At 37.5% G+C, this 66,270-nt stretch overlaps 5 protein-coding genes and 1 pseudogene across 5 annotated transcripts; 4 read left to right on the top strand and 2 right to left on the bottom strand.

The window, feature by feature from the left end:
* Nucleotides 1–3,103: 3,103 nt before the first annotated feature.
* On the top strand, nt 3,104–4,072 carry LOC116100686 (olfactory receptor 51S1). Its single transcript, XM_031384419.1, has one exon. The coding sequence runs from the start codon at nt 3,104–3,106 to the stop codon at nt 4,070–4,072; it is 969 nt and encodes a 322-aa protein (XP_031240279.1).
* Nucleotides 4,073–8,777: 4,705 nt separating this feature from the next.
* LOC116100685 (olfactory receptor 51A7-like) lies at nt 8,778–9,810 on the bottom strand. Its single transcript, XM_031384418.1, has one exon. It carries the CDS (start codon nt 9,787–9,789, stop codon nt 8,851–8,853), a length of 939 nt encoding a protein of 312 aa, XP_031240278.1. The 5' UTR covers nt 9,790–9,810; the 3' UTR covers nt 8,778–8,850.
* Nucleotides 9,811–22,566: 12,756 nt separating this feature from the next.
* On the top strand, nt 22,567–23,517 carry LOC116100684 (olfactory receptor 52R1-like). The gene has a single exon (XM_031384417.1). The coding sequence runs from the start codon at nt 22,573–22,575 to the stop codon at nt 23,515–23,517; it is 945 nt and encodes a 314-aa protein (XP_031240277.1). The 5' UTR covers nt 22,567–22,572.
* A 7,982-nt stretch (nt 23,518–31,499) lies between these two features.
* LOC116100680 (olfactory receptor 51F2) lies at nt 31,500–32,450 on the bottom strand. The gene is given in 1 exon segment (XM_031384412.1): nt 31,500–32,450. A coding segment is annotated over 1 exon segment (951 nt).
* A 14,850-nt stretch (nt 32,451–47,300) lies between these two features.
* On the top strand, nt 47,301–50,091 carry LOC116101310 (annotated as a pseudogene).
* Nucleotides 50,092–56,459: 6,368 nt separating this feature from the next.
* Nucleotides 56,460–57,410, top strand: LOC116100681 (olfactory receptor 51F1-like). The gene has a single exon (XM_031384413.1). The coding sequence runs from the start codon at nt 56,460–56,462 to the stop codon at nt 57,408–57,410; it is 951 nt and encodes a 316-aa protein (XP_031240273.1).
* Nucleotides 57,411–66,270: the final 8,860 nt, after the last annotated feature.

Here is a 66,270-nt window from a genome sequence, read left to right as displayed (position 1 = left end):
CAGGCATGGGGAGGGGGGAGGCAACAGGGGTTTGTTTTTGTTCGTTTTTTTGTTTTTTGGAGGGGAAATTGTGAATGGAGAAATTCACATGTAAATAAAGAAAATATCTAAAATTAAAAAAAAAGAAAAAAAAACATACATGACACAATATTTCATAAATATTTTTAAACAGGTTTTCTAAGCTCTACAGTATTTTTCAGTTGACTCATTGACACTATTAAGATTCCTTGTTCATTGTTTTCACCGGCATGAAAACTTCTACTTGTTGACTCTAGAAAGCATAGCCCTATATGCATGCCTCTTTGTGTCTTAGAGTCTTACCCTCAGATAGCTAAACTTAACTACAGACACTGATAATGAATTTATTACACAAGGGCCTGCCCAGTTGCTCCCAATGGGACTACACAATTTCACAATCAAAATCCTTTCAATCTAAGGTATTTCTAACAACTGTTCCAGTAGAAATTTTTATCCTTTAAAAGTATTTTTAATCTTACGGAATGTTTAAAAGAATGCTTTGTCTTTCAAAATATTTATTTTAAATATTCATATTTAAAATATTGTATTCTGTCATTAATATTGAAATTATTTTTTATGGGTTTACTTTCTTCTTATATTTTTTTCTGTGATAATTACTAACAATGCACAGCAATCTTTTATATTAGCTTTTTCATCTATTTATTGGTTACTTATAGTTCTTCAGGTAAGCCAAATTCTAAACTTCTCTTAGGAATGTAGACTGAAATCTTTTTCCTGTGAATGAAATTCTTGTCCCATTTACCTATACATATGCTATGCATTTAATGTTACCCTTGTTTTATTTCATTTGGTTTTGTTTGGCTTGATTTTGTCAAGATGGGGTATTTCTGAGTTGTTCAGCTGCCCATAAATTCACAATTTTTCATTCCACCTCCCAAGTACTGAAATCACATTTATGTAGCATTGCATACATCTTAGTTATTTAATTTAACATTATATTTGTTGATATTTTAATTTATGTGGTAAATAAACCTTCATCAGTGTCAGATAAGAGGTTTTATGATATTATAGTTTCATAGTTTTTTAATCTAAATTTTAAGGTAATATTTTACAGATTGCAACAAAAAAGATCTGCTGCTCTGTTAGAAATTTTCTGACCATTTATGTAATGAGTGTTTAATCTACAAATCAGAAATATATCTGCATTCCTTTGGATCTTTTAATTTCTTAACCAGTTTTTATAATTTTTAGGATATAAAGTTGATTTATTTTACATATTATAAGCTTTTAAAATGCTGTTAAAAATACAATTACTTTCCTAATTTGATATCCAATTTGTTTAGTGCTACCATATGGAAACATGATCATTGTTTGCTAGCAACCTTCATATTCTGTGGCTTTGTCTAACTCATTAATCAGTACATTTTAGTCAACTCCTAGAATTTCTACATATGGGTCCATGACGGGTGTGGATAAAAATTATTGCAATGATTCCTAGCCAAACAAAAAGGGAAATGTCTCCCTTGGTTGTGTATCTAAGACCCTAGAGCATAATTTTCAATGCATGAAGGGTGTATCTTTTCTTACACCTATTTTTGTTTTGTAATTAATTTATTTATTAACTTTACATCCAGAACCCAGCTTCCCCTTCCTCCTCTCCACCCAGTCCCTCCCTCTCACCTCACCTCCCTCCATTCCCCTCCCTTTCTTCTCAGAGAAGGGGAGGCCTCCCACTGATATCAACTTGCCTAGGCATATCAAGTTGCAGTAGGACTAGGTACATTTTCTCCTATTGACAAGACAGCCCAATGTAGGGGAAGGAATCCAAAGACAGGCAACAGAGTCAGAGACAACCCCTGTTCCAGTTGTTAGGGGTCCTACATGAAGAAGAAGCTGCATATCTATTACATATGTATAGGGGGGTCCAGTTCCACCCCATGGATGTTTTCTGGTTGGTGGTTCAGTCTCTGTGAGCCTCTATGAGCCCAGGTTAGTTGATTCTGTGGGTTTTCTTATAGTGTCTTTGACCCCTCTGACTCCTTCCATCCTTTTTTTCCTCTTCCACAAGATTCCAAGCTCTGCCTAGTGTTTTGATGTGAGTCTCTGCATCTGTTTCCATCAGCATCTGGGTGAAACCTCTCAGAGGACAGTTATGCTAGGCCCCTGTCTGCAAGTATATTTCCCTGTCGTTTCTTCTTTATAGTGTTTTTCCTGAGTTTAGGATCAAGATCAACCTACATAGCCTAAGTATACTGTGAAATTAAATCTAAGACATGTACTTAAGGAAAAGAGGGGATCATGAATCCAAGGCTCATTGAGAAATAAATTATTCAAGAAACTATCTGATGTATCAATATGTCATTAAAAGTCATTTTTATCATTTTTTTCCAATGAAATGTCAATGGGTTTATCAACTATTCCCTAGGTTAGACCCCATGTTCAGGAATAGTTGGTTAATATACAATGAGCTCGATAGTATTTTTGTGGGCTTTTTGTTTCATTTTTATTATTATTTTCATCATCATCATTATCATCAGGTTTTTTTGTTCTAGTTTTTATATTTTGATTGTTTTGTTATTTGTTTTATTTTGAGAGACAGAAATGAATTTGGGTGGGTAAGAAGGTAGGAGGATCTGGGAGGAGTTGGGAGAGGGGAAAGAATAAGATCAAAATATATTATATGAAAAAATTCAACATAGAACATGAACAATAACAAAACAATCTAGCTTATAAACAAAATAGTAATTGGTGACTTTACTGAGAACTGGTAATGGAGACTAAATGTGATTGTTAAGGAGCACAGAAGACAGGCAGCCTACAGTTAAGAGACAATAATCATGTTAGCATAGATCTTTTCCTGGCTGTGTATCAAATAAGGAAGAACATTAAATTAGAAGAAAGTAGAGACCAAAATAGGGATAAAGGAATATACATAAGCACAAAGAATAGCTATACAAAGCAAGCTACAAACAGGAGGGGGTAGAGGGTGGAGGTTATATGTACTATTTAAATGAGTCTGTGCCTGGAGGGGAGAGGCAGGTTGTGGTAAGTGATAACAATCAAAAAATCAGGCCATGATCAAATAAACTTAATTACTTTTCAGGTTTCAGAGTGATCCTGAACTATGTCACCATTGTCCACCCAAGAAACCTCAAACAGCAGCACATTAATGGCCCCCACTTTCCTGTTAGTGGGCCTGCCTGGCCTGGAAGCTACACCATCCTGGTGGTCAGTGCCTCTCATCACTATCTACCTTCTCTCTGCCTTGGGAAATGGTACAATCCTCTGGATCATTGCCCTGGAGCCCACACTACATCGACCAATGTACTTTTTCCTCTTCTTGCTTAGTGTGTCTGATCTTGGCTTGGCCACAGTGCTAATGCCCACCCTGCTAGGCCTGGCCTTTGCTGATGCTCGCACTGTCCCTGCCTCAGCCTGCCTTCTACAGATGTTCTTCATCCATGTCTTTTCTGTAATGGAGTCCTCTGTCTTGCTTGCCATGGCCTTCGATCGGGCAGTAGCCATCTGCCGCCCTCTCCACTATCCAGTGCTCCTCACCAATAGTGTCGTTAGTAAGATTGCCATAGCCATTGCTTTCCGATGCTTGAGTCTCCATCTGCCCCTGCCAATCCTGTTGGCTCACATGCCATATTGCCGTCCACAGGTGCTGACACATTCTTACTGCTTACACCCAGATATGGCTCGCCTAGTTTGCCCAGGAGTATGGGGTGCAGTCTACAGCCTAGTTGTGGTACTGTCAGCGATGGCACTAGACCCTCTGCTAATTTTCTTCTCATATGGCCTGATTGGCAGAGCACTGCAAAGTGTGGGGTCTGCTGAAGATCGCTGGAAGGCTGGTCAAACATGTGCTGCTCACCTCTCTGCTGTGCTCCTCTTCTACATACCCATGATTCTCTTGGCACTCATTGACAGATTCAAGCTGCCACTCCCTCTGCCTGCTCATACTCTCCTCTCCTATGTCCACTTCCTGCTCCCTCCACTGATGAACCCAGTTCTCTACAGTGTCAAGATGAAGGAGATTAGAGAAAAAATTCTCAAGAGGTTACTACCCACAAAGGTGGGTTGTGCTTAATGAGGAAAGATTCTCCATGGTTGTGGTAAAGAACTCCCAACACAAAGACTTCCATGACTAAAAACTCACTTCACCATAGATTACAGGTCACTTTGGTCCATACATATCTATATACAAATTAGTTACTTTTTTCTACAACAGTATATGAGCACGTTAAAGAAAACAAAAATGTCCCAGAGAATTGAAGTGAGCCATCTACTGTGGCACTATCAACAACATTAGGCAGAGCTGGATTCGGTATCATACTACAGTCATCCTAGTAAGGGCATGCTTGTTAATCCTATAACTGTATACCATGTAGCTGAGAGAGTGGAGGATTTAAAGCTACAGGGAAGAAGAGAGATAAGATAAGCCTCCTGCCCAGCCAGATGGAGGAAAGTTTTCACCTGAGCTGCTACGCCTATGTAGTATTCTTAGTGATAATCAAAGGAACAAGCATCTTTTATTCATTTTCTTCACACCAAGAAATTGGCCATATCAGCCTAGGGAGAAAAAAAAACAATTATGTACTTTTCATTACTCCTTTTTCAACTTTTTAATCAGAATTTTAATATATGCATGTTTGAGGTTAAAAATCCCCTGCACTTGAGAAAAAAATAACAAGATAGATTTACAGCATTCGAAGTTAACCATAGTTGGGCTTCTAATTAATGTTAATAAATATAATGTCCTGAGGAGAGAATGATACTATATACCTCTAATACAATTACTTAAAAGACTGAGGTAGCAGGATTGTAAACTCTAGGCCAGCATGACCTACATAACAAAACTACATGAAGTGAGTGTGTATTTGTGTTTGTGATGCATATGTACAAGTATATGCGATTTGCACACTGTTCATGGGATGCCTTCATTCTCAGTTCTTTACTTCCTAATAGACTATTACACATCCTCACCATCACCAACTATTTCCACTGTGACTTTGAGATTCCCTCTGCCTATGTATTTGCTAAATAGAGTGTTAGTGAATGTAATGAGAGAAGGAATCTTCAACAAGATTTGACTTACTATGCTATGGAAAGTGCTTCTCTAGTAGTCCCACCTCTCTCTACTTAGCCTCTAGAATGAGACACAGGCTGGACCTGAGAAAAACCTGCACCCTGAGGCAAGTGACTGCCACTTGCACACCTGAGGCAAGCCATGAAGTCAAGGCAGACTAGATCATGAGGACATTTGTCCATCTAGAGACTGCAACATGTGCCATAACTGCAAATGAAGCTTTGTGGATGATGCTCAACAAAAATGAACTAATACAATTTAATTTCTGTTCCATTCTGTAAGTATGGAATGTTTTCTCAATTTTTCTTTATGTTATCATGACTATGAACTCCTTTTTTATGACATAACAATATTTAAGTATTCTACATATATGGGGGGTACAGAATCAGTTTTTTTTAATTTTCTCTGAGAACATACTAGGTAACAAACATACAACAATGATGGCTTCAGACATGCATGGAATACTTGCAGAAACTCTAAACTGAACTTTTTTCTTTATTTTAATTAAAGACGATATTTTGAATATAATATATTATTATCATTTCCTTCCCTTTAAATCTGCTTATTCTGATGGCTGAAATCCTTCCAAGATAATTAGTACAGATTTCATTGATTCAAATGACTATATAACATTTGAAGGCATGAATGCACTATAGTTTAATCCACTGCTTCCTATTAATGAGCATTAAGCATTAAAGATGTCTTCAGGGAGCTCCATAGAGACATGCCAGGGCAAGCAAGAGCCTGCCTGCCACTGGGTGACTCTGTGCCTTGTGGAGGAAAATCAACTAAACGTGGGCAAAGAATCCTAAGAAGCCAAGAGGTAAAGTGTCCTCATATGCATTTTTTTGTGCAAACCTGCTGGGAGGAGCACAAGAAAAAAGCATCCTGACACTTCTGTCTACTTCTCAGAGTTCTCCAAGAAGTGCTCAGTGGGATGAAAATCCATGTCTGCTAAAGAAAAGGGGAAATTTGAAGACATGACAAAGGCTGACAATGCTTGTTATGAAAGAGAAATGAAAACCTACACCCCCCACAAAGGGAAGACAAAAAGATGTTCAAGGACCCCAATGCACCCAAGAGACCTCCTTCAGGCTTCTTCTTGTTCTGTTCTGAGTACCACCCAAAAATCAAAGGTGAGCATCCTGGCTTATCCATTGGTGATGTTGCAAAGAAACTAGGAGAGATGTAGAACAGCACCACTGAGAATGACAAGCAGCCCTGTGACAAGAAGGCTGTGAAGCTGAAGGAGAAGTACGAAAAGGATATTGCTGCCTACAGAGCTATAAGAAAAACCTATGCAGCAAAAAAGGGGGCAGTCAAAGCTGAAAAGAGCAAGAAAAGAGGGAAGAGGAAGAGGAGGAGGAAGAAGAAGAGGAGGAGGAAGAAGAGGATGAATAAGTTGGTTCTAGCACAGGTTTTTCTTGTTTATAAATCATTTTATACCCCCTATACACAACTCACTCCTTTTAAAGAAAAATTGTACTATAAGGCTGTGTAAGATTTTTTAAAAACTGTGCAGTGTCTTTTTTGTATATTAACACACTACTGAATGTGTCTTTAGATAGCTCTGTCCTGGTGGTATTTTCAATAGCCACCAACCTTGCCTGGTACAGTCTGAGGGTTGTAAATTGGCATGGAAATTTAAAGCAGGTTCTTGTTAGTGCACCGAACAAATTAGTTATATATGGGGACAGTAGTTAGGTTTTGTTTGTTGTGGGGGTATTTTTTCATCTTCAAGTGTCTTTGATGCAGCTTATATGACAATAATTGTTCTGTTAACTGAATATCACTTTTAATTGAAAAAGAAAATTGCAGCTGTTTTGTTGACATTCTGAATGTTTTAAGTAAATACGTATTTTTATTTAAAAGAAAAAAAAAGATGTCTTGCCTTCTTCCCATCTTTCTCTTTCTCAATGTTCCCTAAATCTTAGTGTGGAAGAGGAAGTACAATCATCTTATCTAAGGCTGAGCCCTCAGCTACCACTTATTCTTAGCATATTTACCATCCTTGGGTCTGGGAATTCATTGTCATTCCCTGCAAAGCGAAAATTCTTTCACTAACTCTGGAAGTACTGTTTTTCTATGGATATTCTACACAAAAATTTGGAATGCAGTTTGATTCTGTGTCAATTTATTTAAACAACAGTAGTGTATTTCGCCCCCCCTTGTACCTGCCCAACCCCTATAGTAAGGATTGTTGACCACCTTTACAATAACAGATATGTCTTCCTTTTGTGGTGTGTGCCTCAAATGCAACCAGAATGTATTTGGTTACTCCCATGATAATTGTGCCACTATTGCACTAACATACATATGTTGCCTGGATTTGTAGTTTATAGGGCTCACAACTGAGTAAAACTATTCATCATTTCTCCCTCGGATGCCTCCATAGAGCCTTTTGGAACATTAATACCCCACAGGGAAGAAGTTTCCAACTCTATACCTACTTTTTTTTTTATATCTACATCACATCTTCAAAAATAAGTTTACAGAATTTGGATTCACCAGGGAAGAAGAAACCTCAGATGGAGAGTTGTCATGATCAGATTGCCTGTGGTCATGTCTGTGAGAGATTGTCTTGATTGGTGATTGATGTGAGATGATCCAGCTCACTATAGGCAGTCTGGACTATATAAGATAGCTGAGCTTAAGCCACTGAGCATGCCAGAAAGCAACTCTTTTCCATTGCTTCTGCTTCAGGCTCTTGCCTTGTGTTCCTGCTCTTACCTCTCTCAGAGATAGATTGTGACCTAGAAGTATAAACTGAATATTACTTCCCCCAAGTTGCTCTGGTCAGGATGTTATATCACAGTAAAAGAAATCAAACTAAAGAAGCTTTCTGATTTTATGTCCCTTTGTGCTACCTTTATTTTTTACCAACATTCTCTCATTTACTTTCAAATTTCAATGCAAATTGATACACATCCACCAAGCACATATTATAGAAAAGTTATATTACTGATAAGAGATGTAAAAGTCAATAATCTACATCTCCTTTTTGTGTGGGAATTCATCAAACATTTGGTGTAAGAGATAGAGACATGTGTAACTTGGAGTTGTAAATTATCCTCCAACTACTGAGATACAGGTCTCCATCCCCTAACTTACCAGCATGCTAACAGATGCCAAGACTCTTTTATAATTTATCACTCTAAAGTTGATTTCACCATAAAACAGGATGGACAAATGATAGTTTGTGTAATTGTCCTCTTTCCCATCACCTTAGAACATAATGCTCAATCAGTAATTGGAATATAAATTACCTGAGTGGTCAATAATATAGTACTGATTCACAAGCTTGCCACAGGGCTGATTCTGCAGTATCAGTGTTGACAACTCTCAGGGTGACACCTGAATTGCAACAGTGAAGAGCAAAGAACAGACTCAGACAAACTCAGACATGTGTTTAATGCAAAGGTTATCAAAATACAGAGATGTTAAACACCTTCAGTGTCTTTTAGGTTTCTCTCAGACACAATGGAAAACCACATCTCCTAGATTTTCTTTAGAAGGTTGTGCAAATTCTTATTCTTCAATTTTGTGCCTAAGGATAGATGTCTTTAGCCATTCAAAAAACAATGAAAGGACTCATAAAGGTTCTATAAAATATGAAACTCTTTCCTTCTTCAAAACAGAAAAGCAATAGTACTAATTGATTGAAACAAACTATAGGACTTTGAAGTAAATGAAACAATCTCCTTTGAGGATGAAACACTGTTGTGTCTCTAAAGTAGCTTATTGTACAGAAAATGCAACTTCTAAGAACATTGTTCTAATTACTTAGAATGCAGACCCAGTTTTCCTAAAACTTTTACTCTAATCTGCCTAGTTTTAACACAATACACAATGGGATTCATCAAAGGTGGTACCAGCAAGAAAGCATCTGCTATCAGAATCATAGCTAAGGGAGATTTATGCTTTGCAAAACGATGCATGGTAGCTAAGGTAATGATAGGGACATAGAAAATGAGTACAGCACAGATATGGGATACACAAGTATTGAGAGCTTTGAGCCGCTCACCATGAGATGCAATACCCAACACTGTCTTCAAGATGAACACATAGGACACAGCAATGAACACACTGTCTGACATCATGCAGAGTGCAACAAACAGCCCATAGTAAAAGTTAACCCTGTTGTCAGAGCAGGCCAGCTTCATGACATCCTGATGGAGACAATAAGAATGTGACAATAAGCGTTTATTGCAGTATCTGAGTCTCTTTAAAGTAAATGGAAGGGGAAGCACCAGGAGAATGCTTTTAACAGCAAAGGCCAGCCCAATTTGCACAACCCTGGAGCTTGTGAGAATGGCACTGTATCTCAGGGGGTGCCGGATGGCTACAAAGCGATCAAAGGACATAATGAGAAGCACTGAAGATTCCATGTCTGTGAATCCATGGATGAAAAATTCCTGGGCAATGCAGGCATCAGCAGAAATCCCCATGGCATTAAACAAGAATATTCTTAACATAGTAGGGATGGAGGAGAAAGACAAACCTAGATCAGAGAAGGCCAGCATGGAGAGGAAATAGTACATGGGCTCATGCAGAGAAGGTTCTGTTCTGATGACACAGAGGATTGTGCAGTTTCCCAGGATGGCTGTAAGGTACATGAGGCAGATAGGGATGGAGACCCAAATGTGCACATGCTCAAGGCCTGGGATCCCAATCAGTAGGAATGAAGAGATTTCAACCTCAGAGGTATTGAGAATCATCACAAATATGTTCCCTGGTCAGCTGCTGCAGGACCTACAGTGCCATCAACAATCAAAAACATTATCTCTTAGTTATAATTATTACAAAACACAAGTTAAATTTGATATAGTCAAATTAGGGGATAAAAATGCATAACTTTTTAAAAATATGGATTGAATTTAAACAGTTTCTTCATAGTATTTATAAGAGCTTTACATTATTTTAGTATAGATATTTAATTTTATATTCATACATTTTTATAAGTAACTGTAAAGCCAGAAAGTACAAATATATTTTGATACCTCTATTAACAACAAAAAATCTATATCTTTCTGTATGTGTATTATTTGTGGTGTGTGTGTGTGTGTGTGTGTGTGTGTGTGTGTGTGTACAGGTTCCCATATATCTTTGCATGTATATGGAGAACTGAAGTCAATATCAGATGCATTCCTTTATCTCTTTCACCTTACTTTTTCAGATAAAATTTCTCACTCTATCTGGAGCTCTCTACTTCAGCTAGACTAACAAGAGAACCTCAGGAACTTTCTCTTTTCTCCTCCTCAGTCCCTAGATTGTAGACCCATGCCTCCCTGTCCAGCTTTGTATACATGCAGACTGGAGAACTGAATCTAGGTCCTCATATTTTCACAGAAAGCATGTTAGTGACAAAACCATCTTCCTAGCACCTTGAGCTACATGTTTTAAGATACAGATTAAGTAAAGTAAATATAAGAATTTTTAGCATGGAAGAGCTCTCTGAAGTGTTCATGTGTTCACACAGACCACAGTTTTATGTGAACAAAGAATCAGAAAAGACCCAGACAACTGAAAAATTTGTTGCTATTGACAATATTGTTCAACGCATTCATCATACATTGTCATTATGGTACAGATTATGTGACTGTTAAGAGGTCTACCACAGAGGTTTGAAAATGAACTCAGCTCTTGGACTGTTGTACAAATTAGGGGCCTTTGATATTTATAAAGAAAGGAGATCAAGAAGTAAAGAATTGGGACAGAGTAAATAAGGTCATATTTACCTGAAAATTATAAATCATTTAAATTCTATCCTTTTGTAAAAATATTTGATGACCTTAAGGGTAGAAAAGTTTACATTGAAACAATATGTACTAACAGGTTTAATGTTGTACATTAACACAGTGAGGATGAAAAATGATCCAAAGGGAATTTCATATTTAAGAGTAAGATTCTATTTCTTTCTTTCAAATGAACAAAACAAAAACCACATGGACCAAATATGCAAATCTTAACAATTATCCACCTAAATCATGAACATAAAGATGCTATGTCCTCTATGCTTACACTCTTAAGGTTCTTACAGAACATCTACCAGACACATAGACTCACAACCTCAGAGAAAACAAACTATCTGCCAGAGCTTTAAAGTTGTCACCATGTAAAGATAACCTTTCAAGATGCAGTAGAGGAAGGATGCCTCTGACACCAGCTATCACTATCAGGGAGCTGTAGAAGAAATGGCATACATTAGTGTATGTCCCTTCATGAAGACTCTGAGCATCTTATATGTGGCAAGAGAAATAGAAGCTTGAAACCACATAGAAGTTAACTGGTAAAGGTTAGAAACAGAGCCCTGAGAAGAAGAAATGATGGACAAGGGAGGCATCTTTTATCACTAATGACTTCTTTTGAAGACTTTTTCCTCAGGATAACTTGAATTAAGAAGGTTGATAGAATCTATGTACATTCCATATGCAGAGCAGAAGTAAAAACCTTGCTTAGGAGAATCTACTATCTATTCGATGTTGACTGTCCGTTTTATCTCATTGTCTCAAATTGTGACAATGTGATTAATGCTGCTGACAGGTTCAATATGCTACAGCTACATTTGTGTGGACTGACAACACTCACAACTTTCCCAGACAATTGTTAGTGACCCTACTCGGAATGTTCACAACTTTGTTCCTTTTCTACCTAATTTTGGAGTCTTTCCCTGGTGCGATTAATTTCTGCATCTCTACATTGGTTAATCTCAACTGCAACTTGAATGGATTAAGATCTGCCTGGAGAATTCAGCACACTTCTGAATGTATCTGTGAGTTTATGTTCAAAGACAATTAATGAAAACTTTCACATAATTGATGGATTAATCCCTGTATATTCATAATATGATTGTGTTGTTGGGAGGTAGCAAAAGGTACACAGTGGAATCTAGTTGGAAGAAGCATGTCATGGAAGATATAGTCCTAGAACTATTGTGTCATCTTCCTTTGTTTCCATATTTTCTCAGTTTCTTGTCCATCAATAGATCTTCCACCACACAATCCCACTGCCATGACAATTTTCCTCACAACAGGCCCATAAACAGAGCCAAATGATCATGCATCACCCATTGTGCCATAAACCAAAATAAGTTTTCCTCCACTTACGTTAGTTTTGTTAGATATTTGAGTATAGGGATAGGAGAAGTAACAAAACTACTGAACAAAAGTGTTGAGTTTAGGTACTTGTCTACAGTATTTTAAACTGACTTTACTTGAAACTCTAGGAACAGTTTCTCTGGCACCCCTTGTACCTGGGATTGATATTTGGGATAGATTTGAGGGAGAAAAGAGAAGGGAGAATTGTTGTAATTACAGTATGATCTCAAAGAGAAAGAAAGAATTTTACACCAAGGGAATCAGTTAGGCAAGCTGTCTGTCAGCCCTTGGGATTATAGGATTCATACAAAGGAAAAACTGTGCTACACAAAACTTGATCCCTCACCTCACTATGGGCTTTGCCAAGGCTTTATGTCTAACGTCACACTTGACAAACTCCCAAGTTGACTCATGTAACTGAAGAGTCAAATTGCCATGGACAAACATTGTTTTTGTCTTTGAACTACGTTCATTATGCAAATACAAAGGTGTACTCTAGCTCAAATGAGGCCCATAATATTTTCTGGTATAAACTCTTCCTTAAACTTAGAAAAACATAGTTCTTCCTTAGATTAATCCTTAGATTATATCATCTCTGAAGTATTTTTACCCGTATCCCTCTAGAATGTATGATATTGATTTATATAAATGAGCTTGCACAAGAAAGGACAATTCTACACTGGGGATACTTAATGTAACAGTGTTATGACTCTAGGAGACCTACAGGTTTCATTGGCCTTATTCTAAATCAAAGGTGGGAAGTCTTCATATTCTATAGCTTTTATACCTTGTGTTCTAGCACCCTGTGGGGACTCACAACTTACATTCAAGTGCTCTCCATAGCATCACATAATCCAGTGAGAACAATGGCCTTGCTTTCTTTCTCACACTCTAGCAGTAAGGAGATAGTGGGAAGCAATGCACACAGTAGGCTATAAGCACATCATAGAATCCAGTTCAGAGGAAGAACTCAAGAATCCCATTCAACCTACTAAAGGATGGGTTGTCATGTAGCCTTGTCCTCTCCACACTGTTAATCCTACTTGTTTCATGAATGGGATAAAAAGAGAAGAGAGGGCCAGGCAGTGGTGGCACATATCTTTAATCCCAGCACTTGGGAGGCAGAGATAGGCAGATTTCTGAGTTCGAGGCCAGCCTGGTTTACAGAGTGAGTTCCAGGATAGCCAGGGCTATACAGAGAAACCCTGTCAAAGAGAGAGAGAAAGAGAGAGAGAGAGAGAGAGAGAGAGAGAGAGAGAGAGAGAGAGAGAGACAGAAGAGAGACAAGCAACAGTTAAAATGATGAGCTCTCTGTCAACAAGGCTTATCTTGGTCATAGATTTTGAAAAGAGCACTCCCATAATTCCTCAAATATTAACAAGAGAAAAAAATAGGTGTGCTGCTCATTTTAAAAATGATCTAGCAAGAATCAGCCTGAATTTTCTCCCAAGGTTTCATTTGGTAATACCTGGAGTCCATTTTGATTGTCATAGCACAGCTGGGATCATGAGAGGAATCTAAAAAAGTGGAAGCCTAGAATGCTACTATATACCCTAAGATGTGCAGTCTTCCCTCAAGTGAAGAATTACCACTCAACCGTTTATAGAGCCAGACCTGAGAAATCCTAGTCTAGAGGAAACTAAAAGATGAAAAGTTATGGCTCTGATTATTCATGAAAACCCACAAACATCATAAATAGCACATGAGTAATGGGAAACATTTTAAAATGTTTGATTTTATGCTACAGATTTTAACCAATGAATTAAAAATCACATTAATATATATATTTATGCCCCCCACCCAGACTAAAACATAAAACAAACAAATAAACATCAATCAATCAATCAATAAATCTTTTTTCTGGTACCATGGAGGCTGGATCACAGGAGAGAAAATTTCAGGAGACCCATCATAAGTCTCATGTCCTACATATGTTGTGTCACCAGCACTAGTGCCTACCCTCAGTCCTTGAGAGGCAACCAAAACCTACAAATTCTATTTTGTTTGGGGAGTCACTCGTACTACCCTAACAAATTACTCAAAGGATGTAACTAGGCTTTTGATAATTTTTGGTTCTTCTGGGGAATGTTGTGAGCCCAGGTTCACCAAGGACTATTTTGTTGGACTTTCCTTTTAAAAAAGAAAGCAAAGAAAAAAAACTATGTAATTGATAGGCTAGATTAGTGTTTATGACTTTACCTTCACAATATGGTCGTTTCTTTGCATACTTTTTATCCTTTGTGTAGCTTTGAATTGGTGCCCAATTGGAAGGATGAACCTCTGCCATATTAAATAAATCCTAACATTTAGGAACGATGTCTATCCGGCTACATCCAACCAAACTCTAAACAGAAAAGGCACTTCCTACTGCTGCCTAGATAGAGTGTTAGAGTGTTCTTTTGAAATTTATTTGACAATCACAGCATTAAAAATAGGAAGCAACAATATTAAATGTACATTTAAGTGTATGAAAATGTGGACATTGAAACTTATGATGGTCCATAGCAATAGACAAAGAAATAGGTCCTGGTGCTGAGGAAGGTGATATATGCCAGTAATGTCAGCACTTCCTTAATATGCTGAGGAGGAGGATTATAAGCTATACACCACCTGCATTATGAAAATTTGTCTGAAAGTGCACATAACATTCATGCATGAGCACACACACACAAACACCTTTGATTTCCCATTTACTTAAGGATCTCATTTCTTTGTAAGATCTCACCAGATATAAAACCAGGACTTCAAAGTGTATCCAATATGCCTATTTCCAGTTATTTTTATGATGGCCAAATATAAAAAACTTATTTTGATGTGTTTCTAAATATGTTGAGAGATGGAAGAAATCATATGATGAGGACCTTGTTAAAAGTATATCTAGAAGTTTACTTCCTATGAAACACAGGGGTTCAGATTTAGCCCAATTTAAATGCAATGCAAGAAAGAAATAAAGCATACGTTACCACATTTGAAGTCTCTGTGAGCTATAGAAATTCTATCCCAGACATAAAACATAACTGGCTTTGACATTTCCTTCTGGAAACAAATGTTTGCTTGCAAATTTCAAACAAATTGGTTTCTGTCGCTTAGTCCAACCCTCTCATTCCAATACCACTGCTCTTGGCCTCTAGTTTGTCATCTTTCATCTCTAAGCACCACCTGCTCCACCAATGCCTTTTACCTTGGATTTCAACAACCTCTGTCTTGTAAGCTTGGTCCTAGTATCCTACCTGGCTTTCAATACAAGGGGAGGTACCTGTTCCACCGGCCGCCAAGCTAACTACGTGTTAGGTGACTCACGGCCCTGCCCTTTTATAAGAAACCTGCCATGTAATTTTCATTGCTGCCAAGACTCTTGGGAATCTACAGCAGAAATCAACTAGAAATTCCCAGGAGACCACACATTAGCCTGAAATTATATGTTAACATCTTCCTCTTAATTATCTTATTAACTTTGGAATAGTTTTCAAATATTAACATGTATTAATATGTACAATAGTATTGATTGGTATGATATTTTAATGTGTACATAGCTTACACTGATCAAGGAAGCTAATCTGCATTTTCTTTTCTGTATACTCTCTGTTTAGGACCTTCAGTCTTCTCTATTACAAATTTCCAAGTAATGCATGAAAGATTGTGATGCTTTATAGCCATTGTTCTGTAGGGTGGAATACCAAATCTAATCTTGTATCTAACTGTATTTTAATGCCTGTTATCCAACACTCTACCTTTCATTTATCCACCCCTAATCTCCATGCTTCTCAGTCTCTTGTAACCACAGCCTATAGCCAATGTGGCATCTTTTGAATGTTTGTCTTTCTGTGTTTCTTATTTCACTCAATGAAAAGTGCAGTTCATACATTCCAGTGTCAATAATGGGATATGACTATTTGTGAACTTATAATATTACATTGTTGATGTAGGCCATATTTCCTTTATTCATTCACATAGGGATAGATACCACAGTTGATTACATGTTTTACATGTTTGCTAGAAACTAGTCTTACTAGTAGGAAGATGGGTCTGATTTGTATTTCTCTTATGGCCACTGGTATCAAACATCACTTCTTCTTCCTTCAGGTTTGTGTTCTGCTCACTACCATGCAGAGCCTAGAATGCTCAAATACTTGTGTGATTCCTTTCTTTCTCTTTTTCCATTCAGTCAAATACAGCATAGCATTTCCTTAGAGAAGATATATCAATTGAGATACAACCTTATAACTATGCTTTTCATATTTGATTTTATTTAGGTTATTCATATTTTGAAAGCAAATTAATTATGACTGAGGTAAAGCTAGACATTTAAACATATAATATAGGTTGGTTAGAGAAAAGGAGGCCACAACATCTGTATCACAAAAATCACTGGAAGACATCACAGGGACACACACACACACAAAAAAAAAAACCTAATCCTTTCCTTTTATACTGATTCAATTGTCCATAGTTATACCAAATTTCTGCTTACTTTTGATCATAGCTTTCTGGAGATTTGATTATCACAAAGATAATTAAATATTTGGTACATTTTAGTACCATAAAATGTATCTTAGAGAGAACATTTGGATTCACCGGCTCTGGATCATAGCCTGAGTTCTGAGTTTTGACAGTACTGCTGCTCTGGGACCTCATTTAATGTAGATTCTGAGATGATTTGTGAGTTTTACTAATTCCTGGCATTATCCAAAATCATTAAGTGCAGTTAATTTACATGTGGTAAGTAATTAAATTGTGAATACTTACAAATCTTGAATCCATGTTTTGTTTTGCTTCTATTTTATTTTTAAGAGAGCAAACATGAGAGAATGTAAATATGAAGGTGAAAGAGACTCGGGGAGAAGGGATGGAAAGAAAGATGAGTGTGAACAAAGTATAATGTATAAAGCTCTCAAAGAATAAATAAGCATATTTAAATCATGATGATTTTATATGTAGCTAGTCTAATTAGTAAAGTGGAGATTTCCTGACACCAATATAAAAGATCCTGCCTCCAAGGTGTGTATGGGCAATGGAGGCACAGAACTAGGAGGAATAGCCAAGCAATAACTGGTCTAATTTGAGGTAAATGCCACAAAAAGGAGCCCATGAGTGACACTGTCTGGATGACCAGGAACTAGAGGCCAGACATACCAGAGATCCAGGATAAAAGGAAAAAATTAATAAAATGATTCCTAATGATAATATGCTATACTCATAGATCAGTGTCTATGAGTTCATTCATCATCAGAGAGACTTCCTCCTGTAGCTTATTGGAGCAGATGCAAAGACCCACAGCCAAAAATTAGGCACAGAGAGAGCCCAAACTGGAGATTTCCATTGGTCCCATCCCTAGGAGCTTAGAGAACCCTGAGGAAAAAGGGGAGGAAGAATTGTATGTAGAGACCAAAGAGATGGAGGACATGAGAAAAATATGGCCCATCAAATCAACTAAGCAGGAATCACAAGGGCTCTCAGAGACTTAAGTGGTAGTTATAGAACCTAGTCAGCTCTGAACTAGGTCCTCTGCAAACATGTTGTGGGTGTTTAGGTTGAGAGTATTACAGGACTCCTAATAGTGGTTTGGGGGTATCTCTAATTTGTTTGCATGCCCTTGATAAATTTTTCATCCTATTGGGTTGCCTTCCTTAACCCTGATATGAGGGTTTGTGCCTTGTCTTACTATAACATGTTATACTATGTTTGGTATATATCCCTGAGAGGACCACTCTTTTCTGAAGGGAAATAGATGGAGTGGACCTGTGTGAGGAGAGACAGGGGAAGGGAGACTGGGAAGGATGAAGGGAGGAGAACTTGTGGTTGGGATATATTTTATGAGTAAAGAATTGTGTGTGTGTGTGTGTGTGTGTGTGTGTGTGTGTGTGTGTACTAATGTGATAACATCATTTTTTATTTAATAGTTTTGGAATACATGCACTTTGTGAATGCATAGTATATACACACCATGATCCTAATAAGGCTCTAGTCCCTCTCCTACGCAGGTTTGGGATGTTCATGTTGAGTGAGGAGGACTTTCCATTCTTAGAAAGGCTCAGGAATAACAGGCAGAATCTCTGCTGAAATTCATCTTCTTGTCTGGATCATCAGCCCCTTATATGAGAGAGGCCTTGGAATCCCAGCTAACACAGTGTACACTGAAACACTAAGGGATTACTGCCATGCACAGCACAGCACACACACACACACACACATACACACATGCACACACACATTCATGTGTGTGTTCACAAGTATGCCATACCACACTATCAACTAGACCAATGCATTCACAAAATACATGTATTCCAAAATGATTAAATCAAAATGATGTTATGACATTAGTTATGTATCACAAAAGTAAATGCTCACTTGTATACTTGCACATAAGATTTATACATATTTAAATTGAGTTTCTCATATACATATTTATTAACAAACCTTTCATAAACATATCAAAATATATTAAATACCAACAAACTTTCAAATCATGCATATAACTGTTAAGTATACAACCTCAGATTGCTTAAAGAATGCATTATACAATTGCTCAGACTCTTGCAATTATATCACCTCTCTTGCACAGGCATTCAAATCTCCAGCCTTTGTATTCAATTGCACAGAGGAGAAAGTATATGTATATGTATATGTATATATATATGTATATGTATATGTATATGTATATGTATATGTTGTATATGTAGAGGAGAAAGGAAGGTTAGGAGTTAACTGAAGACTTCAGCTTCAGAAACTAGTCTCAGAGGAAGCCAGTATGAGACTGACACAGTGACCCTTAAGGGGAAGAAAGAGCAAAGCAGATTCCTTCAAATAAACACTAATTTAAGGTCTCTGCCAAAAGCTGAATCCCAGAGGTCAGGCTCAGCTTAGTTAATAAAAGAGAAGTCTTCCGGGTGAGAGGGTTTCTATGCCACAGGCACATCTGGGCACATCTGGGCACATCTGGCACTTCCAGAGCAGCAGGACTCACAGAGCCTGCATGAAGCTAGAAGGCAAAGCTATGAACTGTGCATCCCTGCGATCTTGAGTTCCAGAGGTCTGTGAACAAGAACAGCACTCTGAGATGGAAACAAAGAATAATGATTCCCATTGTGCCTCCAGTGAGACCTAAGAAGGTAGGACACAGCCTTCCAGAAAGGAGGTTAGACATGGACCTAACATTCTTACTTATTAAAACTTTAAAATGTAAATTAAATGCTTTAAAGTAAGAGAACAAAGTTCAGTTTTTCTAAAGCTATTTTGTAACAAGATGTTGTACAATTTTTTTCTATTCGCTCTTAACTAATTTCAGCAGCATTTCTGGCTGCTGAGCATAAGTATTTCCATGTACAGGTAGAATAAAGGATATCCAACAGAAGCAGCAGTACCTTGGATTCAAACTCTTTTTAAAAGATAAAAGCAAAGCTTTACTCAACTTCAGGCCATAGCTCCTGTAATTAAACTTTCCCAACCAAATTCTACACATTTTATGTTAGATTTTACATGGGGAATTTTTTTTAAAAAATGTCATAAACCCCAAGTGTGGTCATCATAGTCATAATGCCCCCCAAAGTATATGACTCAGTTTCATCAGTACACATATGAAGGGAAGAATTCTAGCACATTTGAAAAATAAAAGAACATATTTAATAACTTAGATAAAGAAAGGGTATCATTAATGGGGAATTATATTGTTCCTTTTACTATAAGCCTTAAAAATGCATACTTTAATTCTCAAGTTAATATTAACTTGGTAAACCGTGTTTCATATTGAAAGTCTCACACTTACTTCAATCCTTAGAAGGGGGGGGGCAAAATACCCATGAAAGGAGTTACAGAGACAAAGTGTGGAGCAGAGACTGAAGGAAGGACAATCCAGAGACTGTCCCACCTGGGGATCCTTCCCATATACAATCACCAAACCCAGACACTATTGTGGATGCCAGCAAGTGCTAGCTGACAGGAGCCTGATATAGCTGTCTCCTGAGAGGCTCTGCCAGTGCCCAACTAATACAGAAGTGAAGGCTCACAGCCATCCATTGGACTGAGCACAGGGTCCCCAATGAAGGAGCTAGAGAAAGGACCCAAGGAACTGAAGGGGTTTGCAGCCCCTTAGGATGAACCACAATATCAACCAACCAGTACCCCCAGAGCTCCCAGGAACTAAACCACCAACCAAAGAGTACACATGGTGGGACTCATGGCTTCAGTTGTATATGTAGAAGAGGGTGGCCTTGTTGGTCATCAATGGGAGGAGAGACCTTTGGTCCTGTGAAGGCTCTATGACCCAGTATAGGGGAATGTCAGGTCCAGGAAGCAGGAAAGGATGGGTTGGTGAGAAGGGGGAGGGGAAAGAGAATAGGGGATTTTCAGAGGGGGAAACCAGGAAAGGAGAGAACATTTGAAATGTAAATAAAGAAAATATCTAATAAAAAATCTCACACTGAGTTTAATCAGCTGGATATTGGTCAAATTCCTGTTTACTATCCATGGCATGTCTTTGATTTTTGTTTGTAGTTCTTAAGTCTATGTGAGGAAAAGAGGTAAAGAAATTCACAATAGTGAAGGCACTAGATTCTATAATACACAGAGGATACAGTATGGAAAAAAAATAGAGGTACCTAACAATGACTCACACTCACACTCTACTCTCAGATCTTAGTTTGATGCTTTTTTCCATGATATCCATGGGGAAAAAATCTGATTCTGAGCTAGCAAAATAAAACAGTAAGCATGTCTTTTCTGTGATGGTCTATTGCTGGGGTTGATTTGTAAGCAAAAGAGAAGAGACAGACAAAATTGATTTTCTAAGAAATTATTCATTGCTAACTGAAAGTGGATGAGGAGGGAGTTACCACACTGTAGGAATGTACAGAACAAGTGAGTGACTCCTGAATTAAACCTCAAGACAGAGTAAGATGTTAAGAAGAAATGACATCTCCAAGAAGCCTATAGCATAAGCTAGAACTTGGTCCATAGACTCAATTCAGTGAAGTAGCATGGGCCATTGCAGAAATGTATATGTGTCTCCTTTAGTAAACAATTGTCTAAGTCCCTCTCATATCACCCTTTGATACCATGAGGTGACAGTCTCTACTTGACTTAACCAGGATGGGAATTCCAATAACTCATTATTAGTGAAGGCAACAACGAGTGTTTCTGGAAGCAGTGATTATACGGGGCATTTCCCTGGCACAGATTTCCTATGTGATACTAAGTATATTATTTAATGATTCTGACCTTTCTCCTCATGGTAAAATGAAGATGAAGGGGTTTGAATAAGCTAAAAGCAATTCGTTTTATGATTTGTAATGCACATTCACCATAGGCAACAATTCTTTCACAGTTGATTATAGATGCCTTTGCACAGTGGAAAGTTGTACTTACAGCCAAAATCTCTCTCACTGTTTTCAACAGGAATAAGAAAGCTGTCATCTCAGGAAGGTTCTCTGAATGGCTAGGAGAATTGGTGGCTAGGTCCCAATGAGCTGATAGTGAAACAGAATCCAGAAACTGGTAAGAAGAAAGCCTGAATCAAACAAAACTTTTAAGATGTAAGAAGTTGAGACCTGAAAAAAGAAAATAAAGTACAAACTCTGAGCCCAAGAATGATGAATATGCATGAATTCTCACCATATATTAAAGGAAAATTTGATTTAAGCAAACCTGTAGCTATAAACTATGCAAGGCAGTAAAATTTCCAACTTATAGCATGCAATATAAATTCTGAGCCACATTTCCATCAAACCATAATAAATCTTGGGAAAATTAGAAGGATGTTAAGCATATCTGTGAACTTGGGGTGGGGGGGAAACTCAATAGGCAGCATTTAGACTCGGAAAATGAAGTATTTGTTAGTTCCTAAAAATGATTTGATAACAGGGATGGGTTCATCTAGGGGATGCATATGGGGAAGGTAGTGTGTTTAGTTACAGGTGTACATACATTCAATTAATTCTTATATACTTAAAAACTTCTTTAGGTTACACTTAGGGTTAATGTTAAATGATTATTACTCAATAGATAAAGTCCTTTCAGCAGTATTGCCTTCCATCAGAGGGATGAGGACATATGGACAAGATTGAATTATTCCTTGTTTGTTGTAAATAGAAAAATGGGGCTGACTATAGCATTATTATTGGTCAAGATATATTTTTCTTATTATAATTTACTATCCTGAAAGATACTGGTTTTGAGAACATAATTACATTTGCACCTCATATGTTCAAAACCTTTTTGGATCAGCATGTGAATAAAAGTTGTGAGCTACATCATTTCATGAGCCTAGTGGCTTGTAGTAACACAATTAACTTTTAATATAAAGGCCCAATGAAATCATTCAAAGTATTTGTAATCAATAACATTCATTCCATTGTCGCCATCTAGAAAAACAGATACCTTTGCTGTTGAGAACATAGTAACCAACCTCTCATGGTGGCTTCAAGTAACAGCTCTTCCCATCCTCTGTTCTTCATCTTGCTTGGAATCCCAGGATTGGAGAATTATCAATTTTGGATTGCCTTTCTTTTCTGTGTTATGTATATTGTGGCACTGACTGGAAATATCACCATCCTCCACATAATCCGAATTGACCATACCCTGCATGAGCCCATGTACCTCTTCCTGGCCTTGTTGGCTATCACTGATCTGGCCCTGTCCTCCTCCACACAACCTAAAATGCTGGCCATACTCTGGTTTCATGATCATAAGATTGAATACAATGCTTGCCTCATCCAGGTGTTCTTCATACATGCCTTTTCTTCTGTGGAGTCTGGGGTGCTCATGGCCATGGCCTTGGACCGCTATGTGGCTATCTGCTTCCCACTTAGACATTCCAGCATCCTGACCACATCTATAGTCATCAAACTAGGGGCAGCTGTGATGGTGAGAGGGCTACTGTGGGTGAGCCCATTCTGTTTCATGATATTCAGGATGCCTTTCTGCCCCAACAAGGTCATTCCCCAGTCCTATTGTGAGCACATGGCAGTGCTCAAGTTGGTATGTGCTGATACCAGAGTCAATCGTGGATATGGACTCTTTGTGGCTTTCTCTGTGGTTGGCTTTGACATAATTGTCATCACTGTATCTTATGTGATGATTCTGAGAGCTGTGTTGAGGTTGCCCTCAGGTGAAGCTCGGCTCAAAGCGTTTGGTACATGTGCTTCCCATGTCTGTGTTATCTTGGCTTTCTATATCCCAGCCCTTTTCACTTTCCTCACCCACCGCTTTGGCCACCATGTGCCCAGAGCTGTGCATATCATGTTTGCTAATTTCTATCTGCTGGTTCCTCCCATGCTCAATCCCATCATATATGGAGTTAGAACCAAACAGATCAGGGATAGGGTTATCCGAGGATTCAGGAGAAAAGACCCTTGAACCAGGGATCACAGTAACTCCAGGTCAATGACCCAAGAACATATTCAACAAACTTAGGCAAACCAACACATATTTTCAAGGTATCTTGCAGCCCTCCAGAAGAAGTGGAATAAATTTCAAGTTATACAGAATGAGAGATTTGAGACCTTTTGTGCATAATACATATTTACTTAACCTGTTCTTGTCATCATAAGAAAAACAAAGAAGTTTTTCCTATATTTAGTCACTGAATTATCTAAAAGAATGCTATCATCCATAAATTATTAACTTGAAAACATTAATCTTAAATCTTAATAGTTGTATAATTTAACATGTGATTTGAACAGGGAAATGAAAATTTGCCTTAAACAAATAGTAATTTGTGCATTTTCCCCATCTTGGAATCTCTTTATAGAAGTATACTTTTCAAAATTAAAACATGTCTAAAAGCTTTTGTAAATTCATTATTTATGTCAATAAATAATAAAATCCTTAAAATAGGAAACAGGTAAGCAAGCAGCAGGAGACTGCTGTGTGCCACTTAACTGCCCCTGAACTATTCTCACTTAACTAGACTATCACAATTACATGAAAGTGGGCAACTAATCAATATATAACATTAACAACAGAAATAACACAAAAACTACCTGTACGTCTGGAAGATATTTCAGAAACCAAGAATATATGTAGAGGAAAAGCTTTGGCCAATGCAAGGGAATGTTATTAATGGCCATAGGGAGGTTTGCTTCATTGTAGGTTTTTAAGTGTATTCTTTTAAAATTAGCATGTTTTATTTTGTTTGTTTAAATTGTTTCATTTTACATACTAACAGGACACTTCAACACTAATTTTTAATAATTATTCTTAATTGATAGAACAAAATGTTAGTGTGAGAGAAATGTAATTAAAATGTCAACAAAAATATACAAAAGAGGTTGGTGCCAAAGACTATGGAAAAGGATGTAATGGTCCTTTAGAACAAGGTATGATATATAAGATTAAGATGTATAGCAGTTTACAAACTTTCAGACAACATTATTACCAAATCTCAACTTCTTTAGACTACTAACAATGAATGTTAAGTGATTCAGTCTCTCATAGCTAATAGCTACTGAATCTATAAGAAAAAATGAATTTCAGAATGAAAGCCAGATTCTTTAGAAAATTAAGGATAATTATTTTATAAAGAAAATACATTCTAAAGTTTAAGTTAAAGGGAAAAATGTTTAAAATTCTAATCACACAATTAAATGTTAATTTCCTTTATCACCTTTTTAAAGCATGCTTCCCGTTGGATCACTGCACATATCAACCTTCTTTACTACCAAAGCAAAGGGAAATCATGTTTCAGAACACCATTGAAAGTGGGCAGCATGCTTTCTAGTAAACTATTTCATCAAATGGATAATGGACAGGAGATATATAGAGCTATATATGCAAGGCAAGGGCTATGAACAAGGGTTATATCCTTTTGGATCTGGTAAAAGACTTAGAAAACTATATGGGAGAAACTTTTGAGCTGAAAATCATGTCCTTGAACTAGGAAGTCAATTGCATCCGATTTTGATAGTCAAACATTACTGAGGATAGAATGTCTCAGGACTACAAACTGTAGTTCTCAATCTACTCATGACCAAAAGTTGCAGATGGTGGAATTTATAAGCCCTCAGAAATGGGAGTTATTTGTCTCACCTCCTCACCCAGCAATAATGTCCTGAGATGTTAGTATTCAAGTCTTTCAGGTAAAGCTGAATCCTATGGTGTCCCTAATTAAAACACTTCAAGACAAGTAATGAGAATCTGTGGAGATTCAGAATTGACTTACATCACAAATTTTAACCACTCATAAAGACTGAAGACCAAGCATAGAGAGGTTTAAATCAACATTTAAGATCTATCAACATTTAAGATCTATGCCTCATTTAATCATTTATGTTCCCTTGGTTGTACTATGTTTCAGCCTTAGATAGTATTTTTGTTTTGGTGTCTGCTGCTTTTAAACATTCTCCGTAGCACGGGCTTTTTTATCATACCTGCGTTCTATAATGTGTACAAATTACTATGTTGTTTATTTTATTTGTCTCCACTGCTCATCACTGAAGATGGTTGTTAGTATATTCAGCATTAATGTAGAGATGGTATAACTTTCTCCAGAAACAAAGTGGCAGTCATTGTCTTGGAATTGAGCTCCCTGTCTCAGCCATTGCTTCCCACCTCTTGGGATTAGGCATGACACTCTCACCATCTTTCTGTCATCCTAAGACTCTGTAAAGGGAAATGCTTATATCAATAATGTGTCATCCTATAATTTCAGAGAATAATTTTTTGTTGAAATTGTTGGGATGTCATACATACTGCAAACAAATGCCAAGAAAAAAATCAATGAACCCTAGCTGAAGAATTGTTATTAGCGAACTGAGTCCTCATAAAACACAAATACATTTAGATTCTAATTCCCAATGCTTCTAAATGTGATTTTTCTCAGACAAGAGTCATTGCATATTAACTTAGTTACAGAAAAGAAATACTAAGTCAATCTACAGTGAACCACTCCTCCAATATAACAGGAGACCTTGTATAGATGGAGAATTTAATACAGATATACACACAGTATTAATACTACATAGACAAGAAGAACAAGTTGATACATCTAAAATCAAAGATTTCCTTCAAGGCATCAAAACCAGAAGCAAAACAAAGGACAGATTCTGGTTTCAAAGCCAGAAAAGAAATAAATTATCTTGACACTGTGATCTTGGACTTTACATTCCAGAATTGTGGCACAATGAAATTCTATTATTCAAGCTACTCAGTGTACTTCATTGTAGAAGTGTTGTCATAATAATATAACAAATACGTTTTACTTATCATGATAAGTCTAAATCTATAAATTGCTATATATTCCATCTATCTTCTAATCAGGGTTTTAATTTATTGTTTATACAAGCAAATCCTTAAAAATTTTTGTCAAGTATTTCACTATGTTGACCTTGGATTTATATAAAGACAAATCAATTTGTTACAAAAATCAATTAAGAAATGAACAATAGTTCCAAGTATGTAATTAACTATTAAAAGAGGAATTAATGCAAGTCAATGACAACTTTTTTTAAGAAAAGTAAAATCTGTATGAAACAATAAACTGATTCTCAACTTCTAACTTATGCTAAACATATCTAAAAATGAGATGGACATATACTTTAAAATATTAAAGTAAAGCTAACTGTAAAGTTTGAAATCCACATATGTTCAAAGGTAGAACTTTGCCTCTCCCTGACAATCCTCTCACTCTCACTTTCCATAAGTGTGTTCAAGTATGTGCACATACGTGGGTATGTGTGTGGATGTCACAGAAGAATGATGACTATCATTCTTTTAGACACTGTTCTCTATTCTGACAGGGTTTTTTCAATGACCTGAAATCTTTATATAGCCTAGGCTGGCTATTCTAGGAACCACTGGTCTCAAAATTCCTGGGTTTTGAAGTACAAAAGCATGCTACCATGCCCAGTTTTTTTATTTTATATTTCTTTTTATATTTATTTATTTTGTATGTATGAGTATTTTGCCTTCATGTATCACTGGGCACCACATGTGTAGAAGAGGGCATAGGTTCCCCAGGACTAGAGTGCTAGATTAAGCCAGTCAAAGTTCCAGCATGAATGAGGGAGGGAACCCATGAGGTCCCACAGCCTGAGAAACAAGTGGCAATTGATTCCAGCTTGGGAGGAATAACAAGTTTTTTTTTCAGGCATGCAAGCCCTGAAAGATGCTCCAGTAGATGGTTCTATAATCATTCAATAATAGTAGCCCTAAATTGACTCAGTAAGCTTAAGAGAAATAAAATGAGAACACAAAAATGAGAAGGAAAGTGGTAGGGAAAGTAGGAGAGAAATTGGAGGGGAGAAAATGGGTGTATTTTATCAAAACATACATATGTATTGCGAAATTCTCAAACAAAAGAAAATATATTAGATTAACAATATCAAAAGCAACAAAAGACCATGCATGGATTCCCATGACAGCGGGAGTAATGACTCAATTATCTCTGGTAACCTGAGCAGATCTGTGACCCTACATGCTTTGAGTTTGCCTCCTTATCCCTTATTTCTAGGGCATCAATAACAAATCATTCTGCATCGTTTTCCAATCACTGTGGCAGCACCCATACCTCTATGGTTAATTTCAACTGTCAATGTAATTACATTCAAACTTATTATATTCATGAGTGGCATACTTTTGAATGTCTATGGCATTGTTTCTGTAACTGAGGGGGAAGTTCAGCTCTCAATCTTGGTACTCAGATATGAACTGGGATTCTGGAGTCAATAAAGGGGAGAGAAAGCTGGTTCAAAGACAGCATTCATCTATCTCTGCTTCCTGGCTGTAGATATGATGCAACGAAATTACCTCATGCTTCTACCACACTGCCTTCCCTACTTGATGGATACTATTACCAGAAACATATGTCAAAATAGATTTTTTCAGGTTGAACTCATCAGGTACTTGGTCCAGCAACAGTGTAAGTATCTAATGCACATCCAATCATCAGCTGGATAAGCACAGGGGGATTTGAAAACTCATGATGTACAAGCACCATGCACCTGTTGAGTTCTTCCTAGCTAATAGTGAGGGCATGAGACCTCCAGCCTCACTGCTTTGTTCTCATTCATGGATAATCCAGATGTGTGGAGGAAATTAGAAGCTGCAAGGTAAACTTTGACCAAGGAGAAACAAGGTCTGACAGGTAATTCACTCTCTCTTTTAATTTCCTGGATAGCCCATCATCAAGCATATTTGATAAACATATAGACGCAGTTATACAAGATTAGTCAATATCCATTCAAAACAGTGCCTGGCTGGTTTTGATTTGCCAACTCTGTTTCATATTCCTTTTGTCTTCTATGATGATGGTGGGAACACTATTATTATTATTATTATTATTATTATTATTATTATAGCAATCTGGTACAGTGCTAATTCTTGTCTGTTGATGGTAGTGAAGGAAGACAGGAAGAAGGAGAATTTCACTACCTGGTTTCTTTATAATTTGCTGGGGTTGCATTAAAAGATAAAATTTTGTTCCATTTTATGATCCTTCATTCCTCCTCTGAGAGTGATTGCCAGCAGTGCATAACTCTCTTCCACACTGACCCACCGAGGATGCTCTGTGACAATGGCTAAGCCAGAAGACCCACACGCACAAAACAAACAGAACTCTGTCTGGGGTAGCCTCTCCTACATGTACTCTGCCTTGAGAATGTGCATGTGCCTTAAAGGTTGCACATGACCTGTCTGGAAAGCTACACACACAACCTCATGCTGAGAAGATTGCCTGTCGCTGACTCTCACTTAGATACAGATGAACATGAATATAGAAAGTCTCTACAACTACCAAGCATAACAGTGACACCCTCCTCCTCCCAGCAGCATCTTCATACGGCAGGGCTTTCTGGTGATGGGGAGGGCAAGCAGCATCTTCATACGGCAGGGCTTTCTGGTGATGGGAGGGCAGATTTTTTTATCAAGTGTCAAAAATAATACTCCATTACTTTGTAAGTATAGCAGAATGAAATGAGAGGTTCTTGGTGGCTCCATCATATTGCTCTTTGTTCCTTCTATCCATTCTACTAGAATACTTATAATTCTGGTGAGTTCTTATTAGCCAATTTCCTCACTACTTTGCTTCCATGCTAATGATTATTTATATTAAATTATACATTTTCTAACTGTTGTCTGGTTTTTGTCTTCATTCTGGATCCTGACATGGCATCTAACACTCCATCTTGTCCTTCCTTGATTTGACGTTAGTCTTCTCCCATTCAAACCCTACCACCATACTATCATTGCCAAAAGCAATTTGTGATGAAGACTCTATTGTCCATGCTCAGAAGCCTGAATATAATCTTTGAAATGAAATGACAGCTTAATTAGGAAGACTCTTGCTTGTAACTGACCTGGCAGACTTCAGCTCAAAGACATGAAACATGTTATATATCAACTGTTGTTCTCATGTGTTTTCCTCCAATTTTACCTTCAAATACTAACTCTAAAAATTACAAAATACATGAAATTTTAATCAGAATCAGAAAACTTAAAAATAATAAATAGTTAATTGGGCTTTTCAATTCAAAACCAATCATCCTTTATTAGAAAAAAATTTAATTACACATGTAGATCATGCATGCAAAATCTCACAAAGATGGTTTATTGGAAAGATCTATGACTAAATGCTCCCTTTGTGAATATTTGATAAAGTAGGAATACTTAAAAGGAGTAAAATAATGAAAAAGTTACATAATTCTCACACCTGAAGTAATTATTGAACTGTTTACTTTTGATTATAAGCCTCAAATTTTTTAAATCTTCCGATGTCCTGTGACAGTAAGTAGCATCCTTATTATTTTCCATCAGAATTATTTGTTTCTAATTAGGGACTTGCAAAAATCAAGCCTGAACTTTGTACCTCATGTATGATATCATTCCTCCAGGAGAACTTACCAAGCTGGTGTCATTACACCTAAGCCAATCTCTACTCAGGTCTCATCAAAATTTATTAATATCTCAGGAGAAAATAGACTACCTACTGAAAGAATCAAAAACATACATACCTACTTGTATTGACTAGAACCAAACGAAAATGGGTAATTGTAGTTCTTCACACATTTACACAGAATACATTCACTGACAATGAGTCCTGATCTCTGTGACATAAATTGCAATGCAAATGCCAGCATAAAATAAAAATTATCTAATATTTTCTCCAAATATATGTGTCCATATATAAATGCAGTTAAATTTTGGACAAAGGAACATCTGGATTTTTTTATGACAATTGCACATAGATGTAATTTCTCATGATAATAAGCATGTAAATAAATCATCATCTTTTGTTATAGATTGCTGAAAAAAGTGATTAAAAAAGTTCTGTTTGTTTGATATTTATTTAATAATGAGGACTTTTCAGATCTACTGTGGTTATTCTTCAGCTGATTAAGCATACAACTGGTATTAATATAATTATCAACTGTGAAAACTCTCAGATTTTATCTACATCTGTATTTTCTTTAGCATATAATAAAACAAGACAGATTGATTAATACAAGACTTGAAGTCAAATTGCTGGTATTCATTTTAGGACTTAACCAATAATATAGTAATTTAAGAAGCAGTCAGAGAATAAAATGTTTTGAGTAAAACACATACAACTGGTTAAAATATTTTTTCTGTATCATTAAAAATAGAACAACTGACTCACCTAAGATTTCCCATATTAAATTCAAACTTTTGTAATTGAATAGAGAGTCTGAATTATTACTTTATCAGATTAATATTGCCAGCTAGAACTATGGGTAATTAATTATTCATCTACAGAAACTCATGTTGTATTGAAAATGAAATAATAATTTAAATTGCATTAACATGAATATACTGGCAGAGAAACTTAGTAAGAAAGTATCATAAAACCTGGAAGTTCCATAACTTGACATCTTAAAAGTTTGTTTGACATGAACTAACTAGTACCCTCGGAGCTCCCAGGGTCTCAACCACCAACCAAGGACTGCACATAGAGGGGTCTGATTGGATAGAATTGGAGTTCAGGAGACACTGTTGGTGAAGATGCATCCCAGCTGCAACAGAGAACTCAGCATTTGGAGGTGCCAGTACCATGGGACAACCATGAAGAGCAGCTTCATGTCATGGAGTGGAGCTGGCCTGAGCTTGAGATGAACTCTGTGTGCAGAGCTGGACAAGTGGAACTGTCTGAGCCCTCTGGAGCCAACGGGGTTGTGAGTGGGTCTTAAAAGTCTACAGGACATTGGTTCTGCTTTGATCTGATGGTGACCGTGTCTTGGTTCTTCCCTCTTGGAATAAAAGAGCAAGAGCAAGTGCCTTGGATTGTTTTATTTTGCAGGAGTAAAAAAAAAAAAAAGTTTGTTTGATGCTTTAACCATTCTACAAAATCATTTATTTATAAATGTTCCTTTCTACTGAGATCATTATTAAAGTTGGTTCTGCTTCTGATTTAAAACCTTGATAATAGCCTTTCGAATCTGTTTCGTCTTTACACTGTAGATTATAGGGTTGAGCACAGGAGGGATGAGCAGAAAGACATTGGCCATGATGGTGTGGACAAAGGCAGGTGCTGAATGGCCATAGCGGTGTACAAGAGACAAGCTGATCAGAGGAATGTAGAAGATGGCAACAGCACTGATGTGGGATATGCATGTGTTGAAGGCTTTCTGTCATTCATCAGAGGAAGCGATACTGAGGACAGATCGGATGATCAGTACATAGGACAGCAAGATGCAAGGGCAGTCAAACCCTGTAGTCGAGAATAGTGCAAACAGACCAAGAATGCTATTGATTCTGTTGTCTGTACATGAGAGCTGGATGAGATCTACATGGTAGCAGTATGAATGTGAAAGAACCAGAGAACTACAGAAGGACAACCTCTTGACAAAGAGCACAACTGGCAACATGACAGCAACATTTCTTATCAGCACAATTATGCCAATCTGGGCAATCCTGGCATTGGTAAGAATAGTGGTATATCTCAGTGGATCACAGATGGCCACAAAACAATCAAAGGCCATGGCCAGCAGAACTCCAGACTCCATGAAAGTAAACCCATGAAGAAAGAACATCTGGGCAATACACGCATTTAAATTGATCTCTCGAGCTTCAAACCAGAGGACACCAAGAGTAGTGGAAAGTGTGCAGAGAGACAAACTCAGGTCTGTGACAGAAAGCATAGAGAGGAAATAGTACATAGGCTCATGGAGGTTCTGCTCACGAAGGATCACCAGCAGGATCAGGCTGTTCCCAGAGAGGGCAATTATGTAAAGTAGACAAAAGGGAATGGAGATCCAGACTTGAGCTGCTCTCAGGCCTGGGATACCAGTGAGGAGGAAGGTAGGAAGCTGGGAATTGGTATTATTAAGTATGAGCATAGTGAAGTCTGGAAAAGAAGGGAAATTAGATAATTGAATATAACACTCCATATATCTTATTTTATAAACATCTCTCTAGCACTTAATCAATACTGATAATTTTAAATTTTTTGAGTATTTGTTTATACACTAGAAATGTAGAATTGTTTTCTTGCTTTTCAGTGTTCCACATTTTTTGAGAAAATAAATTTATCAGATTGTTCCAAATCATTTTTTAAATATTCCAAGCCAATCTTCTTTTTATTTGTGACAAAAAGCAACAAGAAAAATTATTCATATCTATATAAGTTCCCAGTAAATACCTAAATCATATAACAAAAAATCCAATTTCCACTATTTTTAAGAATATCCTTGAGTCTAGTACATGACACAGAGCAAACCAACTCTCTTTTTTGAAATGTGACCACTAGACAGGCTTGATAAATATTCAGAACAATGTCAAAGTGTCTCTGGGACATAAAAGTCTGCCTATGTGATTGAAGGACAGTTCAAGAAAAACTGATGTCAGGTCCATTTTTTACAATTCCCTGTGTCCTTCATATTTTATATATTCTATGTGTGTGATTTTATTCATGCTCCCTGCTCTAATCCTAGGGTTTAGACAGCAGCACAAGCATTTTGCATATGGAGCAATTATATTTCAACAATTTAATCATTAAATAATAGCTCTATTACTATGAAAACTCACTATTTAATTCTTGAAAAAAAACATCAATTTGAGAAAAAATAAGAAAGAAGGAAAAAAGAAAGAAAGAAAGACAGAGAGAAAAAAGGAAGGAAGGAAGGAAGAGAAGAAGAAAGGAAGGAAGAATAAAACAAGAATGTAAAGAGAGAGAGATAAAGAGCAAGGGAAATGGGGAAAGAAGGGAGGGAAGGGATAAAGAAAGGAAGGAAAGAAGAAAGAAATCCTTGTCCTTATTTTTAATTAAAAATAAATTAACTATTTATTTTAATTTATTAACAATAAATTAGATTAACAATAAATTAAAGTCTGCCTTATAACAAATAATGGCTTGGGATGTTACTGAAATCCAGATAAGTGTTGTACTCAGAACATATACAGTGTGGTAGATACAATTGTATTCTTATCCATATCCATCCAATTACCATAACTGTAAAGAATGTAAAATCTTTTCCCTCTCTTTCTCTTATACATGCACAGGTATGGCTAAGTAATACTCCTAAAAGTATACAGTTAAGCAACAGAGTATTTGAACTGTCTATGTCTGAGCCTAATCCTACTCTATGAAGGTTGGAAACACATAGGAGGAGTCTGTCTGCCATCCAGGATGACAGCTCCTGATGAACAGCTTTCAAATCTGTACTTTTCCAGAGATACACTGTAATCAAGATGGTTCTTTAGGTGTAGATTTCTATGTATCAAATATCATTCTGTGTAGCACTCTTCAGTGTTTCTGGGATGTGACCTTAGTATAGATGCTCCCTTGTGTGCCAAGGCATCCAGGTTACCCTTTCTACAGTAGATCATAAGTCCAGTGGCTCATTTTAGTGACCATCAAATTCTTAGTGTATGTTGCTGATGATTATTCCAAGAAAATTTCCCTCCCATCCTCTTTGGAAAGTTGTCTTTATTAGATATCCCGATGGTAGATTCCTTCTTTTCTTTTTGTAAATGTATTCTGCAGCTTTATGTTTCTGATATCAATCCTCTGCCTACTGTGAGGTCATTTCTAAAAAAGGTCCTGCCTACTTTCATGACTTCTGTTTCTTCTACAAAATGACAATTTTCAAGTAAATATTGAAATTACAATTCTGGTTGCCTGAATCTAAACATGAAAATAAAAGTTATTTGAGTAAAATGTGTGTGGCTTCTAGTAGGTAGAAGAAATACTAATATGCTATAATATACTAATATGCTATCTCTCTATCATATTCCATAACTTCCCTCTGTTACTGTTTTAACCACATAAATATAATATAATCATATGTTGTTATTATCACAGAAATTTCACTGTTGTATCTTATTTATTTAAATGACATTATTTCTAATCAATTATCAAAACACTTTTATTAAAACTTTAATATTTCTTTCTAGATCTACCTCAGCTTTCCCTAAATACAATATTTACCATAAATGTTCATACAATCTAACATGAACTACTAAATTATCTTACAAATAATTATAGTTTATTGTTTTCTCAGGAAACTGCTAGCATATTAGTATAAGATTGAATGTCCCAAAACCAACAACAACTACTATTATTAATAAGTATTTTATACATACCAGAAAAAGTAAGTGATTTAGGAAAATAATAGCTTAAACTGACTAAGAGTAAAAAAAAAATCGTATCAGCATTTAAGTGCAAATTATAGCCTAAGCACTATATATTTATTAGAAAATAAATATTAACTATTCAAACTGTCAATATAAAAACAGGAAATTATTACATGAGAATCAAAAGAATCAATCAGTAAGAAGTTAAAATGCACTCATCTGCAATAAAGCCATTATAAGTGAACTCTAAAAGAATTCACCCATAAAACTAAGGTAAAGGAAATAAAAGCAATACATATAGTGAATGTATCTTTAAATATGATGAAATGGTGTAAAAGTATGCATATGCATGTATAATATCTAATGTATGAAGTAGCAATTTTGATATAAAATGACAGGTAATAATGAAAGAAACATGAAACCATATCTCAGTCTCAGTCAGCATCAAAAAATGCAATCTATGGGGAAGATAGGCCACTAATTTGAAATAAACTGAATTGTATCTAATTGAGTGTGAGAAAGTTGGACTCATAAAGTCATAGCAACAAATACATGTATGTATCTATTCCCAAAACTAGAGTTGGTGTCAAGCCAAACCTGTTGGAGAGCTTATTTCCTGACAAAGAGAGGAGAGATACAGAAATGACCCCAATTTCAAAGCTAAATGAAAAGTGAGGAAGAAATAAAATACCTGATGAGTGTCACTTTTAGGTCTACATTGAATCAAAATAATTCTGTCTGCTTTCTCTGGCTTTGATGTTGTCCCCTGGAAAGAAGAATGTCTGTAATTTTCCTGCTGATGCACCCTTGACCTGTGTGGTCTGTCTGCTCTACGCAATCCCTCCCCACTTGTCTTCATCTGTTCTTTGCTTTGTCCTACTCTCCAGTTAACCCTCAGCTGTTCTATTTCATGGGTTTTGTCATAAGGGTCTTAGTATCTTACCTGGTCCTACTGTTTTATCAACAAAAGGACTGGTGCATTTTCACTTTCTACCAGGTCAAATTCATGTATGTGATGGTTGCTCTGGTAGTTCATAGATCTGAACCTCTAATAAATATCCCAGCATATACTTCAAACCTGCTGCCAAAGGCCCATGGGACCCCAGCCAGGTATAATGAGGAAAATTAGCTAGGTGCCTCCTCACACTAAGCAAGTCAAAATTCCTATTTACTTCTGCCTTTCATTTTATTATCTCCATATTAGGTTTAAAAATAGATTGTCTTTACTTTTCCATGATCTTTAGATTATAATTTTTAATAGAGTTCAGAGAATGAACCATCATGAATTTCCCTCTTTCCCTTTTCTCTTCTTACTCAAATGAACTACCAAACCAAAATGCTTTTCGCAACAATACATATAAATTAATACAGACACTCATAGCTAATATCTTATGTTTCTGTTTAAGTTATTAGAGTGTGAAAAGAAATTAACTTCTGACTGGAATGCAATTAGATTTCAATTGACACTAGGGTTCAGCAAGTTGTGCCCACCTTTTACACCAGCCACTTAGGAGACAAAGTCAGGAGAATTAGGAGTCAGAGCCCATCCTTGGTTACATACTCAATCCAAGGACAGCCTGGGTAAGAAAAGACAATTCACTGTATATCACCCCTGTTTCCTCCCATACCTGATCCTGCCCCCACCTCAATGGAGGAGTTAGGGAAAGGACTGAAGGAGTTGAAGGGGTTTGCAGCCCCATAGGAAGAACAACAATATCAACCAACCTGACCCTCCAGATCTCCCAGGAACTAAACTACCAACCAAAGAGTACACATGGCTCGAGTCAACATATGTACCAGAGGATGGCCTTATCTGGCATCATTGGATGGAGAGGCCCTTGGTCCTGTGAAGGCTCAATACCCAGTGTAGGGGAATGCCAGGGTGGTTGTTGACCGTGAAAGGCAGTCTGTGTTCTGGTTGAGCGAGGTTTACTCTGAAGACCCAGTAGAAAATTCTACAAGAGACAGAACAGTGAGCTATGCCTCCAGACATTAGGCTGCTGACGCCACAAGCCCTCAACTCCATAATCCTGTGGCTAACAGTCACATAGAGCAATGCCCCAAACCCCTGGTATTCTGGCTAGATTCCACCCCCACAGTCACCTGACTATAGCCAGGTATGCCTCACCCCACAGTTACCTGTCAACATCAAGGTAGCCCAGCCCACTATAAAAGGGGCTGCTTGGCCCCTCCTCGCTCAAGCTCTTGCTCTCTTTCTTGTCTTTACTCTTACCTCTTGCTTTCTCTCTCCCCCTCTCTTTCTCCACGTGGCCATGGCCAGCCTCTACTTTTCTTCTCTCTCTCTCTCTCTCTCTCTCTCTCTCTCCCTCTCTCTCTCTCTCTCTCTCTCTCTCTCTCTCTCTCTCTCTCTCTCTCTCTGTTTTCTACAATAAAGCTCTAAAACCATGGATCAACCATCTCTGCTCATCAGGACCCTCCGTGCTGAAGCAATGGAGCAGGTTTCTCTCTAAAGAGCTGGAGTCTAACCTCCCACAGGGAAGCCTCCCTGTGCCCCAGCCATGCTGACAGCCAAACCAAACAGCACACCAAGCTAGCCTCTTGAGCTAGCCAGACTCTCTCCTCCCCATGGTAAACTGCCAGAGCTCTCCCCCTACCCTCCTCCCTTCAGGTCCCAGGCCAGAGTCTGCCCAAGGGTCTGTTCTCAGTTCTTCCTCATCCAGCAGCAGCAAGAACCTGTCCTTCCTGGCCTCTGTGTGGCCCAGGGACTGCAAAACAAGCTCTTCCATGGTACCCAGTGGTGTGTGGTACCCGAAGGTTGGAGCTGGGAATGCACCTTCCCCACCCCTGGAGCAGGGTTCTGCTCACAGGCTCAAAGCCCATACCATGGTGGTTCAACAGGATCCCTCAGCAATCTCTCCAAGGTCTGGTGGGACAAGGGTCTCTCCTACACCTTTATTTCCCCATGCCCAGAGCCCCACAGGTGGTGAGATGGGAATGGGTGGATGGGTGGATGGGGTAGCACCCTCATAGAAGCAGGGGCAGAGAGACAGGATAGTGGTTTTGCAGAGGGAAAACCAGGAAAGAGGATAACATTTGAAATGTAGATAAATAAAATATCCAATAAAAAAATTAAAAAATTTAAAAAAAAAAGACCATTCTCAAAAAAACAAAAATAGGAGAAGACTTTGGGCACAAGCTCCGCAGCCAGTCCCACAACACCCAGAGGAATCTCCACTCCCAGGCACTCTAACACACCCAGGATCAGAGGTGAGGAGGACCCAACATCTGTCCCAACATCAAGAGTAACTGGGAGCAGCGGGACCAGGCATACAGGAACCCCACCAGCCCAGTGGATCAGGTTCCTTTCTGTCTGTCTGGACCAGCAGGCACCCTGAAAACACCTTGGGCACAAGCTCAGCAGCGAATCCCACAACACACTCCCAGGTGCTCTAACAAGCCCAGGATCCCAGGATCCCAGAATCACAGAATCACAGAGTCAGCTTGACTCTGAGGAGTTCTGACACAACCAGGATCACAGGAAGGACAGGCTCCAGTCAGATTTAGCAAGGGCAGGTAGCACTAGTGATAACCAGATGGCAGGAGGCAAGCATATGAATATAAGCAACACAAATCAGGGTTACTTGGCATCATCAGAACCCAATTCTCTAATTCTCCCACCATAGCAAGTCCTGGACACACCATCACAATGGAAAAGCAAGATTCAGATCTTAAATCACTTCTCATGATGATGATATAGGACTTTAAGAAAGACATAAATAGCATCCTCAAAGAAATACAGGAAAACATAGGTAAACAGCTAGAAGCCCTTCAAGAGAAAACACAAAAGTGCCTTAAAGAACTATAGGAAAACACAATCAAACAGGTGAAGGAAATGAACAAAACCATCCAGAATCTAAAAATGGAAATAGAAAGAATAAAGAAATCAGAAAGAGAGACAACCCTGGAGATACAAAACCTACGAAAGAAATCAGGAGTCGTAGATGCAAGCACCACCAACAGAATACAAGAGATAGAAGAGAGAATCTCAGGGGCAGAAGACACCATAAAAAACATTGACACAATAGTCGAAGAAAATGCAAAAAGAAAAAAGCTCCTAACCCAGAACATCCAGGAAATCCAGGACGAAATGAGAAGACCAAACCTAAGGACAATAGGTATAGACGAGAGTGAAGACTCCCAAGGTAATGGGCCAGTAATATCTTCAACAAAATTATAGAAGAAAACTTCCCTAACCTAAAGAAAGACATGCCCATGAACATACAAGAAGCCTACAGAACCCTAAATAGACTGGACCAGAAAAGAAACTCCTCCCATCACATAATAATCAAAACACCAAATGCACTAAACAATGAAATAATTTTAAAAGCAGTAAGGGAAAAAGGTCAAGTAACATATAAAGGTGGGCCTATCAGAATTAAACCAGACTTCTCACCAGAGACTATGAAAGCTAGAAGATCCTGGGCAGATGTCATACAGACCCTACCATAACACAAACTCCAGCACAGGCTACTATACCCAGCAAAACTCTCAATTACCATAGATGGTGAAAACATGGTATTCCATGACAAAACGAAATTTACACAATAGCTTTCCACAATTCCAGCCCTACAAGGATAATAGATGGAAAACATCAACATAAGGAGCAAAACTACACCCTAGAAGAAGCAAAAAGTAATCTTTCAACAAATCCACATAAACCTAATTCCACCACTTACAACAAAAACAGCAGGAAGTGACAATTACTTTTTCTTAATATCTTAATATGAAAATTAATATTATCAACATAGCCTAATCTATTGAAATCCAAAAATATGAGGAATTAGAAATTTGTTGATTGTCATCCAATGCTCTCTCTAATTTGGTAATTGGAGAAATAGGTCCAATATTGTACAATCCATATACACTTTCAACTTGTTTGTTTGTAACAGTATTTTGCTGTGTACAACATAAGGGTCTCGAAATCTTGCTTCTCCTATCTCAGCCTCTCTATTAGTAGTATTGTTTATTTCATGTTTTTACACTGTACTATAGTTTTCAGAACAGCTTACATATTTCAAAAATATTTATATACCCAAAAGAAATGTAGACAATTAAATTGGGAAGGGGCTTGTAAGAGAACAACAAAGAGTGAGATTGAATGCTGTTCTTGAAATTTGTAACTCTTGTATCAAGTTTGAAGAAGAGGACTTTATAAGTTACTCTTTCTCTGAGATGAATGCTTTTCCAAATTATCACAGCCAATGAACTGGATTCTTACCCTCACCTAATGTTTGTGCCACCCTCCAAGCAGAACCATTGCTCATTGAAACAGTTGGTGAATGACTTTATGGATAGACCATCTTAATATACATACCATTTATTAAATGAATGTAACTGTTCTCTGTGGGCTGAGAGTAAATTCACTCCCTCAAGTCAAATAGCTTTTGACCATAGCAGGAAGTCTGTATCCAAAAATCGTAGCTACAATTCTTTCCTTAGCACAGCAGAATTGTCAACTCTCAGCTTAGCTATGATGGAGGTAAAATCCTTTGGTGATGTGAGGGTCATTGAAGTACAGCCTTATTACAATGAAATCCAATGTCTAAAAACTATCTTTATTTTGGGCTTGTACCACAGTAAGAGCCAAGATTTTAAGCTCTACTAAATATAAAACAAACAAACAAACAAAAAGATTTCATATATTTATGTTCATTTAAGAAAATACTAGTAGTGATGTATTATTTTGAAATATACAGTTAATATGTTTGCAGTTATTTAAAATTTATATTGAGAAAAACATGTATTTTCTGTATTGCTGTAGACAAGTATCTACATAAGACTGTTAAATTGATTGTTGTTTTATATCAAACAACTTTTATAATACTCATTTTTATTGTTAAAATATTTTATAAATTTTAAAGACTATGACAAAAAAGATATTGTAGGTATTGAAGGGGGTCTCTGGGGGCAGTTGGGGTACAAAAGGGAAACAAGAATGTGATGCAATTCCATTTTCTTAAAATATGTTTTCAAATGTTAACAAATTCAGATAAATTGAAATCATGTAACTTTTCTCACCATAATGCAATAAAAGTTAAGAAAAAACAAAAACAATTTTTAAAATACAAATAACTAAAACAGAATTATTCATGTGACTAGAAAAAAATGACCCAAGCTGTCCAATAGTGAGGAGAAAGCTTGCACTCTTATAATGACTCAGTTGCTCATTGTTATGTACCTTTTGTTTAATTTATTGGACCATGTTCTGAAACCAACTTTTTTTTTCTTAGAAATTCAAATTGTAGATATAAAAAAAAAGGATGAGGTTTCTGACCTCACTAAAGACCTATGACTATTTGTTAATAAAGAAAATTAAATCTTAGAAGATCATGATTCTCATATCAATATATTGTTAACATGAAAATCATGATTCAAAGCTGGAACTGGGGCTAGTGGTCTGAGTTTCTGACATTTCTTCAGCTTTGAGGTCATACTGTGTGCAGGATTCTGATATACTACAGATTACAAGCCATGTCAATTTCACACCTGTGGTTACTGAGTTGGGAGGTTTCTGAGTCCCTGTCACTCATACTTGCTTATCATGGACTCATCATATTGAATACTTAGTTATTCACTGTAGCATCTGTCCCAGATTTTATTTTGCTTCAGAGAAAACAATGTATAGAAAAGATAAATTCTCTTTAAAGTTGCTTGGACAAACCTTCTTTTATTTTTTCTATTATATTTATATTTATATTTATTTTGAAAATATAAAGATCCACAGATCATATTATTTTATTTGAGCTTTATTTTATTTTCTAGGCTTAGGTTAACGTGGTAGACATGACTACTGGCTCTCTTGCTAACTAAAGATCAAGTAGTCTTAGGCAGTAATTTAGATTAAGCCATAAATGTGTTCAAACAAATTATTTAAAATGTTACACAATAATATTTCTAGGTATACCTCTTTCTCAGGTCTTTCTTTCTATTCTTGGTACACTGTGTGTGTTCTGTTGAGTAAATTTTAAAAGGGCAATCTGTGATTGACAGATTTTTTTTTTTTGTACATTGACGGCTCGCCATTGACTTGTCATTGTCATCTGTTTTCATTTTCTAATGAAGAATGGTGTTGCTCATATTTTCATATCTGAACTGGCCATTCATATACCTCTCTTTGTGAAAATCATACCTAAGCAAGTTACTTATGCCACTAATAAGTTGTCTTCTTTTCCATGAATGGATCATGGGTCTTTCTCTCTCAGACAGTTTTATAATGTTATTCTGCATTTTGAATTTTCAACTTTACAATTGAACTTTTTTCCTCTTAATGAAGCACATTCTTGGTCCTATATTTTCTTCTGGTAGTTACTGCCTTCTATATTCTTATGTTATTTCAGAAAGGCTTCTTCTGGCAGCTGATGGGAGCAGATGCAGAGACCCACAGCAAAACACTATCAGAGAGCAAAAATTCTAGATCTTCATTGGGTCCCTCTTATCAGAGCTGAGGGAACTTCACAGAAGAGGTGGAGGAAGACTTGTAGGAGCAAGAGAAGTCCAGGACACCATAAGAATATGGTCCACAAAATAAACTAAACAGGACTCAAGGGGCTCACAGAGAATGAATCAGCAATCGTGGAGAGTGTGTGAGTATGTGCTAGTTCCTTGCCAAATCTTATGGCTGCTAGCTTGGTGATTTTGTTTTATATATACACAAATGTACATATATATGGTTTGTATTTAGAAAAGAATTTTGGTCATATTGGACTAGGAATTAATCATAATCTACTAGGGTCTTATCTAACCACAATTATCATTTTGCCCCATTTCAAAATAATAACACATATTTAAGTCCATAATATGTATACATTATTATGTGCCATTTTACACAACTAGGGATGTAAACAAGCATGTACTTTCACAAAAACTGTGCATTTGATAACCCTGAACTCATAAAATGAGTGTTATATTAATTACACATACTTAAAACAAAGTTATCAGTATTTGTACATGTACATATATGCTCACATACAGATCAATGCCTTTCATGTTTATAGAAATACCTCTCATATTCATACATAAAGATATGTAAAATATAAATGACTATGTTACACACAATATGCCTAAAATGGGAGCTATAAATAATTTAACAGAAAATTTAAGTATAAGCATAAGCTTTACATAATCACAGCTACATACCTTCATATGCATTCAGTTAAACCTATCTTTGTGCTCCGGTATACAGACAAGAGAGGAAAGTTAAGGGTTAATACCTCCAGCTTTAGCTTGAGTCATTGTGAGTGTGAGGCAGTCTGAATTTAGAAAGAGGAAAAGAACCAGTGCTCAGGGCGTGGTTCTTTAAATAGACCCCCAACATGAGATCTCTAAACAAGGCTGAATCCCAGGAACTTGTAAGAAGTTCTCTACTCATAGTCATCTTGTTCAGAGATTTCCTCGCAGAAGCTCTCTAGCAACAGGCTGATAGTGATCTCACAGGCTCTACACTTAGATTCAGATAGTACAGAGTGAGTTTCAAAAGTTCATCGACCTTCACTGTTTCATAAGCATATGGCTTTATTTCACCTTCTATTGTGGAGTATTATATAGTATTCCAATAATGGTTGTATCCTATAAAAATAACAATAATATATGTTATAGAAGAATAGAGGATCAATAAGTGTTGGGCAAGAGGAAAATTATACATTCTTTTCCTATTGTCAAAGAAATGCAAAGCTCCATGTCTCAAACCAAAGCAAGATGAAAAACTGTTCTCTTCATAATGCAATTCTTTCACACACAACAAAAATGGCAAAGGATCAGCAAACATCTGTCAGTTAAGCATAGCTTGTAATCAAAACTCTCCATGTCTTCAGTTCCTAAGAATGAAAAGAAACAGAGATTTTGAAAAGTGCTGATGACACACAATAGAACATGAAGAAGTTGAGAGAAAACAGACACTTGTTGAGGACCACATCTCCCAGCTCAAATATAACTCATGCCATTTCTATTGTTCTACTGTTTCTCTAATAAATGAACACTGAGATTGTAAAGTTGGAGCAAACAGAATAGAATAAGAAAGACTAAGACATGTCTCTTAATATGAGTGTTCTGGATCTGAAAAAATTTCAGATAAAGGGGAAGAGGAAAACTGGATGCCCAGCTAAGTTGGGCAACATAAAATTGTGTAAAGTGAGTCCTCTACTAAGACTAATGGGAAGAGGCCCATAAAAAGCCAATGATTGTACATTGCTAAAATCCCAGTGTTCTAGATTATGAGTGTTCTAGTTTATGTTCTAGTTTATATTATGCAGAATATAAATCTAGATCCTATTGGTGTTATAGAGGGAGATAGTAAAGAAAGAAGAAAATGAAGGAAGGAAGGAAGGAAGGAAAGAGGAAGGAAGGAAGGAAAGAAGGAAGGACTGACTCAAGAGAAAACAATATATTCCCAGAGATAGTAAAAGCCCAACCAAGAGCCTGGTACAGAGGATCCAGTCTAGAGAAATACCAAGACTACTGAGTCCAAATTCTCTGATTCAGTATATTGTCAAGCACCCTGCATTTCAGCCCTTGACATATCAGTCCAATAATTTGCTTGATACACCTGGGGCAGGATTCTCAACTATTTGTTGCCAAGAAAGACAATATTGTTAGTCCAAAAGTCATGTACTCCGACAATACTTTTTTATATAATCACTGACAGATCATTTAATGACTCAGAAACTTTTTATGGTAAATGATGACATAGAAGTTTCTCATAGATTAAAAACAAACAGTTTCAAGGAGCTTTAATGAGGGTCTCAAAATCCAATAATCCTTCCCCAACAGTTATTCAGCTATAACTAGAGAACACTGGAAAGTTGTATCTTTAGCCAGCATCAATGCAGTTAAGTGCTTGAGGGCCAAAATAAATACGATCTAAATATGCTTGTTTAAATCATTCTTAATCTTGATAGCTGTTCCCACAAACCAAGAGTGACATACAGTGTCAGGGCCAGGGGCAGGTAAGTATACCCCCTCTTGTTTAATCAGAAAATGTGGTTCTGTTTGAGGGAATTGAATCTGGTAAATGGAAGCAAAGAGGAGGCCCTGAGCTTGAGATGAGCCTATCTGAGCTGTCACTGGAGACTTCATAGGAGTATTTGGGCAATCAATCTCATGATGACTAGCTAAGAAGACTAGTAAGCTTTGTGATACAGTGAAGACTTCTAAAATCTGAGTCCCACTGCCCCGGGAGACTAAGAAAAATGAGCTCTGTCTCATCTTGAAGAATTCTTTTTAGGATTCTTGAGGCCTATAAAATGAAACATTTGTTAGACTTCCAACATTTTTTTGAAAAGAGACAATAAGGATACTGTTTTCACTGAAGGTTTCTGTTGTGAATGAGGTGAAAAGTGAGGCTCTCAAACACAAGCACAGGGCAGCGAAGACTAAGAGAATAGATGCTGGTTAAGAACTAAGTCACATGTCACCTATGTACTAAAGGATTGTGTGTGTGTGTGTGTGTGTGTGTGTGTGAAAAGTTGCATTTCGTGAAGAGCTCAGACATCAAGAAACAAGCAGCTTTAAGCAAGAACATATAAAAGCTGGCATTCAATAAATTCCTCTGTAATTTCTAGCATGAGAAATGGCCTTAACCCCAATGAGCATAGCTCAAGTAGGGATTAGGGGATGCTAAGAGGAAAGTTTCTAGTTGGTAATATTGTTAATCAGCTAATGGATTTGTTGCATCTGAATAAAGGCCTTTACTTGATATTTTGCTCACCATACATTTACTCAACTTTCTCTATATTTACTCAACTTTCTCTATATCAAGAAGAGATATGCTAGGCAGAGTGTCAGGTTCAAAGTCTAATTTACGATCCAGGACATCCCTGAATAAACTAGTTGGCAAATCAAAGCCAAATTGAAGTTTGTATAAGCAAATATGTTCCAGAATATAACTGCAGACAGGTACTAACATGTTGTCTGTGTCTACTTTTGCACAAAGGCAGAAAAAGTAACTGATTTAAACAGAATGCAATCATTGGAGGCAGAGGGAAGGAGGGACTTGGGTGAGAGAGGATATAGGGGAGAGGGAGAATGTGATTAGGTATTGTGGGGAGACAGGAGAGAAGCCCTGAGGGCCAGCAGAATGAATGGAAATATGCAATCCCAGAGGGTGGGAGATGGGAGAACCCTCTAGAAAGTACCAGAGAACTGGGGTGTGAGAGAATCTCAGGACTCAAAGGGAGGACCTTAGATGAAATGCCCAACAGTGGAGAGTGGGAATTGTAGAGTTCACCACCAGTAAAAAGAGCAAGTGGAGAGGTGGGGTTGCCATCCCACAGTCAAAAACTATGACCCAGAATTGTTCCTGTCTGAAAGAACTGCATGGACAAAAAGGGAGAAGAGCCTGAAGAAAGGTGGTTCAGAGTGACAGGCCCAACTTGGGATCCATCTCAGGGGGAAGCTCCAAGGCTTGACACTATTACTGATGTCATGGTGTGCTTACAAACAGGAGCCTATCGTGGCTGTCCTTCAAAAGGCCCAACAAGCAGCTGACTGAGACAGATGAAAATACTTAACAACCAACTGATGGACTGAAGTCAGGAACTCCTGTGGTTGAATTAGGGAAAGGCTTCAAAAAGCTGAGAAGGTGGGAAACCCCATAGGAAGATCAGCAGTCTCAACTAACCTGGACCCCAGGGAACTCCGAAAGACTGAGCAACCAGCCAGGTAGCAGGCAACACAGGCTGGTCCATGGCCCCAGCACATATACAGCAGAGGACTGGCTGTTCTGGTCTCAGTGAAAGATGTTCCTAACTCTGGAGAGACTTGAGGCCCTAGGGAGTGGGGAATCCTGGTGGGTGGAGACATCCTCTTAGAGACAGAAGGGAGAAGGAATGGAATGTGGAACTGTGGGAAGGCAGACTAGGAGATGGGTAACAACTGGACTGTAAAAAAAAATAAAAATAATAAAAAATGAAATAAAAGGGAGTAGGGACAGCTATTCTTTATATTAGAAGGCTAACTGATAAACAGTAGAAATTATGAAGTAAATAAATCATCATTTCAACTACCAGAAAAATAAAAACTAAGTAAAAAGAATGGATTACTCACAAAGTATAAGATATTCATGTTTTAAGGTTTTCATTAAATATACTATGTATAACTGTAAATACACAGATGGTTCCTCTTTTCCTTAGGCTAGAATCAAGAGGAAAACTGTGCTAAATAACCAAAGGTAATATGAGAATAAATTACTATGACCCCCTATTTTGTGCTTCTTTCCTATCATGAGCTACATTGCCCAAATGAATCAATACAGAAATAAAGGAAGACCAAGTAATTTGTCAAAGAGAAAATGAAAAACTTGATTATAACTAATTTGTCATGCTTGTTTTCACTTAGTAGATTCTACTTCCAGGAAAACATTTTGTCTTTAGGAAATAATTGTCCCTGATTCTGACATGTTCCTATGTTTTAAGTGTTACAAGTTCTAAAAAAAAAATTAAGTAGCATCATTTTATATGACAAAATACTATTTATTATAAAGGATAATTTATTACAATTTACTTTTGAATAAAATTGTAATATTACACAAGTCAAATAATCATCCATGTCTTGGCTGTTATAATCCTCAGAGAACAGATTATCTTCACCACACAGAAAATATGATGCATTCTCTCATGTTGACTTCAAGGAACAGCTCTTTCCACTCTACAGTTTTCATCTTGCTTAGAATCCCGGGACTGGAGAATTACCAATTCTGGGTTGCCTTTCCTTTCTGTGTCATGTATATTGTGACAGTGACTGGAAATATCACCATCCTCCACATAATCCAAATTGACCATACCCTGCATGAGCCCATGTACCTCTTCCTGGCCATGCTGGCTATCAATGACCTGGTCCTGTCTTTCCCCACACAACCTAAAATGCTGGCCATACTCTGGTTTCATGATCATAAGATGAATAAAATGCTTGCCTCATCCAGGTGTTCTTCATACATGCCTTTTCTTCTGTGGAGTCTGGGGTGCTCATGGACATGGCCTTGGACCGTTATGTGGCTATCTGCTTCCCACTCCGACATTCCAGTATCCTGACCACATCTGTAGTCATCAAACTAGGGGCAGCTGTGATGATGACAGGGCTACTGTGGGTGAGCCCCTTCTGCTTCATGATCTCCAAGATGCCTTTCTGCCCCCAAAAGGTCATTCCCCAGTCCTACTGTGAGCACATGGCTGTACTCAAGTTGGTATATGCTGATACCAGAGTCAATCATGGATATGGACTCTTTGTGGCTTTCTCTGTGGTCGGCTTTGACATAATTGTCATCAGTGTATCTTACGTGATGATTCTGAGAGCTGTGCTGAGGTTGCCCTTAGATGAAACTCACCTCAAAGCACTTGGTACACGTGCTTCCCATGTCTGTGTTATCTTAACCTTATATATCCTTTTCACCTTCCTCTCCCACCACCTGCTCCAAGTCGTGTACATCATATTTGCCAATGTAAGGGAATGCCAGGGTGGGGAGGCAGGAGTGAGTGAGTGGGTGAGTGGAGGGGGAGCACCCTCATAGAAGCAGGGGAAGGGAGGATGGAATAGGGGGTTTCCAGAGGGAAAACTGGGAAATGGGATATAGGGGAATGCCAGGGCGGAGAGGCAGGAGTGGGTGAGTGGTTGGGGGAAACACCCTTATAGAAGAAGGGTAGTGTATAGGGTTTCCTTGGGAAGGGGAAACCAGAAAAGTGGATAACATTTGAAATGTAAATAAAGAAAATATCCAATAAAAAATAAATACAAAAGAAAGAAAAATAGTAAGGATTACATGGGCTCATAGGTATACAAAAACATTTTATAATAATAAATTGCAAAAATTAATCATTTTTAAAAGAGGTCTTTGATATATGTGCAATTTTGATATGGATTAAGGGCAAGAGAAACTGTGTATACTAATGCTTAGTATAAGGCTTTGTCAGTACAGGAAGGCAATGGAAATTGATGGGACCCAAAGAAGATTATGTCACTGAGGTATGATGTTTGAGGAGGCCTTGTGGATCCCAGCTCACTATGTCTCCCAGCTGGCATGAGGTGACCAGGCTCCAGCAGACACTGCTGTCACGATGAGTTGGCTCAAAGCAACAGAGCCAGTTGAGCATGCCCTGACCTCTGTATCCACTTGCCAAAGTGGGACTTTCTTCCTCTGTAATTGTATCTCAGGTAACTTGTTATGATGATGAAAATATGGCTAGAATAAAACAATAACACACAAAATGTGGAATTTTAATGTACCATTTTTCTCATTATATGGCAGACTAAAATACACAGATTTATTCAGAAGTGGCCTGAAACATCAGGGTGAATATTCAAAAGCAAGAATATTATACTGATCAGTGAGAATGTACTCAGAATCTGTAGGCATAAAGAATGTAGAGTGATGCACTGAGCTTGGATTTTGTCCACTAGTCAGGATAAGTAGATGTGAAAACAATATAAATGTAATACACATGGTCCCACTTATGCAGTGACTCCAGTAAAAATAAGTGAAATGTATAACTGAGACCAATAAATATTATTTTTTAAAAAGAAATGGTGCCTATTCTAGGTCTTATAAAAGTTATTTTATCAGATATATACAAGTAGGAAAGAGATATAAAATAGAGTATTTGGCATTCCCAAAGACATGAGTCATGAGAGTTCTAAAAGAAATAGAAAAAAAAATGATTCCAAATAACGACCCAGCGGGGCCTAATACACTGACTGTGTTCTAAGGAGCTCGGGTTTAGCTTATAGGATATGGAGAGATCATTCACTGTTTCCACCAAGAAATCCCAAGTGAGGCCAGAGAGACATACTGATGGAATTTTTTCTGAAACCTTGGGTTCCAGGAAGGGGAAGAAAGAACCTGAAATAGAACTGACCCCAGATCAAGGGTTCTGAGAGCATCCTGTCTCTCTGTCTCTCTCTTTATTTGTCTTTCTCTATCTCCTATGTTCTCTTTCTTTCTCCTTCCTCTGCTCTCTCTCCTCTCTCTTTTTTATCATTACCTCCTCTCCATTCTAGTTTATTGATTTTACTACTACCTTTCCATTTAACTATATATGGGAGGTATATTCAAACCTATTCAAAGGCATAGTGAAAAACTTACTTCTTACTCTAGATATAATTGAATTTTATGTTGCAAAATTTCACAGTGGTTAATGCAGCATTACCCTAACAAATTTCCACCTACAAGTGCCACATTTAAATGAGTTGTTCTTTATTTATAAATCTGGACTTGTGGCTTATGAATATTTCTATTAGAGTAAACTAAGTATGGCCAAACTTCATTATGATCAATTTAGAAAACAGTCACAATTCTGTAACTGTTTGTGAGCTCTGTCAAAAATAATGTGTTTATTACTTGGTTAGGCTGTGCAAAGGAAGGTCTCCACCTTAGATTCTAGCGTCACAGCCATCTTCTGATGCCACACCTGTGAATAACCACTCTCACCAGGCACCACATACATCTGCCTCTGTGTCTTTCCAGTGTAGAAAGTGTCCCAACTCTGGATCTAGTTATCATTTTTAATAGTTTACACAGGAGTAAACTATTAAAGTAAATTTCCATATGATATTTTCTTACATAGTTACTTAAGATGACTTTCCACACATACCTCTCCCTCTCTCCATGACCACCCTCCTTTCCCCATCTCTCCTCTTCCACCACAAGTTTTCTATTGTTATTATTCATCAATGCAGCATGTTCTAAGTACTTCTATGAATGCTTCAATTCTTTCTAGGCTCTCTAGCTTCCATGAGGGTGGTGATTTTCCACCTAACCTATGATTGGCCATTTAATTGGTTCTCAGTTTGCAAAATCAAATTCTATACCTGCATCACTCATTCTGTTTCCTCTTCACTGTCCTCTCTGTTAGCTATAGATGCTCAGTAGACATATTTATTAGTCTGCCATTTTGTTCCAACTATGGCCAGTCTAGCTAGGAGCAGCTTCAACAGTTTCAAAGTATACCATGTGATGCCCTTATCTTCATGTTCACCTGGATGCCCATCTGCCTAAGCCAGATTGTCTCTTATACCTACTGTGAACAAGTGACCATGCTCACATTGATATGTAACACATTAGACCATAACCAGGTTCTCATAGCCTCTTCTGTGGTTATATTTGACAATGTTATGGGGCTGGAGAGACGGTTCAGTGGTTAAGAGCACTGACTGCTCTTCCAGAGGTCCTGAGTTCAATTCCTAGCAACCACATGGTGGCTCATAACCATCTGTAGTGAGATCCTATGCCCTCTTCTAGTGTGTCAGAAGGCAACTACAGTCTGAAGATGAGCTACAGTGTACTCATATACATAAAATAAAATAAATCTTTTTTAAAAAGTAGGTGTTACACAGGTAGTGCTGTACCTGGAGAAACTCTGCCTTGTATTTAGTACAGATTCTTGCACCTATACCAACATGATATGCTCAGAACTTTCTCCTCCCATTGCTTTAGCTCTGTACTCTCAGAGTGATTCCTGTCATTCTGCTCAGTCTCAACCACATGGTTCTTTCCACCACTGAACCATTGTTGGGAGCTAGTTAGGGCCAAAGGTCTTTGGAGTCCTGTGGAGAGAACAAGGAACGATAATCATCTGTTCTCTATTAGAATCACACTTGGCAAAACCAGTAATGGACTGGCACCAGGGTTCCCAGGGTCCCCAAAGCCAGAGTCAGGGGCCTGACAGTTTTACCATAGAGCTGTGTAGTCAGAAGTTCCAGATACTCAGATGTAAAATGCTTTACCTACATGTACCTTACAAAAGAGGACACTGACGTGGTTTTGAGCTCTCTGTCATCTGCCTACCTGGTGCTCTTAACTATCCTGTTTTGGGCTACATACTCTAAGGGATGTGCAAGCCAGAAGCTGTGATACTAATAATTTCCCTGGCTGTGTCATCAGCACTTGTAGCCCTCCTTACACCATCTTTTTTACATGTTTTTTTTTAAATTCTCTCATATATCATTACAATTTCCCTTCCTTCATCTCCTCTCAGTCACTCCCCCACCTCTACTTTTCCTCTTCATTCATTCTTCTCAGTCTCCCTCCAAAAACTGGTAGACTTTCCAGGGATATCAATCAAACATACCACATCAAGATGCAATAAGACTAGGTACCTCCCCTCATAGTAAGTCTAGACAAGGCAACTCAGTGGAAGGAAATGGTCCCAGAAGTAGGCAAAAGCATCAGAAACAGCCATTACTTCTTCTTTTAGGAGTTACACAAGAAGACCAAGCTATACAAATTTCATCCAAAAATATTTCTGCAATATTGCCTGGTAAGTGCTCATCGTACTCTTTCAGACCAAGCCTCAGAAGTTTTTGGCATGAAAGAGTATCAGTTTGATTGATATGTTTTAATACATTTATTTTATCATGATTTTACTAGACATAAAATTTTTCTTAGAACAATACATATGAGAATTCACATTCTAGACTTTCCAAGGAATACATCAACACATTTATTTTAATTGAAGAGGAAGAAATCTAAAACTACACTGCTAAGTATTACTTTGAATCAATACATAAAATGCTGGAAATGATTAATCTATATAAGAAAGAAAAACAGTAGAAATTTGTTTTGTTTCTGAATTTCACAGCAATGTTTACATCTGTGTGTTAGATAGTAAGCATACCACATAATTTCAACTGATACTCTAGGTTAAGGAAGAGGGTCTCAATTCAGTATGTATACCTAAAATGGATAACATTATAGCTATATTCAACTGTGATTTCAAAATTAAGCAAAATGATTTATGTAAAAGGAATACAAATAGTCCTGCCCTGCATACTACACACATACACATGCACACACACACGCTTGCACATGCGTGCACACACACACACACACACACACACACACACACACACACACACCTCAGCCATTAGAAATGTGTTAATCATTAGGAAGACTGAAAATTTAAATCTGGCTGTTTCATTTTGGAAAATTACTCATTTCTTCTATTCTATCATTTCTACTAATGTTAAGGTAACACAGTATACTAATTTTAATTTTATTGTAATGAAACAAATTACCATCCAGTTGGCCCATAGCAATCAGCAAGCAAATTTGTATGCAATAAACAATAAGGATAGTCTCTGTACTAATGGTTTTCTGTGGATGTCAAACTAAAAACCTATAGCCCCAGCTCAGTCAGTTAAGGATCGCCCCTTCCTGGTTTAATTTGAAAATGAGATCTTTCCCACGAGCTCATGTGTCCAAGGCCTTTTCTCCAGTTAGTAGTAATACTTTACATGCAAAACATGGCTGGCTAAGTCAGTCACTGGGATCCTGTCCCTGCAGTTAGTGTCCTTCTTAGTCCCTTTCTGTCTTCTCCCTTTCTACTTTCTGTTCACCAGTTGGTAAGATGCTATTCTCCACCAAGTGCTCCTGCCATATTTCAGCCTCACTCAAGGTCCTCAGCAATGGGACCTTCTGCGTAAGAACCAAGTAAATCCTCCCTCTCTTAAAGATTTTTTCTTTATAAATTTGACACTGTGATTGAACAGTAATGAGCACACAGATTCTTGAAGTGTTAGCCTACATTTTAAAATATATTTTCTAATGTTCTATTGATAGCTAGCCCACTCTACTAAAGATTATTTTCTTATCATATCCACTAGTGACCACAAAGAGCTAGCTTGTCCATTATTTCTTTCTCATTCTTCCCTTAGGATAACAGATAAAATGAATGAGTCAGCCAGGTCCTATCTCCATCCCAAGATCAGTTGAGATTTGTCAACAAGGCATTGTAGCAACCAATTTGCCCAGGACTGAGGAAATTTTTATAAAATTGTTTTTCTTAATTATATGGCTAACAGTAAGTGAAGGCTTAGAGACTGGACAGTAGGGACACTGTTGGATTAGAACCTATTATGACTTTAACTTTCTAAGAGAAAAACTATCCTTCAAGGATGTAATTCCACAATTGTTTTTATTTGTTATATATATATTTGCTTTATAATTTGTATATCTTTGTGAACCGGGTGCTTTTGTTCATAAGTGTATATACAGTTTAAAAGCATAAACATATGAATGAATTAATGGTCACAATTTGCCCTCCGAGTCAGTGACTCTTCTATTTTATTCTTATTCTTTAATCAAAAACACAAAACATCAAAATAAATAGAGTTTTATACAAAATGAGAAATGTCTGAGGTGTGTAAAGTATACATGAGGCCTTGATCTCACACCTTGTATACATGTATTAAAGTATCGCATTGTGCTCCACAGCTTTTACACTTATCATCTATCACACTCTATTGCTGAAGACACCACACATCTGAGTCATGAAACATAGAGAAATCAATGAGTGCTGATCTTAAAACCTTATTCCTCCTGGCTAGCTTCCATTGAACTAGAAGATGCTGGGCACAATCTACTCTTCTGTGTACTTTATAAGCAACAATGATACGTTGACAAGCTATGCCCACTAGTGCAATAGTGGTTCAATGTTACGGGGGGGGGGGGGGGGTAAATGACTGCTTTCTGATCATGTGTAAGGTCCTCTCCACTACATAGAACTCATGCCTGACAGCATTACTTGGGCCAAGAACCTGTGGCTAGATATGCTATAGGTCCTAGGGGAGAACCCAAACTTATTCTGCTAGTGGGCATAGTATTAAAATGACTGCTAATTATTATCACTATACTTATAGGTTAGGGCATCCATCAACTCTTGCATTAGACTGAAATTAAAAGAAACCCAAAAATTTTCAACATTCAAAGAATAAGAGATTACAGAGTACTAAGTCATAAATGGGACATCTCGATAGCATCCTTTCCCACAAGACTCTAAGATCATCACAGAGGTGTGGCAGTATTGTCGAGCCAGAGGTGATGATGGATAACTACAGGGAAACAGATGTTTTTCATAGACCCAACAATACCCATAAGAACTCACAGTGAGTCTGACAGAATGCAGAAGAAACAACACGTCACTATGGAGAACAAACTGTGTATGAATACTTCAGTTTCCTTTGTTTATCATTCAGGACTCTGGGGGACTGCTGTTTATTTGAGTTATTATCTTAAAACCTTTTGGGATTTAATGGGGATACCTTACATTTTTAAATATGTTGCTTGTTCTTTGCCAATTTCCCCAGAGAAATTCACATCTTGCATATAATCCCACAGTTCAGTTCAAACTAACTAAAAAGTCCGTAGGTCCCAGCATGATAGTCTGTTCTTTCCCTGCTAGCAAAGACATAGAAATTTCCTGTTTCCACAAGGTTCTGGTAAGATCGATAACAATCCTCACTGTGTTGTCTTTGTATATGTTTATTACCTACACATAACTATTCAAATTGGTTTATAGAAAACTCAGGTACTCATTTATTACACCCTATCTTGTCATCCAAATAATAGCAGTTTGTAACTGTGTATTGCAATAATTCCTCTCAGATAGAATTGAAACTCATGAAATTTAAGATTTGACAAAACATGAAACTAGCATAAAAATGGTTAATTAAAAACACATTAGAAGATGTTTATTAGCATAAAGGAAATTCCTGCTAAGTTTGACTGAAAACCTTAACAGGCTATGGAATATTCCTACTATTTAATTTTTAACTAAGTGTCAATAAAAATGTTTCACCTCATCTTTCTGAGATCTAATTACTCTCCTGTGCTAAGCTCAATCACCTGATGCTTTCAAACATTTCTATATCAACTAAATCTTCTCATTCATTATCTAAAACTAATAAGTACTACTATATCTATAATCACAGTTTATAAATTTGTATATTTATCTAAATTCTTCCCATTTCAAAACACCCCCATACTCCTACAGCCTACAATAGTCACACTCTATCTCTGTCCTTGCCTTATCTGCCAAGATTCTGGAAATGAAACAAACTATAGCACCACCACAATTTCTCCCTCCATTCCCTAATCCACCCCCCACTGATTGTCAGTTCCAGTGTCATCGAGGGCACCTGCCTTTCCCAGGCTCAACCACTCTGAACTGATTGTCAGTTCCAGTGTCATCGAGGGCACCTGCCTTTCCCAGGCTCAACCACTCCGAACTCCTTTTGAATGTTTCAAAGTTTGCTAGAGTTGGCTGCTCAAGCAGTTCAGCACTGTTATCAGCATACGCACAGGAGGATACCAGGGTATCTCCTCTCTCATGGTTCTCACAAACCACTCGTATTCTCCTAAATTTCTGTCATCATTATTTTCTTTTAATCACCCACTGTCCTTGGCTGTTCACCCATTCTGTGAGGTTAAAAAGAGTATTCCAGTATTCCTAGAAATCTACGTCTAGAGACTCCTACCTAAAGGTCCATTCCAAATGCATGGCCATCTTTAAGTAGGCTTCTCTTGCTCACTTTAAACCAGACATATTAAAAATAAATTTGTGCTTGTTTTGCTGTGTTCTAGTGACTTTCACACATTGAAACATTCCCCTTTTTTGCATTCCTAGAAATGACTATTTATTCACATAATCTGGTAAAACTTAAAAATCTATGAATAAGCCGGGAAGTGGTGGTGCCTACCTTTAATCCCAGCACTTGGGAGACAGAGGCAGGGGTATTTCTGAGTGCAAGGTATGAATAAAAAAATAAATATATAAATGTGTATTTATGTGAATATATCTACTTGGTTTAACAGTAAATAAATTTTCTATTCTAAATGTCTCTAATTATAATTGCTAGAGTAATAAGTTATAGTTCTCTAGGCAACAGAATTTATTTCCTAGAGTATTTTTTCTAATCAGAAAATTGTCTAAATACTTTTTATAACAGTACAATTTGTTACTTCTTAGGATATGTGAAGGCAAACACTACAAATGCAGGACCACACAGAATTCCTAAGTAACTTCACATCGAAATCACCAACCTTCTTACTGACTGGCATTCCTGGTTTAGAGTCTGCTCATGCCTGGATCTCCATCCCTTTCTGTTGTCTTTATGCCACCGCCCTCTCTGGCAATAGCATGATCCTCTTTATCATTGTGACCCAGCATAGCCTGCATGAACCTATGTACTATTTCCTCTCCATGCTCTCTGCCACTGACCTGGGTTTGACTTTTTCTACAATGTCAACCACCTTGAGAATCCTGTGGTTTCATGCAAATGAAATCAGCTTAGATTTTTGCATTGTTCAGATGTTTTTTCTCCATGGATTCACATTTATAGAATCTGGGGTGCTAGTCGCTATGGCTTTTGATCGCTATGTAGCGATCTGCAACCCTCTTAGGTATACCACGATTCTTACTAATTCTAGAATCATTCAGATGGGTTTCCTAGTGATAATGCGCACTCTACTACTAATAGTTCCACTACTTCTACTTCTTAAACCTGTCTCTTTCTGTAAAAGGAATACCCTCTCCCATTCCTACTGTTATCATCCAGATGTGATTAAGTTAGCATGTTCAGACACTCGGGCCAATAGCATCTGTGGACTAGTTGATCTCATTCTGACCACAGGGGTAGATACTCCATGCATTGTCTTATCTTACATACTGATCATTCGCTCTGTCCTCACTATTGCCTCCTCTGAAGAACGTCACAAGGCCTTCAGCACTTGTGTGTCCCACATTGGAGCAGTTGCTGTTTTCTACATCCCGATGTTTAGCCTGTCTCTGGTGCATCGCTATGGTCGGACAGCGCCCAAAGTAGTCCATGCAATGATGGCCAATGTTTACCTTCTTTTACCCCCTGTGCTCAACCCCATCATTTACAGTGTGAAAACAAAGCAAATCAGAAAGGCTATTCTTAGTTTGCTCTTTGCAAAATGAACATAGGGTACTCTCAACTTTTGAAAATCCTAGTGTGATTTTCAAGCATGATTGGAGATTACCCATTCAACGTGGGAGTTGTCAAGTTTTTAATTTATTTAGCAAGGTTTAACGAATATTAAGGCGTTTTCTGTTTAAAATATGCTATGATATGCTTTGTGTGAGTTTTATAGTCTAATCAGGGAAATGTAAATAGTAATTATGAAGAAATAAAACTATTGCTCAAAGTAACTGACATTTCCTAATTGTTTTCTGCTAGATTTTCTCAAATAACTGACAAAGCGCATTCTGCCTACCCTTCAGAACAGCACAACAAACTGTGTGACTATTTACAATTAAAATATACACTGTTGATTAAATGAAGTTCTGGAGGCATGCAGGCCACACATCTAACACAGATCAGAGCTGATATTTTGATGCATGATTCCCACAGCCTAGACACCACGCTCTGTGTTACACACTCTAACACACATCTAACACGGATCAGAGCTGATAGTTTGATGTATGATTCCCACAGCCTAGACACCACGCTCTGTGTTAACACACTCTGCTAAATGTTCCCGGCGGGGGATAATCTATGACAAGAAGTAAAGTGTGCATCACCATAAATCCATGTCTCAGCTTCAAATGTCTCATAGCTTTTTCAAAACTATTTAGCTTATTGTTTTCACAGACAATATAGGATATAAATGATAAGAATAAAGTGTTCAGACAAGCAATAGTCAAAAGAAAGCTTTGGGAATTCAGGATATTTATTTATTTGATAAATGAAGTGGAACTCTGGGTCAAGAAGAGACCATCAAGTAAAGTGCAAGCAATCTTAGAGCAGAGGTTCTTGATTTGCTTCTTAACAGTTCATTAAAAATTATTATAATAGTTTACATAATGAACAATGGTTTATTAAGAATTTAATACACAGTAGTTAAGAGCACTGACTGTTCTTCCAAAGGTCCTGAGTTCAAATCCCAACAACCACATGGGGGCTCACAACCATCCGTAATGAGATCTGACACCCTCTTCTGGTGTGTCTGAAGACAGTTACAGTATGCTTACATATAATAATACATAAACCTTTGGGGATGGAGAGATGGCTCAGTGGTTAAGAGCACTGACTGCTCTTCCAGAGGTCCTAAGTTCAATTCCCAGCAACCACATGGTTGCTCACAACCATCTGTAATGAGATCTGATGCCCTCTTCTGGCATGTCTAAGGACAGCTACAGTGTACTCACATACATTAAATAAATAAATAAATCTTTTAAAAAAAAGAATTTAATACAATACATGTTACTGTCATCAAACTGAAGCAAAATCAACATGTTCATATTACTATGTTTTTTCCTTTGCATGTAGTAATATAAATTAAAGGATTAATAAATATGCACCTTTCTGTTCAATAAACATAAATATGGCCAAAAATTAAAATAATACATTTAATGATATTATGGCTGATAACTCAACAGTGATACTCTACCCAGTTTTCCTTGCAATCTGACATTTAAGAGTTTTCAAGGACACATCAAAAAGATATTGTGGACATAATTCTATAGAAGAATGTAAGTATGCTGTGTATATTATTCATGAGAGAATATAAATTTTAAAATCATAGGCCTTATTTGAAATAGGCCTTGAGATAAAGAAAACAAATTCTTCTGAACTTAGTGGAGTAAAACTTTTTCTTTAATGATTTTATTTATTTACATTCTAGTTGTTGCCCCCTCCCAGTCTTCCCTCCCACAGTTCCTCATCCCATTCCTCCTCCCCGCTTGCCTCTGAGAGGGTGCTACTCCCACCAGATCTCCCATTTCCCTGGGACCTCAAGTCTCTCTAGGATTAGGCTCATCTTCTCCCATTGAGGCCAGACCAGGCAGTCCTCTGCTGTACATGTTCTGAGGACCTTGGACCAGCCCTTATATGCTGTCTGATTGGTGTCTCAGTCTCTGGGAGCTCCCTGGGGTATGAGTTAGTTGAGACTGCTGGTCTTCCTTTGGGGTCACCTTCCTCTTCTGCTTCTTCAATCCCTCCCCTAGCCATAGAATTTCCTGGCTTCAATTCAATGGTTGGGTGTAAGTATCTGCATCTGTCTCAGTCAACTGCTGGTAGGGCCTCTCATAGGACAGCCAAGCTAGGCTCCTGTCTATAACATCATAACATTAGTGATAATGTCAGGCTTTAGTGCCCCTTGCATGAGATGGATCCCAAGTTGGGCCCGTTGTTGGAATCCCTTTCCTTCAATCTCTTCTCCATTTTCGTCCCTGTAGTTCTTTTAGACAGAAATAATACTGGGTCAGAAATTTTGGCTATGGGTGGGTAATTCCACCCCTCCAAGGACACAGGGAAGACTCTGCCCAAATACCCACACCAGCTGGGGCACCCATAGAGCCCAGCTGACTTGGGACGTACCTGCCCTACCAAGCTCCATCAACTGTTTTTTAAATGCTCACTATTATTTTTTTATGTCATGCACTGTTCTAAAATTGTAGCCACACAAAAAGTGAAAAATTTTGCTCTTATGAAACCCACAAAAGATAAGTCAAAGATGTTAGAGGAGGAGCTGGTTAATGCAGTACAGCAGAAACTGGCTGTTACATTAGGCTATCCACATAGAAAAATGAAAATAAATCCACTGATTCTGATAATAATAAACTCAAAATGTATAAAAAAATAAAAATCTGAAATGTTGAAACTGGTAGGAGAAAATAGAGAGAAACATATCAATATAGAGGCATAAACTGTTCTGAAAAAGACTCCACTGGTATAGGAATTATTCCTAGATATTAAAAAACATGATCACATGAAGTTAAAAAGCTTCTACACAGCAAACTAAATGATTGCCAGTGTTGAGACAGCAAAAATATTACAAACTACACAACACATAGTGATTGACAAGCAGAATATATGAAGAAGTGCAAATAGTAAGCTTTCCTCCAAAATCATAATGAGCTAATGAGTTAAACAAATCAGACACCTCCCAAATTAGCACAAATGTCACATTAATGTCTGACAGTGTTCTGTATCCTTAGCCATCAGATAAACACAAATGAAAACTGCCTTCAGGTTCAAGAAGCAGTCAAATACTAGCTAGAATCTCAAATTGAGGCCAGGCCACAAGAGGGAGCCCATTCCTGATACTGTCTGGATGGCCAGAAAGGAGAGGAAGGACAGCCCTGAGATGCAGGATAGAACCAAGCATAACTGGCAAAGAAAAAAACATCAACGATATTCTGCCACATGCAAGGACTGCTGCTTAGCCTAATTATCATAAGAGAGACATCATCCAGGAAGTGATGGGAACAGATTCACAAACCCACAGCCAAACATTAGGGGCTGTGCAGGGGAACCACAAAAAAAAGAGGGTGCAGGAGGATTGTGGGACCCAGAAGGGTTGAAGACACCTGGAGAATATGACCCACAAAATAGTTCAACTAAGTTGGACTCATAGAGGCTCACAGAAACTGAAGTGACAAACATGGACCCTGTACTGGTCTGAGTTAGGTTTTCTGTGTATAAATCACAGTTGTGTACCTTGAGGTTCTTCTGAGACTCCTAACAGCAGAACTGAATGGTGTCTCTCATGCTTTTGCCTGCTCCTTTTATCTCCGACTGGGTTGTCGGTTGCCAGCTCCAGCCTTGATATGAGAGTTTGTGACTAGTCTTATTGCAACTTGTTAAGCCATGTTCAGTTGATATCTTCAGGAGGCCTGCTCTTATTTATTTATTTATTTATTTATTTATTTATTTATTTAGTAGAAAGTGGAGGAGGAGTTGATCTATGGGTAAAAGCAGAGGGACACAGGAAAGAAAGGGCAGAGAGGAAACTAGGGCACAGATGTAATGTATGAGAGAATTTTTTAAAGGAATATCTGGAAAGGAAACTTTATGCAATACTGGGGCAAATGCAACATGTTATAGCTACTGTGGAAATCAACAAGGATGTTCCTCAAAGAACAATGATTGTCAGTATCATAGGATCCAGCTATGTCATCTTGCCTACAACCATTGAAAACTCTTATTTAACATACTACGGACATATTTACAAGGCCATATTTATTGCTGCACTATTCGCTATAGCTAAAAATTGGCACAAGCTTAGATGTTCATTAGCAAATTAATTGATAAAGAATGCATTGTATATATGCATAGTAGAATTTTATTCAGCTATTAAAAAAAAAAATGAGACCGTTGCAGGAAAATCAAGGGTCCTGGAGATCATTGTTTTAAATAAGTCATATTCAGAAATATAAATAACGTTTTCTCTGCAAATTAATTGATAAAGAATGCAATGTATATATGCATAGTAGAATTTTATTCAGCTATTAAAAAAATTAGACCGTTGCAGGAAAATCAAGGGTCCTGGAGATCATTGTTTTAAATAAGTCATATTCAGAAATATAAATAACATGTTTTCTCTCATAGGCAGAACTTAGATTTAAATTCATGTATGGGGGAGGATCATGAAAGAAGAAAAATGACCATGAAAGGAGAGAACAAGAACTTCATGGGTTGAAGAAGGCTAGAAGTATAAGACAATTATTACTCAAGCCTAAGGGTTCAAAAGCAACAGGATACTAATTCCAAGTAACAATGAAAGAATAGGGAAGAGTCCAATGAAAGAATAGGGAACTTGCACATCTTTTGTTATTGCAGCAGCTGACTTGGATGCAAGGGTCCCAGTCAGACCCATAAGCCACAGCAAACAAAGAGAAATGGATTCCAATTCTCCAGGCTTTACTTAATTTCCAATGTATACATTCTATGTGTCTACAAGGCTTATCATCTTCCTTCTTTAAACAATCAGAGCCCCAGCTAACATGTATTCAAAATGATAAGAAAGATTCTTCGTCATCTTGTTTGTGTTCAACCTATTGTTTCTGAATCAGTTATCCAAAGACTGGCAATGGCCTTTCTAGCGGCACTGTATTTGTGAACTTTCCCTGGTGTTTAACCTTTGTTTTGTTTTCTACCACTTGAATATAATGCTTAAGGTTTCCATAGGAAAGTTGTCTGTCTCGCCTATGTCTGACCCCATCTTTGCTCATCCTTAATTCCTGGAATCCAGTAATATGCATCATTTTTTATATTCTGCCTTACACAGGCTCATACACGGGCCCACTTGCACTCACGCACGGGCCCACTTAAAATCGTGCATGGGCCCTCGCACACTCACACACACCTGCTATTCTTCCATCCTATTTTTACTTTAGATTCATACAAAAACTAATATCAAATGAGGCTAATATGAGTGTTTTTTCACTACTATGCTACAAAATGGGAGTGAAAACATTTGATAGGTTTACTTAATTAAAATAAATGCTTTCATTTAAAAAAAAAGTAGATTAAGGCCAGAAATATAATAGATGCTCAGAGGCAATTTTAATTATCTCAGAAAGTAATGAGAAATTATGAAGGATTTGGGTTTTCTTGTTTTGGTTCTTCCTGATTATTCCTGAGTTTGTTACCTCAAAGGGAATGGGAAAATGATGGAATTAATTTCAATTTTTAAAAAAACAGATTATATATAAAATCTCATGCAAGATTTTATGAGTGTTTACTTCTTTATGTTTGCTCTAAAAAAAATTTAATGCAAAGAAACGAATGATATCACAAATGAGTATTTGATGTAAAGTGCACAAATGCCCCATGTGGCAGGTTGAGCTAAATCTTCACTGCACTACCTTTTTCTTTCCCTTTGGTGACATTTCCAAATTAAGAAAGTACTGTTAAAATATGTACCATGATATTCTCTTAGTGAGCTGTCATCTAACTTTATCAGGCTTGTGATGAGTTGTAGAGATGCCTGGGAATTCATATGGGGAAAGCCACATACATGGTACCTTCATCATGCCAAAAGAGCTGATACTCAATTCTGTCTACATCAGCTATCTCAAAAAGTAAGTGCAGCTATTTGACTGTTTGTATAATATCTCTAAGTTTATGTGTGTCCATTTCTCTTATTGCTGATAGTTTATGTGAAAACAAAGTAACCTCTTTCAGTGACATCTGGTAAGACAGCAGGCAGGCATAGGGGAGATGTAGGGTGAAGAAGCAAAACCATAGGCAATTGTAGAAAGTTGAGAAAAGACCAATTCCATTTTTTTCTGAGCTTTGGGGAATAGAGGAAAGGTGGATATTATTCCATGGATAAACATGGAATAAGTTTGTAAATATCAAACCACACAGCAGCTTTCTAGAAATTTTAAACTAAAGTGAACATTAAATTATCCCCTCATAATCCAGCCAGGAAGATTAATTCTGTTCTTGTTCATGCAGGCATGGAGAGACATGGTAAGGATAGTATCCACAAAGAAAGGAAAGAGAGAGAGAGAGAGATAAAAAGAGAGAGAGAGAAAGAGAAAGAGAGAGAAAGAGAGAGAGAGAAAGAGAAAGAGAGAGAAATAGAAATAAAAAAGAAAATGAAAGAAAAAATTCAGGATTATGGTAAGAGGATTAAAGCTCACTAACATCAAACACAAAATTTATGGAAACACATACTTCAGTATCATGATAACTACTATTACAATAAGCATTCAAACCTTTTCTTTCATAGTTAATTAGATATTACAATTTAAAGACTGGAGTCATTCCAAACTATAATAGAGCCTAGGGCAAAAGGAAATGTGTATGTTTCTAGCTTCAAGGAAGCAAAAAGGTCAATAACATTTGAATTTTGCTTCTTTGTTAATCTATTTTTAACTAATAGGATTACCATAAGTGACTGATATTTTCCCTTCACTGACTCATGACTTAAAAGACCCAAAAGATGCCCACCATACCACCAGGATACACGTTCCATTATGTTCATAGCAGCCTTTTGCAATGACCAGAAGCTGGACACAACCAAGATGTCCTTCAACCAAAGAATGGATACAGAAAACATGGTTTATTTGCACAATAAAATACTAATCATGATGAGGCTTGATGCCCCGAGGAAGGGGAATGCTGACAAGGGGTATGAGGTGGTAGTTGGTGGGTGGGTTGGGGTACATGAGTAGGTGGAGGGGCACCCTCACAGAAGCAAAGTGGGGGATGGGAAGAAGAACTCAGGGAAGGGGAACCAGGAAGGGGACAACATTTGAAATGTAAATAAATAAAATAATTTAGTTTTCAAAAAGGTAAATGGTATGTACTCACTAATAAGTGGATATTAGCCAAAAAAAAGTACTGTTCCTCATGGTAGCATGAAATGAATCAATTCTCACAATAGTATAGTACATAGACAGTCTGATAGAAATAGGGTCTTAAACTCTTGTGTAGTTCAGAACAGTTACTCAAGGTCATTAGCTGTCTTTAAGTCAAAGCCAAAAATGAGGGGAGTCCTCTGCAGTCCCAGAATGGGCTTCATGTACTTTCCAAACCATCACCATTTTCTAGAGGTATTTCATGGAAAAACGGTCACCTTGGCATATGATGATGATCTGCGACCATTAGAATCCATAACCTGACAGCTGAGGGAAACGTTTTAAGTGTCAAGTGTATCAAATCTAGAGGAATCTAAAAAGGTGAACCAAAGCCTCTTAGGAGACAGCTATATCAGACTGGCTTGTCCTTCCTTCAGTCTCTGCTCCATAGTTAGTTTCTCCAACTCCTTCCATGGATATTTTGTTCCCCCTTTTAAGAAGCAATGAAATGTCCACATTTTGGTATTCCTTTTTCTTGAGTTTCTTGTGGTTTGTGGGTTGTTCTTCCTATATTCTGAACTTCTGGGTTAATATCCACTTATCAGAGTGCATACCATGTGTGTTCTTTTGTGATTGTGTTACCTCACTCAAAATGATATTCTCCAGATCCAACCATTTCCCTATGAATTTCATAAATTCATTGTTTTTAAGAGCTGAGTAGTACTCCATTCTATCTATGTACCACAATTCCTGTATCCATTCCTCTGTTGAGGGACATCTGGGCTGTTTCCAGTTTCTGGCTATTATAAATAAGGCTGCTATGAACATGGTGGAGCATGTGTCCTTATTACATGTTGGAGCATCTTCTGAGTATATGCCCAGGAGTGGTATAGCTGGGTCCTCTGGTAGAACTATGCCCAATTTCCAGAGGAACCACCATACTGATTTCCAGAGTGGTTGTACCAGCTTGCAATTCCACCAGCAATGAAGTAGTGTTCCTTTATCTCCACAACCTCTCCAGCATCTGCTGTCACCTGAGTTTTTTATCCCAGCCAATCTGACTGGTGTGAGTGGAATCTCAGAGTTGTTTTGATTTGCATTTCCCTGATGACTAAGGATGTTGAACATTTCTTTAGGTGCTTCTCAGCCATTCAGTATTCATCAGTTGAGAATTCTTTGTTTAGCTCTGTACCCCATTTTTAATAGGGTTATTTGGTTCTCTGGAGTATAACTTCTTGAGTTCTTAGCATACATTGGATATTAGCTCTCTATCAGGTATAGGATTGATAAAGATTTTTTCCCAATTTGTTGGTTGCTGTTTTGTCCTGTTGACAGTGTCTTTTGCCTTACAGAAGCTTTACAATTTTATAAGGTCCCATTTGTCAATTCTTGATCTTAGAGCATAAGCCAGTGGTGTTCTCTTTAGGAAAATTTCCCCTGTGCCTATTTGCTCTAGGCTCTTCCCCACTTTCTTTTCTATTAATTTCAATGTATCTGGTTTAATGTGGAGGTCCTTGGTCCACTTGGACTTGAGCTTTGTACAAGGAGATAGGAATGGATCGATTTGCATTTTTCTACATGCTAACTGCCAATTGAGCCAGCACCATCTGTTGAAGATGCTGTCTTTTTTCCACTGTATGGTTTTAGCACCTTTGTCAAAGATCAAGTGACCATAGGTGTGGGTTCATTTCTGGGTCTTCAATTCTGTCCCATTGATCTACCTGCCTGTCACTGTACCAATACC

This window comes from Mastomys coucha, unplaced genomic scaffold (genome assembly GCF_008632895.1).
Source record: "Mastomys coucha isolate ucsf_1 unplaced genomic scaffold, UCSF_Mcou_1 pScaffold21, whole genome shotgun sequence".
Classification (NCBI taxonomy): Eukaryota; Metazoa; Chordata; class Mammalia; order Rodentia; family Muridae; genus Mastomys; species Mastomys coucha.
This window is presented reverse-complemented; position numbering and strand designations above follow the sequence as displayed.

Excerpts from the sequence above, each read along its gene's own strand:
- LOC116100686 (XM_031384419.1), top strand. The coding sequence starts at position 3,104 with ATGTCACCATTGTCCACCCAAGAAACCTCAAACAGCAGCACATTAATG.
- LOC116100685 (XM_031384418.1), bottom strand. The coding sequence starts at position 9,789 with ATGATTCTCAATACCTCTGAGGTTGAAATCTCTTCATTCCTACTGATT.
- LOC116100684 (XM_031384417.1), top strand. The coding sequence starts at position 22,573 with ATGGTGGCTTCAAGTAACAGCTCTTCCCATCCTCTGTTCTTCATCTTG.
- LOC116100681 (XM_031384413.1), top strand. The coding sequence starts at position 56,460 with ATGCAGGACCACACAGAATTCCTAAGTAACTTCACATCGAAATCACCA.